This window comes from Prenolepis imparis, unplaced genomic scaffold (assembly GCF_030444845.1).
Source record: "Prenolepis imparis isolate NDT839.2.m4 unplaced genomic scaffold, iyPreImpa1.0 SCAF_7, whole genome shotgun sequence".
NCBI classification, from domain to species: domain Eukaryota; kingdom Metazoa; phylum Arthropoda; class Insecta; order Hymenoptera; family Formicidae; genus Prenolepis; species Prenolepis imparis.
Genome location: NW_028141165.1, coordinates 16370232 through 16442320, shown reverse-complemented (window position 1 = coordinate 16442320; position 72089 = coordinate 16370232). Strand labels below are relative to the sequence as shown.

The window sequence follows — 72089 nt, the reverse complement described above, 5'->3', positions numbered from 1 at the left end:
AGTTAATAAATTCTAATCCATTATTTATATAATGTATATAAGTGTGTGTGTGCGTACATATAGGAGGTATCTCACAACCTCCGTACAATATTTTATTAGTGTGTTCTAAAGGTAAAAAATAGAATAAAAAATTCTAATACAAAAATGTTGAGGCTGCAACAGTTTTTGAGTTATAAGCGATCAAAATTTGCCAATGATATACACGCACTGAATTACACATGTATACGCGTACCGATTTGTCATCTATTATTGGTTTTATTATTTTTAAAATAAAATAAGCTGTGCAGAAAAATCAATATCACACTACCTTGAAAAAATCAATAACAGATGACAGATCGATAGGCGTGTATGTTTAGTTACAGATGCGCGAGTTCTATGCTATATCATTGACAAATTTTGATGGTTTATAATTCAAAAACTATTGTAGCCTCAACATTTTTGTATTAGAATTTTTTATTCTATTTTACTTCTAGCATACGCTAATAAAATGTTGTACAAAGGTGAGACATCCTGTAAATATATGTATATATATATATATATTTAAATTTCTTAATTTTCTGAAAAGTAAAAAGATGATTTTAAAATCTTTTTTAGAGAGGTTATTGGTTTCATTGATGAGATTGATGGTCCGAAAATTGTTGGCAAAGCACATTATCGATTGCTAAAATTTATTTTAAATAATAATAGTCGTCATCGAATTCAAATAGTGGTATAAAATGCTGAAATCGAGCGGATTCAGTTTCACATAAAACCAAATCGAGTAATTAATAAATTTTTTAAGAAAGATCTTATTTATCTTTAACACAACTATTAATATTTATATATTATTGTTTACTTTGAATATACTTAAATATATTTTTTATTCTTATTTAATTTAATATATACAATAATAATAATAATTATATATATGTTACTTTCTAATCTAATATTACTTTATGTACTTTACAGATTATTCAAATTGATATAGTGAAAGCTAAAAAAACGAAATTACCGGAGTTTAATCAAGGAACTCTTCCTTACGGACTTATTATTCCTTCAAATACTATTATTAACAATTTGGGTTCTTTTGATCTTAAAAAGATAATTCACGCAGTTCAACCTAAATTGATAGAAATATTCCGGATTACTTGAATTCATGTGTTCGTAAGTAATTCTAAATATATTATATATGATTTAATATTGTCATATACATATATAGTATGTTCTTATATTTATGTATGTTTTCTTCTATTACATTTTCTTAAAATAAATACTTTTAATAATTACTTTAAATAAAATATTTTTTAGTTGTACGAGGATATATTAAAACAAGATTTAATACTTTCTCAAATAGTTTTAAAACTATTGGAACTGGATCAATTACAGATGGTAATTACAAATTAGAGATTTAAATTGCTGATTTTGAAGCAAATGATGGTTTCGAGAAAGGAGAAAATGTGGAAATAAAAGGATATGTGAAAAATTCAAGTAAATTATATTAAAGATCTTTTAATTTCGTAATAGAATATTGTATCATTTTTTATTGATTTTTATGAATTATGTATTTATTTTACAGATGACATCTTTTATCTTGATGTGGAAAAAGTTTGTGACATTAAATTAATAGGAGACCAAACGTTATCATTGACACTATTATTGCAAGGTACAAAACCTATTATAAAAAGATCTTTTCCAAAAGAAGATGGAACTTCCGATTTGTCAACTAACAAGATTATTCGTAAATAATTTAAAAAGTATTCGTCATGTTTTCAGTGAGTTTTTTGTTTTTTATTTTTAGTTTATAAATAATTAATTCTTAATTTGGACTTTGTCTAAAAATGATATTTATTATTTAATTAACTCAACGGTCTTTGCGAAGCTATCGAATCTACTGGTGAGATTTTTAACTGTAACTTATGTAATAACATATTTTGGTTTACTTGATGTTCTCTCGATATCTCTACAGCTAAACCTATAAATTGTATAATTGTATATTGTATAATTTATATCGGCTAGCTTATTATATATACTTCGCTTTCTGGCATCGATTTAATCAACATTAATTCTCAATTCTGATTACTTCACTTTTGACCTTTTTTGCATAATCCAAGTCTTCGTTTGTTGTGTGCAATTATTCGATAAATCATATATATGTATGTAAAACACTAAAAGAAAAGATAATGTATTTACATTAATTCATCGTTCATATAAGATTTAAGTAAAACATTTATTATTTGCTTATCAATATTCAGATATTACACATACATCTTTTTAATTTTTAATTTGTACCTATAATTATCTACAAATTATATTATACGGACTATGTAATATATGATGCAGTAATGTGAATAGTTGTGTATATAACGTAATTACATTAGCATAATTATTAAAATATAAATTATAATTGCTTGTAAAATGCTGTTTGTAAAATTTATGTTACGAAATCTCTCTCTATCTATCTCATCTGGGGTGCTTTCGCGAAAGATCAAAATGATCCAGATGAAAATGATCCGTGTATTCCGTGCGTTGTGATTGGTCAAATCTGAAATTTCATTGAATAAAATTTCAATGAGATTGACTCTCATTGTAACTTTATTCAATGAAATTTCAGATTTGGCCATCACAACGCACGGATCATTTTAATCTGAATCATTTTGATCTTTTGCGAAAGTATCCCTGTTTATGATGCCTGTAATGTGTAACATTGCAATATAACGCTGGTATATGGACAGAATGTATCCAATTTAAAAAATTCGTAGACTGATATTTCACTTTAGCGTTAATTTTTCGTAAAAGAGCGATTCCGTTATTTATGATGTTGTTTATACATGATGCGCATACCTGATGCTTCGTTTTTACTGTAAATTTTAATGATAGTTTCTTTAATAATTTCGAGTGAATTTTTGTGAACGAAATGTTCTTCTTTTTTAAGAGAAACTGTTATTAGCGATGCAATTTTTTTAACTCGACTCATTAAGTATGTTCGCAATTAAATATAAAATTAAAATTGTATTAATGCAATGCGTTTACTTGAATATGTAAATTAAAAATAAGATTTTATCTGCTGGCGTGTGAAAAGTATCATTTGCAAAACGCTTTTTTCTTTTAAAGGTTTAAATTCGAATCTACGAGCTATTAATGTCTCGAAATTTTTTAAAAGTATTAATATCAAATTAGTCAAAGAATTTGATATGAAAATTCAGTGTAGTTAGAAAGAATATGTTATATATTTATGAGTATTTACGCTTAATAAAAAGTCGATTGTAAAAAATAAATTAAAGATAGAGGTCGAATCGAGATTAAAATTGATTAAATCAAAAACAGGAAACAAATCTAAAAATTATATTTTATTAGTATAGTGTTTCAATAATATTGTGTGTAACATTTTGAAATAACATTTAAAATTAAATCATATTTCGAAACAATTAATACGTTCTACACTTACACATGTTATGGTATTGTAACGTATATTCTCAACAATTTATACAATACATATCGATTTTTATTTCGTACATTCTTTCAACATATAATCCAATTTTCATAGATTACGCACTATATGAAAAAAAATCTATCTTTATTGTATTTCAATATAGATTTAAATACTCTATTATATATATTTATATATATTTTTCATGTTACATTCATTTTTTTTTATTTCAAAAAATAACTTTTTTTTTATATTTCCTTTTCTAATAGCGTTTTCGAATAATAAAGTAGATTTGATCGATCCGAGAGCGATTAATGACGTCATTAACCAATCATAACTATTTCTCTGAAGAATAAATGGCTGTGATTGGTTAATTACGTCATTAATCGATCTCAAGTCGATCAAACCTGCTTTATTGGAAAACGTTACAAAATAATCTTAAACTCGAATGAAAAATTATATTATTTTGATGTTACTGTAATTTATTATTTTATATATTTAAATGTATTACACGGAACAATGTATTGTAATGAATTAATAAAATAAAATATAAACTTTTCTCTTTCTTTTAAAAATAATGGTGAAATCTCGAATGTATCAAATTTATTGAGTTGTGCGGTAAGCTTCACGAAATGATGTGTTTTGTTATGTGATATGAGCTTGTGTTATGTTGCGCGAGGTTAAAAAAACTGTTGCGCTTTAAAACTTCTGCAAATTTATATAAAAGTAAGTAGAATATTAAATTTATACAAAAGTGTGTAAAATATTAAATTACAATTAAATTTTTTTTATTGTTAAATTAAAATTAATTTTTATTTCTATTGTTAACTAATAAAAAAATACAATTAACTTTTATATATTACAACTCATTTACTTTTATATAGTACAACTTTTTTCATGAAATACTTATAATTAATAAATACGTGTAGAAAATTAAATATTAATTAAGAATGCAGCATACAATTTCTATTATAAAATCTTTAATTATAATATTAAATTTCTTCATGCACAGGCAAGAACTATATTCATCACAATTGCAAAAAAGAAAAAAAGTATATCATGTATATCGTATCCGTTCTAATCTGACACGCGCCAGTATCAAGAAAGTATATAACATCTCGATCGATCTCGGTCGATTGCAATTATCAGCAATTTTTGCCCTCGTTGAGAGCAAGCGCATCTCGTTTCATCATATACACGAGTATAAATTTACGAAGTCGACGCGACTAAGCTCGACTCGGCTCGATTCATCTTGGCAGCGCGAGGCAAGTATACTATACATACAGATGCTCGGCTCAGTAGTAAACACGAAAAATAAAAAAAAGGTCAAATCCTTATTATTATCGTACGTCCCCCTTGAAATCATACAATTTTTAATTGAAATATTTTTGATATCTTTTATATTTGTCGAGATATTTACTTGCGGAAATTAAAATGGGACACTGTATATACAAGGAGCAAAGAAAAAAATAGTAATGTGGCCTCTGCTGATATATTGGCTCCTCACTTATCAAATTAACTAATAACGCCAACCAAAATTTATTTTGCGTATTACGTAAAACTTAAAACAGTAGAAATTAAACACCCTTAAATGTTGATGGCTGACAATTCGTTTGTCATTAATAGAGACTTATCATTACACGCAATAAATAAAATTTTCAACGTATCGAAAGTTTTTTTTATAAACTATTGAAAAATCGAGTTCTAGATAACTATGAGGTGTTAAAATTACAGAACAACATCCTGTCTTGAACATATTGAAAGTAAAATCACGATATGTTTGCTTATAGATATGTTTATTTTATTATTTTATTAATTTAACAATTTAAAAATTTAATTTATTTTCTAAGAGAATAATTCTTTAGTCACTAAATGTTGATTTTGTACTGAGTTCAAGTATCATTTTTGATTCGTACATTTATGGTCACCAGGGTGCCATATTACCCGCACTTTTCTCATTTTGTTATATTGGCCTGCGTTCGGAAACAATACGCTGAGCATTCCGAGTGTCGTTCTATCTTTGTTATTTGCGAAAGGTGAACAAAGATAAAACGACACTCGGAGTGCTTAAAATGTTGTTTCCGAACGCAGCCTTGGAGTGTTTCTGAAAAGTATATATTTTTTTAAAAATCTTTTAGTATTTCATTTAATCCAAAATATAATATCGTTGACCAATGAAATAAAAAACTCTATGACGTGTATTAATTGATTCCCAAAAGTCTTTTTTTAATTTTTTTATTATACCAAAACAAACTGGGAGGCTACATTATCACCTCTTCTCCTCTACAATTTTAATTTATTACCCCTCATAACTTTACAGGAAACGGTCGTGGAGAAAAATGTTTCATACATAGATTTTTTAACTTTAAGGGGGACATAAGATGGTATATCATTGGTTTGACCTTAGATAATTGTTTGATAATAAATTTTTTTCAATGCATAATTCTTGTAGCCTATTTCAAGAGCTTTCCAAAACATATAATAAAGTATATAAAGTATATTTAGTTTCATTATTCCGTGCATAAAAATATTAAAGTAAGATTATCGAAAACTAGATATTTTACAAAATATTTTATATTTTATATCAAAAAATTATTAACTTCAAATCTTATAATACAAGAAGTACTTAAGAGAAAAATATTTTATTATAGTGTTTTGGAAAGCTCTTGAGATAAGCTACAAGAATATGCATTAAAAAATATACATTTCCATTAAGACATTGAAAGAGACTTTGTAATCTTCAAATGACTGTCCAAAGTCAAACCAATAACATTATCTTATGTTCTCCTCGAAGTTAAAAAACTTTTGTATGAAATATTTTTTCGTATCTTTCATACTTTTTGAAATATTTAAGTGGATAAATTAAAATGATCCATCTTGTATATGTATACAGGATGTTTCATTTATCTCTTACACCTCAAATAATTTTTTTATTTTTAATTGTACAACAAAATCTTTCAAATAAAAGTTGTTTGACTTGAAGGGGGACAGAAGATGTCGCTACTGATATTTTTTTTAAAGACTTCAATGTTAATTATGTTTTTTTAAATAAAATTACTATATTTTTTTTATATAAATTGATTCTACGTAACATTCTGTATAAAAAAGTTATAAGGGTAGAATGACTAAAAAATGTATAGTTTACGAGATATTTTATACTTTAATTTGACATAATCTTACGTAAATTATGAAATATCTCGTAAAATATTCATTTTGTTTGAATCGTTTTTCCGTATCTTTCATATTTTTCAAGATATTTTCCTGGGGCGATTAAAATGAAACACCCTGTATACAGGGTATTCTAGAAGTCTGAAAACGGTCGAATATTTCATAAACTATGCATGTTAGAACAAAATCTTTCAAACATAACTTGTAGTACAGCTTTAAATGGCGCATTACATAATAATATTAGTATGACCTTGAATAGCACCATCAAGGTCACGTAAAAATTACTTTGAATTTTTTAAATGGAAACTCCCACTTTTTATTGCATATTCTTGTAGCTTATCTCGAGAGCTTTCTAAAATACTATAATAAAATATTTTTAAGTACTTTTTGAGTTATATAACTTGAAGTTTACAGTATTTTGACATAAAATATAAAATATTTAGTTTTTGGTAATCTTACCTTAATACTTTTATGTACAGAATAATGAGATCAATCAATTGGTGTGAAGAAAACACATAATTAATTTTTAAAAAAATATGTTGCAAATTACAAATTTTTTCGAATTTTTTTATCAAAATTGAAAGAGATAGTTTTTATAAGTTTTATAACATATAATTACTTTAATTATGCTATAAAACTCATTAAAATCATATCTTGTTTTAATTTTGACAAAACAGGATTGAAACATTTTTTAATACATTACGTCCAATAGACTCATAACGGAGATTATAAATTTCCAATGAAATTGATCTAATATCTATACATATATTTAAACATATAAATGTTTACTTTTACAGTTTATTCACAAACATTTGATTAAGAAAGCGAAAGAAAAAGAAAGAAAGAGAGAGAAAGAGAGAAAGAACAAAAAGAAAAAAAAGTGAAAAAAAGAAGAGTAAAAAAAAGAAAAAAGTAGAGACAAAAAAGATTTGTATATATTTTTTAAAATTATTTTAATACATCCAATTCTCTTTTTACATGATTTTTATATGCTTTTTTTTTAAGTAATTCTTTTTACACGATTTTTTAAAATAATTAGATTTATTTAAATCTAATTAGTTAAATTTAATAATTTTTTAAAATAATTAGATTTCTTATTAAATTATTTTTAAAATTTTTTATATATATATACAAATTTTATAATATCGTAAAAGTAGAAAAAAATTAAATTATTTCCATAATTAAATATTTTCTTTTTCAGAGATCCAACGGGATAATAAGCTAAAAGTGGAAAATAAGCTAAACATAATATTGAATTGAATTTTATTTTTGTTTATTTAATTATTTAATTAAAATTGGCTCTAACTTAAATTAAAATTAATTTTGACTTAATTTGAAATTGACCTTAACTTGGATTGAAATTGGCTTTGACTTGAATTAAAATTGGATTTGACTTGGATTGAAATTGGGTTTGATTTTATTTGAAATTGGCTTTGACTTGATTTGAAATTGAATTGGACTTGATTTGAAATTGGCTTTGGCTTGATTTGAAATTGGCTTTGACTTGATTTGAAATTGGCTTTGACTTGATTTGAAATTGGATTTGACTTGATTTGAAATTGGCTTTGGCTTGATTTGAAATTGGCTTTGACTTGATTTGAAATTGGCTTTGACTCAATTTGAAATTGGGTTTGACTTGATTTGAAATTGGCTTTGACTTAATTTGAAATTGGCTTTGATTTGATTTGAAATTGACTTTAATTTGGATTATTAAATTGAAATTGATTTTGAATTAAATTGTTGAATTAAAATTAATTTTTATAAAATTATTGTATTCAATTATTTTTGATTTTTAAGTTAACGTCAAATTGAAATATAATTAAACTAATTTGACAATAATTATAAACGAAATTAATATTAAATTAAATTATTATATTAATGTATGTTTATATTGTGATATTAAATTGAAATTTTAATTATTTTAATTATACTTTTATTATTTAGTTATTTGATTATTTCATTATCTTATTATTTATTACTTATAAGTTGAATTTTATGTACAAAAAATTAAATAAAAGATTTATTATCATTTTTATTTGAAATTTATATATATTTTATTACATTTAATTATATTATTAGTTTTAATTGATATTATCTAAATAATAATTATGCCTCGAAGAAAGATAGTTCGATCTGTTGAAGAAGAAGAGGAATATCAACGTAACAAACGAGAAAGAAAGGCAAAATATCAGGCTGAAAGACGAGAAAAAAAGCGAAAAATGCTTAAGAAAAATTCTCAATCTTTGTCAAATGATGAAATTTGCTCAAATATAACACAAACTTCTGTAAATTTTTCAAAAAATGTAGTAATAGATTCTCAAACTTCTACTTTACTTACAGACGTAATATATTCAGCAAATGAAACAGTTACTACTGCGTCACAAGCAATTAATACATCAATTATTACAAATGTTCCTATGATAAAAAATAATAATGAAGTTAGTATAATAAATGATAACATAAAGTTATTTAATATTAACGATGATATTAATATAATTAGAAATGTTCATAACCTTAATATAGAAACTCCATTAAATAGCAATAATATTTGTTCAATACCTAGCACATCAAATAGATTAATAAACTTAAATGATAATAGGATTAAAAATTATATTAATTTACAGAAAATACCATCACAAAATGATATAATAAATGATAATAATAAAAGTAAACAAATAAGGTGGTACGAAAGAAATCGAGCTTTAAAAAAAGGATATACGGATATTAATCACATTATTCAATTAGAAAATATTGTAGAACATTATATAGGAGAAATGAATTTATATTGCGAACATTGTGGTGCGAAACATTTTAATTCTGAAAAAGTAGCTAATAAAGGAAACTCATTTAACGATTGTTGTAGCCATGGAACTATTGAGTTAAATCCTTTACCTCAACCTCCGTATGAACTTTATAAATTATTTACTGGAAATCATCCAAAATCAAATCACTTTTATAATCGTATTCGTGGTTACAATAATACATTTTCATTCGCATCATTTAATGCAAACATAGCAGATTTTAGTGCGCAAAGATGTGGACCTTATTGTTTTAAAATTCAAGGACAAATCTATTATCAAATTAATACCGCGTTGTATCCGGCATCTAACGAAACACCGAGTTATGAACAACTCTCTATTGTGGATAGTAATGAAGCAACAGAGTGTCGATTACATCAAAATTCGAATCTTGATCAAGAAATTTTACATTTAATAGATAATATAATCCGTACAAATAACATTTTTGCACAATCTTATCGAATGATACACGAAGAAATTCAAATGCAACAGCAAACATCTGATAACAATATACGTGAATTACAATTAGGATTTTTAACTAAAAAGGGCATCGATCGTGGCCGATACAATGTACAAAAGATAAATGAAGTTGCAGCTGTTTTTTCTACTACAGCAGATGGTGAAATTCCTGAAACCTATGTAACAATTTATAATAAAAGTACTAAAACATTAAAACAAGTCAGTACGATGGATCTAAATGTAGAATAGTAATAAACGAATAAGTAGAGCTGCATACGTAAAATATCGAATAGCTATACGTGATAATTTTAATATTTTCATTATGGGAAGACGATTATTTCAACAATGGCTGGTAGATAGTTATATAAAAATTGATAAAGACCGAATTAATTATTGTAAACAGAATCAAAAACAATTGCAAGCTGAGACTTATCAAGGATTAATTGATTATTTAGCAAACACCGCCAATAATAACGATGCTCACATTGGAAAAATGATTATACTTCCATCGACATTTGTGGGTTCACCGCGTAATATGTTGCAACATTATCAAGATGCGATGGCTATTGTTCGGAAATATGGAAAACCAAATATCTTTGTTACTATGACTTGTAATCCAAATTGGCGCGAAATTAAAGAAAATTTACTTCCAAATCAACAACCTGCAGATAGGCCAGATATATGTGCTCGGGTATTTAATATAAAAAAAAATTATTTAATTGATGTTATTGTTAGACAAAAATTTTTTGGTGAAGTTTTAGCATACGTTTATGTAATAGAATTTCAAAAACGTGGATTACCACATATACATTTATTGATTACATTAAAACAGAATTGTAAGATATCAAATTCTGAAATAGTTGATAAATTTATTTCTGCAGAAATTCGTGATCCTAATGAAAATGAAAGTTTACATAATGTTGTAATGAAACATATGATTCATGGGCCATGTGGAAATTGGTGTTTGATAAATGATAAATGTTCGAAACATTTTCCAAAACCATTTCGACCTGAAACAACTATGGATGAAGATGGTTATCCACAATATCGTCGAAGAAATAATGGATTGCTGTACGAAAGACCTAGACGATATGTTGTTGATAATCGATACGTTATTCCATTTAATCCAACGCTCTTACTTTTATTTAATAGTCATATTAATGTTGAAATAGTATCGAGTATACAATCTGTGAAATATTTATATAAATACATTTATAAAGGCCATGATGCTGCGTCTGTATTTATTGGAGAAAATGTAGATAAAACAATAAACCATGATGAAATCCAAGATTTTATCGAAGCTCGATATGTCGGACCCGTGGAAGCATGTTGGCGTATCTTAAGCAAACCTTTGCAAGAAAAAAGTCACGCTATATTTCGTTTACCAGTTCATTTACCAAATGAACATAATGTTATAATCGATGATAATATTAATAATGATGCGATAAGATTTGCTGTAGAACGAGTAACAATGTTATTAGATTATTTTCAGTTAAATGCTCGAGATGAGGAAGCAAAACAATATTTATACAGTGATATTCCATCTCATTATGTATTTTAAAAAATTATAATTAACGGCAGAACTATTAATCGTTGGGAGAAACGTCAAAGATATTTAATTGTATTGGTCGTATGTATTCCGTTAGCCCATCTCAAGTAGAATTGTTTCATTTACGTATACTTTTACTACATGTTAAAGGAACTACAAGTTTTCAAGAATTAAGAACAGTTAATAACGAGATACATCAAACTTTTACTGCTGCATGTTTAGCATTAGGACTCATAGAAGATGATAAAGATTGGTATCGTGCAATGAATGAAGCAAAAGTTTGGATGATGCCAAGACGACTTCGTAATTTATTCGTACGAATTTTGATTCATTGTCAACCAGTTCATCCGAAAAAGTTATGGGATGAGTTTAAAAAAGATATGTCGGAAGATTATACAAGACGATTTGGACCTATAATAGGAATAAAGAAAGCTAATAATTATATTATTAATTTACTTCAAAAGGAAGGATCAAATATTGCTAATTTTCCTGAGATTGAACAAGAAATAGAGGAAACACAAAAAATACAAGAAACAAACAACGAAGAACAGATTGAAGAAGATACATCGATAGGTATACGACAATATGAACAATTAAATACAGAACAAAAAGAAATTGTTGATTCTATTTTAATAGCAACAACAAATAACAATAATGATAACTGTTTTTACATTGATGGTCCAGGTGGATCTGGTAAAACTTTCATTTATACAACCTTGTATTATCTACTTAAAAGTAGAGGAAAAATAATTAATACGATGGCATTTACCGGTATTGCTGCAACATTACTTCCAAATGGGAGAACGATACACAAAGTTTTTGGATTACCTGTACCTCTTTTCGCCGATTCTACATCAAACATTAAAGTTCAATCTAAAGAGGCTGAAAATTTAAAACTCGTAGATGTTTTCATTATAGACGAAGCTCCTATGGCACCACGCTATGTATTAGAAATAATGGATCGAACATTACGTGATATAATGCAAAATGATTTATATTTTGGTGATAAAATCGTTCTTCTTGGTGGAGATTTTAAACAATTATTACCTGTAAAAGAAAAAGCTACGCGTTGTGAAATTATAAATTTATCGATAAAATTTAGTATTCTATGGAAACAATTTAAAATATTTTCATTGACACAAAATGTTGCTGGAATTACGATTCCCTAAAGTCCATTGCCTGATTATTTACTTGCGAATCGCACCATCTGTGCTACGCCTACGCAATCACTACTTTACTTTTCACGCGCGCTCGCCGTTCTCGCACACATTGTACTTTTCGCCCTTTTTTGTGTCTAATAATATACTAGTGTTCTTTATCCAGAATTGTGCTCGTTTAACCTTTCCTACCTCGCTATATCCTTTAGGCCTCAACAGGTTATGGGCCCAGAAGCGTGCCAAGATAGCGATATACAAAGACAAACGCGACGAAAGAACTGAAGTGAAGTGGTTTCGGTCTCTCGCGCGTGTGCTAGGTTAGGATAACCCCCAAGCACCGTCGTCACGAATCGGAAGGATGAGCGCAACCGGATTAGCGCGCATTGAAGCGCTTAATAAAGACAACTATGACACCTGGAAACTGCAGATGCAGGCATTGCTCGTAAAAAATGATGCATGGATGTATGTGAGCGGTGAGTCTGCGAAGCCGACGCTCGTAGCCGGCGATGCCACCACGGCGAACGTTGTAAAGCAATGGAAAACGAAAGACGATAAAGCCAAGTCGGATATCATACTCTCGATAAATCCCAGTGAACTGAAGCAAATAAAAGGATGCGAGACCTCGAGAGACGTCTGGCTAAAGCTCGAGAACATATATCAATCCAAAGGACCTGCCCGGAAAACCACGTTGTTGAAGCAGCTGACACTCCAGCGCATGAAAAACGGCGGCGATGTTCGTGACCATATACGCAAGTTCTTCGACGCCATCGACAAACTAGGTGAGATGGAAGTCGATATACATCCCGATTTATTGTCTATCATGTTGCTTTACAGTCTGCCATCCAGCTACGAAAACTTTCGGTGCGCGATAGAATCCCGCGACGAGCTACCTTCACCAGAGACGCTGCGAATAAAAATTGTCGAGGAAAGCGAAGCGAGATCGAGCGACGCAGCCCGAGCTCCTATGCAAAACGCATTATACGCCAATAAAGGCGGAAAGAAGACGCGGAAGCTGAGACGACCCACGACCAAGAAGAACGACGCGAGCACCGGCGGCGACTTCAAATACTGCTGTCACCGATGTGGCACGTTAGGGCACAAAGCAGCGGAGTGCACGAAGGACATCAAGAAACAAGAGGATTCTCGTGAGAAGGTGAAGAAGAGCGAAGAAACGAGCTTGTGCGCGTTAGCTCATCCGAGCGCCGGGCACAGCGCATTCCGTGCTGACCACACACGCCGCGACGACCGATGGTGTTTGGATAGTGGCGCGACCTCACACTTAAGTAACTCTGTCCACGACTTCTGCACGATTCGAGACGCAAACAATATCGAGTTGAGTTTGGCGAACAACAGCTCGACGAATATACATGCGAAGGGTGAAGTCCTGTTCAGCGCCGACGTTCTGGGTAAAGTTAAAAATTTTCGATTGAATAATGCTCTACATGTCCCTGATCTGCGTACTAACTTGTCCGTCGGAAAAATCACTGAGAAGGGCTATGAGGTTGTTTTCGACAGATACAAGGCCACGGTTAACGACGGCGGAGGCGTTGTAAAATTAATCGCTGATCGTATTGACGGATTGTACTACATACGTGGAGCATCGAATCGTCAAAGCAGCAGTGTTCACGAAGCAGCGTGCAACTCCACAGACGTTGAATCTCTTGAGACATGGCACCAACGGTTGGGTCACCTGAACGAGAGATATCTTCTAGAAGCTGTTAAGAATCAGTCAATTTGTGGCATTAAGCTCGCGACGCCGAAGGAAAGATTGACCTGTGACACTTGCATGAGAAGTAAGATGACAAGGTCCCTTTTCATCAAGAAGGACAATCGGGTCACACAAATACTGGAGATCGTACACTCCGACGTATGCGGCCCCCTGCGCATTGAGTCGAATGGACGGGCGAAGTACTTCGTCACCTTCATCGACGACAGTTCCAGATGGTGCGAAGTACGTTTTGTGAAGTCCAAGAGTGAGGTTCTCAACGTCTTCAAGGAATACAAAGCTCTGATTGAAAACTTGAGGGATAAGAAAATCAAGCACCTCCAGTCGGACAACGGAAAGGAGTACAAGAATCTCGTGTTTGATGCCTTTCTTGCCGAGCATGGTATCGTGAGAAGATTGTCGATACCTTATCATCCGGAGCAGAACGGCACTGCAGAGCGGAAAAACAGGACCTTATTAGACACTGCAAGATGTCTACTGTCACAATCGGGGCTCCCCGGATCTTTTTGGGCTGAAGCTGTTTCGACGGCCAACTACATTAGGAATAGAACTCCTAGCTCTAGTCTGAACGGAAGGACGCCCTACGAAGCATGGTCAGGAAGAAAGCCGGACGTGTCACATTTTCGAGAATTCGGATGTAAGGCATTCTGTTTGGACACGGAACCTGGCAAAGGCAAATTTGCCCCCCGGAGTAAGCCAGCAATCTTCCTAGGATACTCAGAATCCTCGAAGGGCTATAGGATGTGGTTGACCGAAGAGAAGAAAGTCATACTGTCTCGGGACGTATCCTTCGCAGGCACCCCCGCTTGTGCCTCGACTACCCCCGAAGATGTCTTCCCGGAAGATCCGTACCCAGACGAAGAGACAACGAAGTCTCAATCTGAAAATGGAACGATTAAGGTTGAATTGACGCCGCTCGAAGTCGACGAACCAAATTGCGAACCCGATGGACCTGAGGACGACGCAGCTGATCACGAGTCCGACGACAGTGAAGAGACACCTCAACGTCAGCAAAGAAGAGGACCTGGGAGACCTCGTGTGATTCGTACGGGACAACGAGGACGCCCTCGACGTCTGTTTCAGCCAGCTCGAGAAGACAGAGAAGATGAGGAACCGGATTTCGCGAACTTGGCCGAGATACCGCTCAAGCAGGCCTTGTGCAGCGAAGACGCGGAAGATTGGCGTGAAGCCATAAGTTCGGAAGTTAAATCCATCCTCACGCACAACACTTGGGAGTTGGTCCACCGTCCGAAGGATAAGAAAGTCATCGGAAGTCGCTTCGTACTTCGAAACAAGTACAACTCCGACGGAACTCTTGAGAGGAAGAAGGCTCGCCTTGTGGCGAAAGGTTTCGCACAACGTCCTGGTTTTCATTACAACGAGACCTTCGCCCCTGTAACACGCATGAGCTCAATTCGTCTGTTGTTAGCGTTGGCAGCTCAACTAGACATGCACATTCGTCATTTGGATATAACCTCAGCCTATCTGAATGGAGACATCGAAGAAGAATTGTTTATGGAACCTCCACAACTTTTGGAAGATGCTCTCAGATCCATATTGACCGACCGATCCTGCGATAAAACTCTGAAGAGGAAGGCTAACACAATGCTCGAAGAATTGCAGACCGGAGATAAAGTATGCTTGCTCAAGAAGGCCTTGTACGGACTTCGACAGGCAGGTAGGAGCTGGTATCAGAAACTTGATGGATCTTTACGAAGAATCGGTGCGAATCCCACGAATGCCGATCCATGCGTATACATCATGAAGGAACAAAGCGGATTCTCGTACATCTTCATCTACGTCGACGATATTGTGGTGATCTCGAGGAAGATGGAAAGATCCGAGGAAATCAAGTCGAAGTTGGCTCGCGATTTTCACGTGAAGGATCTAGGTGACATCAAATATTGCCTTGGGATGGAATTCTCTCGTAAAGAGGGCAGTATACTTATAAGCCAACAAGGATACATCAAGGACGTGTTGAGAAGATTTGGCATGGAAGACTCCAAGACTGTTTGCACACCTATGGACGTAAATTCGAAGTTAAACAAACCAAATCGTGAAGTGGACGACGAAGTACAAAAGCTACCATATCGGGAGTTGGTGGGCTCCCTGATGTACTTGGCCGTATCCACCAGACCCGACATTGCTCATGTCGTAAGCTACCTCAGCCAATTTAACGAGAGCTTCGACAAGGAACACTGGGCAGCAGGGAAGCGTGTCCTCAAGTACCTGAAAGGAACCATAGACGTAGGAATCGAGTTCAATCGAAGCCAGACCGCCTTGACCGGATTTGTCGACTCCGACTGGGGAGGCTGCCTAGTCGACAGACGATCGTACACCGGGTACATTTTCCTTTTGAACGGCGGACCTATCTCTTGGGACTCCAAGAAACAGAGGACGGTGGCGTTGTCTTCGACGGAGGCCGAATACATGGCCTTGAGCGAAGCCACCAAAGAAGCAATCTACTAGAACGAATTCCTAATTGAGTTAGGATTTGAGGAGCTGACGGATGGAGTGTTGTTCAACGACAACATTGGAGCCAAGAAGCTTGCCGAGAACGCGACCTTCCATGCGCGTAGCAAGCACATAGATATTCGACACCACTTCGTCCGGGAGGCTTTAAAGGATCGAAGAATCATCATCCATCACCTACCCACGGAGGATATGCCTGCGGATATGATGACGAAGGCACTGTCCAAAGGAAAACATCAGAAGTGCCTGAAACTGTGCGGACTGAGGAAGTCATGTGCCGTTTCCCCCATGGACTTTCTGTAGATCGAGGGGGGGTGTTGCTGGAATTACGATTCCCTAAAGTCCATTGCCTGATTATTTACTTGCGAGTCGCACCATCTGTGCTACGCCTCCGCAATCACTACTTTACTTTTCACGCGCTCGCCGCTCTCGCACACATTGTACTTTTCGCCTTTTTTTGTGTCTAATAATATACTAGTGTTCTTTATCCAGAATTGTGCTCGTTTAACCTTTCCTATCTCGCTATATCCTTTAGGCCTCAACACAAAATATGAGAACTTTATCACAGGAAAAAGAATTTGCACAATTTTTATTAAATTTAGGTAATGGTTCTTTAAATGATCACTCAGATAATATTCATATTCCAGAAAAATGTATAGCAAACGCAAATTCAGATATGGTTGAAGACATGTACGAAGATATTATAAAATGTAAACAATATAAAACTATGGCTAATTACGTTATATTATCTGCAAGAAATGTCGATGTTGAGAAAATAAACGAAAAAGTAGTAAATTTGTTGGATGAAACGACAGAGAGAGTTTATACAAGTATAGATACTCTTGAAACGACTGGAGATAATCAAGATATATATGAAACAATTCCGATAGAATATCTCAACCCGTTAAACCCAACGTGTTTTCCACCTTATGAGTTACGCTTAAGAAAATACAATATTATCATGTTTATGAGAAATCTTAGTATCAGCGAAGGTTTATGCAATGGTACAAGATTATTAGTTTTAGATTTAGATAATAACTTATTACGTTGTGAAATTTTAACAGGTAATAAGATTGGAGAAATAGTTTTTTTAAATCGTATCACTTTATATTGTGAAAATATATATCCATTTACTTTCAAAAGAAGACAATTTCCAGTGAAATTGGCATTTGCTATGACAATAAATAAATCACAGGGACAAATTTTCGACAAAATTGCAATAGATCTTCGAAAAGATATTTTCAGTCATGAACAACTGTATGTCGCATTTTCACGAGTTCGTTCCTGAGATTCATTGAAAATTTATTTAAATGATGATAATATGTCTAAAAAAATAAAAAACTACGTTTATAAAGAAATACTTAATTAATAAAACATAACAAACGAATATAAGTGATATATAATTATGTTATAATGATGCAAAAAAAAGATGACAAAGTAAATATAAATTTAAAAAATTATTGTTTCAAATTGTATAATTTAATTAAAAATTAATAATTATCTTATCATATCATTTTAATTACATCTAGAATGAGTGATATATAATATTATTAATATTAATATTAATATTATTATTATTATTATTATTATTATTATTATTATTATTATTATTATCTAAGTAATGATCGAAGAAGGCGCGCGCGTTAGCGCGCGCTGCGTGCTAGTCCCCTTTCTAAAAAAGGCATGTTATTGACATTGTTGTCGCTTTCCCGCGATGCTGATTGGCTCTCTGTCGATTCGCGTTGTGTGTTATATTCGTAGCATCGAAAGGCTGTCATCACGAGGGTTAGCAGTTAGCAGTTTGACAGTTAGTCCAAAATACAATTAAATAAAATAATAATATGTTTTAAATAATATGTTATAATACTTTAAACTTTTGATTAATATTTTTGACATTCGCGTTGTGTGTTATATTCGTAGCATGGAGAGGCTGTCGTCGCAAGGGTTAGCAGTTAGCAGTTTGACAGTTAGTCCAAAATAAAATTAAATAAAATAATAATATGTTTTAAATAATATGTTATAAAACTTTGATTAATATTTTCGCGGAAAAAAGGTAACAATACTTGCGAGAATCGACTTAATATGTCTTTTTTAGAAAAAGACTAGAATAACACAAGCGCGCGATATGCCATTCCTCTATTTTATTTAAAAAAGTATGATGTATTTATATGAAAAATTATATAAAAACATCAAATCATTAAAGTGAAGTCGCCAGTGATAAATAAAATTATAAATGTTTATTACTAATTCGACCTGACTGGCCAGTACAAAAAGTTTGATAAAACGACGTTTTGGCCCTTAGGTACGGGCCCTTTTTAAGTTATTACTGCAAACACATACAAATAACGGAAATAAAAAATATATAAAGTGTCTAAGTGTAAAATTTGATTAAAAACGAAGCGCAAATTACAAAGAAAGTTTAACAAATTTAAATGGTACCTTTCGAGGTGTCAATATGAAAGATGTGTAGTTACTAAAGTTTAAAGGGCAAGCAATGTATATTTATTGTTTAACATACCAAAAGTCTGATATCGAAAGACATTGTAAAAAGGACGAAAAACAAAGATGAGAAAACCATATAACGTTGCACGAACAATCAAACGCTGTGTATTAATGAGTCATATATCGGGTTTAAATTATCCGTATCTTTTTGTAAATTTATGTTGCTATTATGTTTTTTAATATAAAACATTTCAGCTATTTCCCTTTTTCTTAAATGTTTTTCACAATGTAGGATTCTAGGTTTATTCCAATTAAAATCATGTCCGTGTTGGGTACGGTGTTTGCTAATTACATTATGATTGCTGAGATGTTTTTTAATGTTATTGCTATGTTCTTTAATACGTGTTAAAAGTTGTTTTTTGGTTTGACCAGTGTAAGTCGCATCACAGTCATTACATTCAATCCTGTATACAACATTAGTTTTGTGAACGTTGTCTATATTGTCTTTACCGCGCTTAATTAGACTATTTAATTTTTTTGGTATCGTGTATATTACATTAAGGCCGCATTTGTTAAGGGCAATGTTTATATTTTCACTGAGGTTTTTTATGTATGGTAAAGGAACAATCAATGTGATGTCCAGCATCTTAGGAGTGACCTCGTTACAAAATTTTAATGCTTTTATTCTATTACCGATATGCAGATCAATGAGAGGTTTCGGAAAAAAGTTGTTGACTAAGATATTCCTTACAATTTTTAACTTGTCCATATGATAGCGGTCGTCAGAAAGCAAAATCGCACGATCCACTAAACTCTTGATCGTATTGATCTTATAATTAAGAGGGTGGCTAGAATAAAAATTCAGATATCTACCTGAAAAAGTGGATTTTCTATACCAATTAGTCAACAAATTTCAATCCACCTTAATGACTGTATTGTCTAGAAAATTAATGGAGATGTTGATTTCAATCTCATGTGTAAACTTCAAACATTGGTGATAACTGTGAAAAACAATTAATAATTTATCAATTATTGGTTGCGATGCGATCGCAAATATATCATCCACATATCTGTAAAAGACTGGTATAGTAAAATCCAAAAAGGTTAAGCAATGCGTTTCAAGGTCGTCCATGACCATGTCAGCCAAGATAGGCGATAAGGGAAATCCCATAGGGCAGCCACAAATCTGATACGCATAATTCATAATAATGTGCAGCCAATGTACTGTTAAAATATATGAAAGATTAATTTTTGGCACGTTTTGAAATATTGAAAATTAAAATTTTTAAGCCTCGAATACCATACGGCGCAGATTTATAGTACGTATATTAAATCAAAAAGGTAGTACGCTGGTATGCTTATGGTACCAAAATAATCTGCAAACATTACACTATTAAAATATATATACGATTAATTTTTGGCTCGTTTTAAAATATTGAAAATTAAAATTTTGAAGCCGCGAATCCCATACGGCGCACAATTATATTTTGTATTTTATACCAAAAAGTTTGTAGGCTGATATGCTGATGGTACCATCATAAAGTGCAGAAAATGTACTGTTGAAATATATAAAAGTTTATTTTTGGCTCGTTTTGAAATATTGAAAATTAAAATTTATAAGCCGCGAATACCAAACGGCGCACAATTATATTTCGTATTTTATACCAAAAAGTTTGTAGGCTGGTATGCTGATGGTACTATCATAATGTGCAGGCAATGTACTGTTAAAATATATAAAAATTAATTTTTGGCTTGTTTGAAACATTAAAAATTAAAATTTTTAAACCGCGATCCTATACGGCGCGGATTCATTTTACGTATATTAGACCAAGAAGGTAGTACGCTGATATGCTTATGGTACCAAAAAAATCTGCAAACAATACACTATTAAAATATATATACAACTAATTTTTAGCTCGTTTTAAAATATCGAAAATTAAAATTTTTAAGCCGCGAATCCCATACGGCGCACAATTATATTTCGTATTTTATATCAAAAAATGTGTATGCTGGTATGCTGATGGTACAACCATAATGTGCAGACAATGTACTGTTGAAATATATAAAAGATTAATTTTTGGCTTGTTTGAAATATTAAAAATTAAAATTTTTAAACCGCGGACCTTATACGGCGCGGGTTCATGTTACGTATATTAGACCAAGAAGGTAGTACGCTGATGTGCTTATGGTAACAAAATAATTTATAAACAATGTACTGTTGAAATATATAAAGAATTAATATTTGACTCGTTTTAAAATATTAAAAATTAAAATTTTTAAGTCGCGGATCCCATACGGCGCACAATTGAATTATGTATATTGTACCAAAAAGTTTGTAGACTAGTATGCTGATGGTACCATCATAATGTGCAGACAATGTACTGTTGAAATATATAAAAGATTAATTTTCGGCTCGTTTTAAAATATTGAAAATTAAAATTTTTAAGCCGCGAATCCCATACGGCGAACAATTATATTTTGTATTTTATACCAAAAAGTTTGTAGGCTGATGATACCATTATAATGTGCAGACAATGTACTTTTGAAATATATAAAAGATTAATTTTTGGCTCGTTTTGAAATATTGATAATTAAAATTTTTATACCGCGGACCACATACGGCGCGGATTCATTTTACGTATATTAGACCAAGAACGTAGTACGCGGATATGCTTATGGTACCAACATAATCTGCAAACAATACACTATTAAAATATATATACGACTAACTTTTGGCTCATTTTAAAATATTGTAAATTAAAATTTTTAAGCCGCGCAGATCCCTTACAGCGCGGATTTATTTTACGAATATTAGACCAAAAAGGTTGTACGCTGGTATGCTGATGGTACCATCATAATGTGCAGACAATGTACTGTTGAAATATATAAAAAATTAATTTATGGCTTGTTTTAAAATATTAAAAATTAAAATTTTTGGACCGCGGACTCCATACGGCGCGGATTTAAATTACGAATATTAGACCAAAAAGTTTGTACGCTAATATGCTGATGGTACCATCATAATGTGCAGATAAAGTACTGTTTAAATATATAAAAGATTAATTTTTGGCTAGTTTTAAAATATTGAACATTAAAATTTTTAAACGATCCCATACGGCTCAGATTTATATTACGTATATTAGACCAAAAAGGTAGTACGCTGGTATGCTTATGGGACCAAAATAATCTGCAAACAATACTCTATTGAAAGATATTCAGCAACAGATAGGACAAAATGTAAGGTGATTCTACATGATAAAATAAAAATCAATAATAATTTATCATGTAGAATCACCTCTTAAATTTTGTCCCACCTATTGCTGAACATCTCTGTATATGCGAATCGTACGCGTGAGTGACGCAATACAATATATTTGAATATACGTAGTTAATTGTATTCCTGGGTGTTAGGGAATATGCTGAAAGCAATATTTTATAAAATAAAATATAATATTTTAAAGCGAAACATAAAGATTTGAAATTAAATGCTTATAATCGTCAAAGTCGCGTGAATTTGCCTTACTCTATTTCTCTTCAATATATTGCTTTCGAAAAAAATATGATTTAAAAAATTCATCCATAGTGGGTCTCATATGAGTCCGTGCGGAGTCAATAAATCGAAAAAGTATTATTCAACAAGCTTGAGTTAAGAATTTACAGTTTTATAAAAAGTTAATAAGTTTAAATTTTATAAAAAAGTTAATTTTATAAGTTTCTTTTATAGAAAATAAAGAAAAAGTATAATAAAGTTTATTTTATTTAGAGAAATTATAAGTGTATAATCTCTTAATAAAAAATTTATTAAATTAAAATAAAATAAATTAAGATAAATCTCGTTTAATGCAAAACAAATTATAAATTGTAAAAGGCCAACTACGAGCAATATTTGTATACATATAGTATTCCAAATATATGATATTAGACGTTTCGATTTTACTTAGTCTTCCTCAGTACATAAATTAAAGCAAAAATTTGAACGTAAAAGTCGCCAGTAATGAACAAAACCAACAATATTTATTCTTCTTCGACCTAACTGGCAAATTTTATTTTTTTTTTTAAATACACGACGTTTCGGCCTATGGATATGGGCCCTTATCAAGTGATACTAGAAGGATAAAGGATAAAAATGAATACTGTTATATATTCGATTGTATAGCGCGCGGACGTAATACGAACGTACGCGGTTAAATCTAAATACCACCTTTAGGAGAGCTCATGCGCGGGGGTTTAAGGATCGTGTGTGCGTGTACGAAGAAGGAGAAGCGAGTTGCTATTACACACGTGTTTCGACCGGACGTATCGTACTTATCCCATTATTCTCCCAGTATTCTAACTACTTGTAATTGGGATACCTGTACACATTTTATATTGTCTAATAAACGAAATACACAACAGTTGGCGACGAGGATGGGATCAACGTAAATCAAGCGTTAAATTGGAAACCACGTTTAGCGAACGTACGTAAAGCGGAGCAATCACGTGGATTTGTGACCACGTGGCACCGAACTTTCTGGAAGAGCGTTTAGTACAGGACGACGATGCCATCGGATGGAAATAAGAACCAAGGGCCAGGAACCTCGGGAGCTGGAAGCAGTAGCACTGTTTCTGTTCAGCCTCCTAGTCAAATAATGGGGCAAGCTGCCGGAAATAGTAAAATTAATGTCGATTTTTTTGATCCGAAGCAGCAAACATTCCAACGGTGGTTACAACGGTTGGAAGGAGCCTTTCGAATTTTTCGAGTGCTGGAAGGGCAAGAAAAGGTCGCGTATTTGTTACATTTCCTGGGCGTAGAAGCTTTCGGAATATTATGCGACCGTTTAGAACCAGAAGACCCTTATCAAATGTCATACGACGTTTTGCTTAATAAATTAAAGGAATTTTATGCCCCGGAGCCGTTGGAAATAGCGGAAATTTTTGTTTTTCGGAAGCGACTTCAATTACCGGAAGAAAAATGTCAGGAGTATATGGCAGCGTTGCAGAAGCTGTCCCTGCATTGCAAGTTCGGTGAATACTTGAAAACAGAGCTAAGGAACCAATTTGTATTTGGACTACGGAATAAACGTATCCAAGGCCGGTTGCTGGAGACAGCAAATTTAACATTGGAATCAGCTTTGAAGACAGGATGTGGAATGGAGCTGGCAGAGAAAGGCGTCACGGAATTGAAATCGGAAGTATCGGTGGCGGTGGATTTTGTTGGAGCAGGCGCTAAGGCTGCGAAGAAAACTGACGCCAAAGAGGCCAAACCGAGGAATCAGAAGAATAATTTTGGGAAAAAGACAAATTCGTTTGGCGGGTCCCATAAATCTAAGACACATTGGCCTCATAACTCGAAGTCTAATAATGTTACTTGTTACAGGTGTAGACAGAATCATCTGGCGCCGGACTGCACTCTTCCTCGACATATAAAATGCCATGAATGTGGCGGGCTTGGTCATTTACAAAAAGTCTGCAAGAAGAAATGTAAGACGCAATTGTTAGAAGAAGTCTACAGACTGGATGAGACGGAACATTCTCAGTTCCGGGATAAGTTCACGGTCTCTCTGTCTCTTGAAAATCGTCGAGTCATTTTCGAAGTAGATTGCGGGGCTGCGGTCACATTGGTGAGTGAAAAATGGTTGCAAAAAATACTGCCAAAAATAGTCATACAAAAAACACAGTTAAGACTACGTTCGTATTGTAAACAAAACTTTGCGCCGTTAGGTTACGTCAAGGTTAAAGTCCGCGACGTTGACTGTATACGTGAATTGAATATGTATATAGTTCGCTATGATCGAAGTCCTTTGTTAGGTCGTGAGTGGATAAATCAGTTAAGAATTTTAGGAAAGGTCAAATCAAGTTTAAAAGAAATTGAAAACATTAAAACGCTTGAGATTCATGGTCAAAATAAGTTGGAGCAATTATTTAATAAATATCCTGATATTATGAAGGAAGAAGTTCTGTTGATGAGTAAAGTTGAAGCTCGATTAAAATTAAAAAAGAATGCTAAACCGGTATTCCTAAAAAGCCGCGCAGTTCCGTTTAAATTGAAAGTATCAGCAGGATGGGACCTTGTGCGATCTCGGTTTACGGGAATGAGTGGGAACGGGTTATAAATTAGCAGAAATCATTTACGTTACAATTATAAATTTATTTCTAATAATGCAGCAAACGAAATTCTATACATAATGATAATATAAATAATAATCAGAGATGTTCGCTAATGAAAGTGTGAGTGTATGTGTATGGGTCGCGGGTGATACATAGATACGGAGATCTTCAATCGGGGCAGAAAGGGGAAAGAGTTATTGTTTAAATTTTAGGGTCCTGATTGGTGGTTACAATAATTTAAACGATAATAGATATATAAAAATTGTGTCCATTTGTGTGCGTGTGAGAGAGAATGCTAGTTTATGAGAGTTCGGTAATTTCGACGATGGAGGGGAAAAGGAAGGCGCGGAGGATATCGACGGGGAATCCGATAGGGTTGGGATGGATAGGGGTAAACATAGGGATGAGGGCGCCGGGGAGACTTCCCGCTATAATTCTCATGAACTGCTCTTCATCGGGATCGTCTGGCCCGTAGGTGTAAATACCTTCTGGGAGAGGGAGCTCTAGTATAGGGAAATTAGAAAGGAGCCATTTATAACATTCATTTTCGTGTTGGAATGGAATTTGCCCGATGTGTCTCCTTAAAAAAGGAGTAGGCCTCGTTATAAATGAAGGGGATTTCTACCTCTTGACAAGTGCAACCTTCGTCACACTCTATATTAAGTGGTGAGGGGGAGGGAGAATGATTGAGACAAGGAGAGGGAATTCGCGGGGTTCCTGTGTATTCGGGGGATGAAATCGGAGAATAATGAGGTGGATCGCGGTTAGGTGAATTACAAATTTTTTCTTTGGTGTAACTATTAATAGTGTTAATGTGTTCTCTAGCTAATATTTCGAGTTTTTCGCAGAGTAGTTTATGGTTGTAGAAAATAAGTCCGCCGTAGCCCGAGCCAACTCTCGCCTTAGACGACGATTGCGATGATTTCGGGACCGCTTTATGACCCGTTGGGAATGGCGCGTAGTCTCCACTAACAACAGCGATATATGAGAGCTGTTCTTCGAGAAAGAGTCCTTGAATTCAATATTTATTTAAGAAGTAAAATTTTAATATTTATTCCGAAGAAATTTGCACCTTTGCAATTTTGTTTAGAATGAGGGAACTTTGCGAGGGCTCTCACTGCAATTATGCAGGAAACCGTGAAACCAGGGCTCGCACTGCAATTATGCAGGAAACCCGACGGATACAAGGGAAGGTCGCGGCTTGCGCTGCAGTTATACAGGAAACCGTGGAACCAGGGCTCGCACTGCAATTACGCAGGAAACTGTGAAACCAGGGCTCGCACTGCAATTATGCAGGAAACCGTGAAACCAGGGCTCGCACTGCAATTATGCAGGAAACCGTGAAACCAGGGCTCGCGCTGCAATTATGTAGGAAGCCTTCAGCGGGAGAGGGAAGGGTTCAGGAATAATTAATACGAACTTCTTCGAATATTAGGTAACAGCTTTGAATAAAAGAAATTAATTTATTCAAGAACTCTTTTTAGTAGAGTGAGATTGTATATGCATATAAGGGGACTTACTACTGTAGGTTTACGGATTTGATTTCAGACGGGAGAAGAATGTCTTTAAAAAGATGAATTTATATACAGATTCAGATAACTTTATTTCTACTCAGATAACACGTACTTTTGCCTTCGCGGAATTCGGCGCTCTCCCTTGAAAACTCGAGAGAGACGATTTATACCCTCGCTATGCCCCGCGTGGGCCAATCAGGAAGCGACACGTCGAGTGTTCGAAATCGCACGCTTAACTGTCGCACGGTAAAAACAAGGGCAAGAACTGCCTCAAAAACAAATACGAGCTCAAGACAATAGACCCACAGACAATAGAGATACAATAAACTCCAGCCGCGACCGGTTCGTCAACACGCCCGAGAAATAATCTAACATACAAAGCAATTCGAAACGAAAACGAAATCAAACGAAAAATTCTCGATTCCTACATTCGGCCATCCTGCGCTGATATCTGTCCTCAGATATTCTCAGCTTCGTCGTCGTTGTTATTTCATCTTCTTCATTTATCCAACGCTTCATGTATTCGGCCGCGGTCTCATAAAGCCCTTCATGTGCGCCCACCTTCTCGACGATATAGCGGTCATTCCGCAATATCTTTTTAACTCGATACGGGCCGAAATACTTGTGCGCGAACTTCAACCCAGGATTAGCCTGCGTTCTTTTGATCGCAACCAGGTCGCCTATTGTGTAAGACGTAGCCGGCTTCCTTCGTTTGTTAAATCCTCGGCGATTCTCCCGCTGTATCTGCCGGATAACTTCCTTGGCTTGTCTCCTTATTTCATCGCGATTCTCTTCAAATATGGAAATTAGCTCCTTCTCCACTAATTCTCGGATGGAGACGTCGTCCCTCATTTTGATATCCGTCCCGAACAGTAACCTGAAGGGCGTCGTCTCAATGCTCCTATGTTGTGTGGCATTTAAATATTTTTGCGCTATATTCAAATGTTTATGCCACTCTTCTGGTCGGGGGGCGGACAACTTTGTCACTAGCGGAATTAACGTCCGGTTGACCCGCTCGACTTGCCCGTTGGCCCTGGGCATTCCCGTCGTGGTAAGGACATGTTGCATTCCCTCCGCCTTGCAATATTCTTGAAAATCATTGGAGGTGAACGCGGACCCGCGGTCCGAAATAAGCCTCCTCGGATTTCCAAAAACATGCGACTGTCTTGTTAAGCACGCCAACACCTCCGCTGTGTTCACCGTCTTAACAGCGTAAAGCCAGACAAACTTCGAAAACGCGTCTATTACCGCCAGTATGTATCGATACTGTTTCCGCGTCGAAGGGAGCGGTCCCAGGTGATCGAGATGGAAAGCGTTCAAGGGAGCCTCTCCCTTCTCGATGGGATGCAACATTCCCTCCCTCTTACCATACTTTCTTTCGGCTAGAATACACGACACGCAGTTTCGAACGACTTTTTCGACTTTCGCTTTCAAGTCTGGTATCCAGTAATCTTTCGCGACTATACGCTCAGTTTTACCCGCCGATATATGACCTTTATCGTGCACGTATCGGATAACTTGCGTGTGCATCGGTCGGGGAATCACCATCCGCTCTTCGTCGCTAGTTAATTTATATAAAATTCCTGCTCGCATTACAAAATTATCAGTCTCTCGCCTCAACCAGCTCAATAATTTCTCGCAAACTAACGTCTTCGCGCTGAGCTTTCCGAATTCGCGTTACTATATTATCTTCGCACTCATTCCACATACACGCAGGCAACGGATTTCGGCTTAGCGCGTCCACGTGTGCCATCGCTTTCCCGGGGCGGTGCTCGATCGTATAATTAAATTCTTCCAACTGCAGAGCCCACTTCGCCACGCGCATGCATAAATCTTTCTTACTCATCGTAAGGCTGAACGCTTTACAGTCTGTCAATATCTTAAAAGGAATGCCTATTAAATACACGCGAAACTTTTTCAAGGGTTTAATGACTGCGAGCACCTCGAGCTCATAGCTGCTATATTTTTCTTCAGCACCAGTCGTACGATCGCTAGCATAATAAACGGGACGTAACAAATTATTATTATCATATTGCAACAAAATAGCGCCGTAACCGTATTTTGACGCATCGGTGTGGAGCTCGGTGGTCGCATTTATTTGATATATTTTAAGGACGGGATTGTTTACCAGAGTGGCCTTTAGTCCGTTAAACGCGTTCCTCTCTTCCTTCTCGAATCGGAAAACAGCATTTTTTCTTAATAGGTTCGTCAAGGGTCGCGCAATCGACGAATAACTACAAATAAATTTATGGAAATAACCGGATAGCCCTAAAAAAACTCTGAACCTGCTTCACATTCTTCGGCTCAGGAAATCTCGTGACCGCGTCCGTTTTTGTCGCCGACGGCCGTATGCTACCCGATTCTATTTCGTGTCCTAAGAATTCGACTTTACTTTTTAAAAATTGACATTTCTTCCAATTTATTGCTAATCCCGATTCACTCGCCCTGTCGAATATCCGTTTAAGTTTCTCCAAGCCCTCTTCGCAATTTCCCGACGGCACGATCAAGTCGTCCATGTACGTCAGTACTGTCCCGTCGCTAATAAAGTCTCGGAACGTCGCGTTAACGAATCTCTGGAAAACGGCTGGTGAATTACATAAGCCAAACGGCATTTTAAGAAACTCGTATTGCCCGTCAGGCGTAATAAATGCCGTATATTTTTTACTGTCCCCGTCCACCTCAACGTGAAAAAACCCGTTTTCCAGATCTAAGGTCGTAAATATTCTCGCGCTCTGCAATCGATCCAGCTGATCGTCGATCAGCGGCAGGGGATAACGGTCCTTTATTATTTTCAGATTTAAACGTCGGTAATCTACGCACAATCTATACGTGTCGTTCTTTTTCTTCACGAGCACCACGGGGCTCGCATTCTCCGATAACGACGGCCGCACCACACCCTCGCGCATCCAATCGCCTATCTGTGTTTTTATTATTTGCTTCTCCCGCTCGGAACATCTCCGCGCTCGTTGATACACAGGCTCATCGTCCTTAAGAACTAATCGCATTTTTACATCCACACCGCGTGGTTTATTTGGCGTATAATTTCGTATCATATTCTCCAACGCGTCTTTATTTTTATCGTCAAGGTGTACAGTGTCAAATTTATTCGCTTCATACTTATAGTCGATCTGAAACACTTCCGGCAATTTTGACAATTCCGAATCCGAACTTGGCCTCAAAATTAACGCCTCATTCTTTATTAAAATTTCTACGGTTCTTAGAAAATCGGCTCCAATAATTAGATCATATCGCATGAGCCCATCGAAACTACCCGTATTTTCATCAAATACACGCTATCGTCTATATGAACGTCGGCTTCGAACTCGCCTAATGTCTCATTACCGTCCGAGTCTATACCGCGGAAATAGATTTTATTCTCTTTTAACGGAACGTTCAATCGACTATGGTAATCCGCACGCATCAAGCACATATCGCTTCCGGTATCTACCATCGCCCGGATATCACAACCACCGATACGCACGTCTTTATAATATTTTTTATCGCAGAGTTCGCTCACCGCACAACTATCTTTAGCGCTCGCTTTTCCGGTGCACCTCGCCGCTACGTGCCCGCGCTCGCCGCACCGAAAACACTTCACTCCACTTTCTTTTGTCGGACAGTTCGCACTGATGTGATTTTGTCCGCCGCAATTGTAGCACCGTCGTGGTTTCTGCGCCTCGCCGTCGCCTCTCCGCTGCCTCGCTCCTCCCTGAGATCTCGCGTCGCCGTCCGGTTGTCCCATCGGGGCGGCCGTGCCATCTTTCTGCCCCTTCGGCCGGAGGGTCACCTTCTCGAATGCCCGCAACAAGGATGCCGTCGTCTCAAATCCCTGGATCCGCGCTTGGTTTTGCAGATTCAGATCCGTGATTCCGTCAACGACGTAATCAACGAGATCGCTTTCCTCGACCGGCACTCTATTCGCCAGAATTACCTTATCATGGAGGTACGCGCCGAAGGCCTCGCCTTTCCTCCAGATTCGTCCCTCAAATTCTTTTCTGCGCGCCACTTTATTCGGGCGGTGGTCGAACATGCCCTTCATTTCAGCTAAAAGATCGTCTGCTGACATCTCGATGTGTTCAGGTTTCGAACGAAACCACTCGGCCGCCTTTCCTTTGAGGCGCGAACCTATTAGTATCTTAACCATCTCATCTCGCAACCTATAGGTAATCGCGAGGAGACGCACCTGCCTCTCCCAGACGCTCCAGGAGTCGTTGACCCCGTCGAAATGCGACAACAATTCGGCAATTGCTGTTATGCCGACTCGCGCCGTTCATCTCTCACTCTCCTGGCCACGCTCGGTCTCTCGCTCTCTCTCTCTTGCCCGAAGAAGCTCGGTCTCCCGTCGCGCCAACGCGAGCTCTCGCTCTAGGAGTTCTCTCTTTCTCCTGAGCATGTCCATCTCCCGCCGCGCTATCTCCGTCTCACTCACGCCGGCTGCCACGGATGCATCTTGTTCCTCATCGTGCAACAGATTATTCTGCACATCGTTTTCCGGCCCGCCGAGCCAATCGCCCGCAGGATCCGCTTCCAATAATCGGCTAATCAATTCATTTTTCGCTCCGGTCGTACTTAGCCCTAAAGTCCTTAGCTTCTCTTTAAACGCCGGGACCGTTAAACCGGAGGCATTCTTTGTAGGACTCATTACCTCTCGTCGACTCACTCAGTGTCAACCTTGCCTTCCACTCTATTGCACTCAGCACTCTCAGGCAACGCTATCGCACTCGGTACCACTGCAGCTCGCTATTGTCTTTCACAGTTCAATCGCGGCTCGAGCCCCCAAAAATTTGTAGGTTTACGGATTTGATTTGAGACGGGAGAAGAATGTCTTTAAAAAGATGAATTTATATACAGATTCAGATAACTTTATTTCTACTCAGATAACACGTACTTTTGCCTTCGCGGAATTCGGCGCTCTCCCTTGAAAACTCGAGAGAGACGATTTATACCCTCGCTATGCCCCGCGTGGGCCAATCAGGAAGCGACACGTCGAGTGTTCGAAATCGCACGCTTAACTGTCGCACGGTAAAAACAAGAGCAAGAACTGCCTCAAAAACAAATACGAGCTCAAGACAATAGACCTACAGACAATAGAGATACAATAAACTCCAGCCGCGACCGGTTCGTCAACACGCCCGAGAAATAATCTAACATACAAAGCAATTCGAAACGAAAACGAAATCAAACGAAAAATTCTCGATTCCTACACTACTTATGGCGTGCGTCGATAAAAATATCCAGAACAGAGTTGCGTCGAGTCAAGCGCTTCAAGGTGGAGGTCTCACTTGCAGTGTATCCGGTAGTTGTATTTCCGGTTTTGTGAACTCGCTATTGTTCACTGCCTCTCGCTGTCACACTTAACTCTGTTCTCACTCACACACAAAACGAGCCGAAACTTGAGTTCGAGTGAGGCCGAATTTGAAATGATAGTGTTCGAAAAGGCCGAAAAGGTCTAAGTATGAGGCCGGATAAGTCGTGTGCGGAAATTTATGTTCAAGAGTCCGGAGTAAAAATCTGCTCTCCCGAGGGATGTCGCGGGTATATAAACCTTCTTGCTCCTCCTCTCCATTGATTTATTAAGTTATCATTTCCTGACGAATAGAAAATTTTTCAATGACGCCCTTTAGGTCCCGGAGGCGTCTCTTTTAATTTTACAATTACTACGATTGGTTAGGGCTTTTGTTTAGAGCTCTAGGTTTCGACCAATGGAGAATTTGTTGTAGTCAAATGAGGTTGATATTTTTATTACCCTCTCGAATTTATCTCAGGCAGATATCGCGTAACGACGATCTGTCAGGCGAGAATTGTTTAGGTTCGGTTATCGTTGTTAGTCTTTCTTCTAAATTTTTATTAGTTTCCGAGTGTTGGTTTCGTTTAGAGAACTGTCGACTATAGTTTAACTTCTTAGAATATAATGAGTTATAGTTTGAATTTTATGAGTTGATCTGTTTGCTTCTCAAGTTCTGTATTTACTCTTTACTTTTACGATGGAACTGTCTCGGAATATGTTTGTCTCGCCTGTCAGATTGTCGGTTTATCTGTGCGTCTGCGATATTTAAAATATCGCCTTGCGTTCTCCGGAAGAAAAGAATCGTGGAGTCCACAGGACGTAACGATTCTTTACTATTATTATTAAACTATCTCTGCGTATGTTTTCCTCGCTTATCAGATCACAGTTTATTAGTGCAGCTGCAATATTTCGAATATCGCCTTGCATTCTCCGAAAGAAAAGAATCGTGGAGTCCACAGGACGTAACAATATTGAGAAATTATTTTTTTAAATTTTATTATTTAAATGAATAACTTTGAATAGAATAATAGAATAGAATAATAATTTTAAAAGTTGTCTTTAACTTAACTTTCCTTAACGCGTAATTATAGTTTTAAAAAAGACATTTATATTACATTTAAATTTTTATTTCTTTATATCAGGGATCCGGATCGAAACAAAATTAGGGTTCGGTTTCTGTTACGGTTTAATAAAATATTTAATAACTGTTCTGGTTCCAGTTTTGGTTTTTTGATAAATAAAGGAAACCGAAACCGTTTAAATTACGATTTTTTTCGGTTACAGTTCCGGTTTTTAAAATTTTTACTTTTCATTTTTCTAATTAAATTAATTTCTAAATTATATTACTTTGTAACAGCCGTTTTTTGCGAGCGTCGGACGGCTCAGTCGGGATCAGGGCTCGAAAAGAGGTTGACACAGAACACGCGGTTAATTTTATGTTAATAAAATTATTTAATAAAAGAAATGAAAAAAAGAGAAATAATACACATGAAGGTACAGCGATTAAACACCGCAGGGAAAATAATATGCAGTATCGTAATAACTCGCGAGATACTCAGAAGACACGCAGTAAACGCACTACGGGTAATAACATTTAAACTATTATTCGGCAAATAACATAAAATAACATTCGGCATCTACACGTATCTCGGTAGATAATATACAAAATAATATTCGGTATTTAAACGTATCGCGGTAAAGAATATACAAAATAAGATTCGGTATTTAAACGTATCGCGGTGAAGAATATACAAAATAATATTCGGTATCTAAACGTATCGCGGTAAAGAATATACAAAATAAGATTCGGTATTTAAACGTATCGCGGTGAAGAATATACAAAATAATATTCGGTATCTAAACGCATCGCGGTAAATAATATACAAAATAAGATTCGGTATCACGAAAAGATAATCGAGTAGACATATATATATATATATATATATATATATATATCGGTCGCGCACGCCATTAGTGCGCCCGGGGCGTATCGGTAGGTAGGCGCGAGTCGGGATTACGACAATGATGGCCGCGGGGCCACTTTTGGGGGAAAAGCGCGATATTAAAGAAATTCGGGAAGGCGGACCGCGGGCGTGTAGCGAGGCGCGTGGTCGGGGGCGCGGTGCGTTACTTGTGTGCGTATCCCCACACGGGGGGTGAGCGCTTTGTACGGCGCAAGAGAGTGGGCGGTGCGTTAAGAGAGACGCGAAGGATCCTCTCTCGCAAGAATGCGACCGGGACTGCGTCTATTGCAGCGGGGTGAGGAAGCGGAAAACGAGCGGGTCGGAAGTCGGTTCTCGCGGATAACTCAAGAGAGGCCAGAGCACGCTCTACCCCTTTGGCCGACTGTTTCGGGTTTCCCGGTCGGATCGGAAGACTCCTTACGGACAGCTGCGAGACCTCTCAGCCGAGACGGAGTACACTCTATCTCAATATTCCGAGTCGTTGTCTGATGATTCCCCGACGGGAATCGGATCGGGAGATGGAATGCCAATCTTAGGATCTAGGGCTCCTTTTATACCCGATCGGAGCTAGATCTGCGGCGGATCATTCGGCAGCTTGATAACGATACTTGATAACGATACCGCGGCGGTAGGCTTCGGCCGGATTCGGCAGCCGTCGGGCGCGCTCGGCGCGGTGGTATACGTACCGTATATCGCCGTATACGACGGGTATATACCACACGCATATTCGTATGCCGTTCGACGGCATTGTAATCGCGAAAGTTTAGGGGGCGCAATGCGCCTGCTGCATTGCCCGGCTGGTGTTCGCCGGACGCAGCCTTCCGACGGAGAGTCGGGAACGATGGGGGGATGCATCGTTACAACTTTAAAAAATTATTATTAATTTTTATGACATAAATAAACAGCACTTTATATTATACATGAAAATATATATATATAATATATACAATATATGTATATATATATATATATATATATACAATATATATATATATATATATATATATATATATATATTGTGACGTGACGCCTTTTGAGCGCCGCAATGGCAATGGCCCGGCCGAGGGGAGGAACGGTTCTGGGGTTGCCCCTGAGAGGGAGCGACCGTAATTAGGATTATATTCTCGCGTTACCGTGATTCCGTAATCACGAGGCCGTAGGATGCGACCTTAGGAAGTCGCGGCGCGACAGCCTGAGCGGGAGGATCATGGAAAATGTGAAGCAAGATGCCTGGGATTCGGAAAAGAGACTGCATTTGGAAAGTACCGAGGGGATCGTGAATAGAAGGACTCCCCTTCACTCAGGTCAAGTATCGAGTTCCCGTCACTTCCGCCATCGTAATACTCGATTACCGATACTAACTGTTTTAGATACCGAAACTAATATGGACTCTTCCGGACCCACATCATGCTGCAGAATGAGTGGAGGGTCCGTGGTCGTCAACGAGCCCGTCGGGAAGGACTGGAGTACGGCCCGGCCAGCCTGCCACGTCCCACCCCGAAAATCAGCTGTAGACTATAGAAATATGGACTGCCAGTAGCTAACTTCAGCTTGTAGCCAAGATGTGTAGCGCCACCATCGACCAATTGAGTAATGCGGGAACTAAAGGGACACTGTCGACTTGTGATTGTTCAAGCATCTGCCAAACAGTTCACTAGGCCTGCGCACAATAGAGAAAATATTAGGAATAAATATTAAATATTACGAATAAGAATTATTCTAAAATAATAAAATCGAAAAAACTCTAATATAAAAATACAAATTCGGATATAAAGGACTAGTAAAAGCTAATAAACTAATAAAAACCCTTTATACCCGAATTTATATATTTATATCATAAGTTTTTTCGATTTTATTATTTTAAAATAATTCTTATTCTTAATATTTAATATTTATTCCTAATATTTTTTCTATTAATCACAGGACTTTACACTTGATCGAATAACGACTGTTAGTACATTTAAATTATCATTATATTTAATTTTTAGACGATATCAAATTAATTGTTTGTTTTCCAAATATCTTCCTATAATAAAATTAATTATAAAATTAATTTTTCAGTTAATTTTAAAAATTAAATTATTTTATTATGGCAAACAATTTACATTGAGACAACACAATTCATTTCTTAGACATAATTTAACAAAATCAATTATTCTTAGTGGTCAGTAAACGTATCTGCATATAATTATACAAGATGTTAAAAAAGTGTCGCATATGCTCAACGCCATTTGATAGAGAATGAAAATCTAAGAAAAAATGTCTAATACTATTTTTTGATGCGATGAATAATTTCACCTTATTTGAATTTAAAAAATGAGACCTAAAATAAATTTTATGAGGCCAAATTCGCACTTGAGCAAGCTGTTTCTCTTTAAATATTTTTTTCGGAAAATTCTTTCCCACTTCGCGTGTTCCATCGTTTGTTTTCTCTTGTAGCTCCGTGCTGATTGACTAATTACAATAATTAATTGCAGCGAAACTATTCATCGCATCAAAAAATAGTATTTTTTTAAAAATTTTTATTCTCTATCGAATAGCGTTGAGCGTATGCGACACTTTTTTAACATCCTATATAAGTTATTTATGTTCTATAAATTTATATTATTACTTACCATTTATTATGTTCAAATTTCAAATGTATATGCAAATAATTATACAAGTTATTTATGATTTTATAATTTATACTACTATTATATACTTACTATATGTTATGTTCAAATTTTATATTTAAATACATATTTTTTGTATGCATTTGTACGTGCGCGCTTATAGTGCTCTCGTATATTAAAAAGCATAATTTTTAATTTTTTTTACATTATTTTGTAACTGAAAACTAGAAAATATAATTGTGGATTTTAAGAAATGCAGTTTATTTATTCAAATTTTCCGGTCTTTGGTCGATGGAGCGGGGCTTAAATCTCGAAGATGTTGGATTCATTGCGATGCACAGAAATCTTATAGGGAAAGTGGGGAACTGGCAGTCCATATTTCTATAGTCAAAGAGCTGTACCGTATTATGACGATACCGACGATCGAGGAAACCAGCTTTCAAACTTCGCGGGGCTAGGAAATCGATGGGCGGATCAAGGCGATCCCCACTGCGCCCGAGTATCGACAGGATGCGCGGGAGATCGACGCGGGACTCGACAACGCCGATATTCCGACAGCAATATTGTAACCCGCCACTCAGGTAGTCGATAGACGTAAGGCCCGGGCTAGGCTGGTGTCGTGTCGTGAGTTAAGTGTCTTCGAATTATGTCCGTGAGTAAAACTCAATTACCGTTTCTGGGCGAGAATAACCTCGCCATATAAATATCGTTACCGCGAGACCAGCTGACTCCGGGTGTCGCGAGTAGATTCCTCTCAGGGAAGTTGCCGCCGACAATCATTTTATATAGAGTAATGTACCATATCATAGAATACCGTTTATGTAAATATTTGTTAGAAGCGAATTAAGGAAGGACTTCATTTAATTAACGTCGCGTGGATTAATAATAATGGAATTGGCGTGATGTCGTTCTCGCGAGTTAACGTTACCGTACCGAACGCAACTCCGCGAGAGTCGCAATAAATTCGCGAAATTCTCATTAGTTAATCCCGTATTTCTGTAACGCTCTTACCGCAATTTGTATTTCCGAGACCTTCGCAAAGGAACGAGCGAGTTCCGAGGTCGCCGAAATAAATATCGAATTGTCTGCCGATCACGTTCGTCACGCGTTGTCGCGTTGATCTCAATTGTCTTTGAATGTCATTGCCGAAAGTCAATTTACCGTATTCTTCCGTTGGGACGATATTCCCGTCAAGATTAACGTATAATTCGTATATCGTTACCGAATAATTATAGTCCCGCGTACATACCGAATCCCGTTAAGAATTTAGTTTTTTGTATCGTGTTTATCTCGACTGCCGTTCAATAATATGTTTCGTCCGTTTTTCATACATTGTATTATCCGTTCGTCCTTATAAAAGGGCTGTAGCAATAAGTACCCGATTGTATCAATACCCATTGTACATGTCTCTAAATATATTTATTAATTATTGTTAACTGTGTGTTGAATATCATAACGTCCTCTCTCCAAAGTCTACCCTTTATATCGATATATCAAAAGAACCGCGCCCCTCTATCATCTACTGGGCTAAGAGCAACCGGAAACTGTTACCGAACATACCGTACCGCGACGCGAGAATTCGCGCCTGGCGCCCAATACTTGATACCGCAATACCGCGGGAGTACCGAGTGTGTTCGTTACCGAGATTATCGTTTTACCGCCTACCTTAATATACCTTTATTCCATTGCACCCCGCCCCCTCGGGATCGGCGTTCCCGACGAGGGTTACGGCGTCGCAATATATATACTCGTCAAAAAAATTATCGCAACACGTAATTAATATCAAAATTTAGCATAAATTCAAATAAGCGTATCTCCGCGAAAAATTGTCGTATTTCAAAAATTTTTTTTTGTTTTAAAGGGTAAAGTCTCTACTTTAAGGAACTTTCGTTCGATTTTGATTTTATTCTCTCCCCTTTTCTCCATCCCTTTAAAAGGAGGGACGTGTTTTTTTTTCAAAAAATTGCATAGTTTGATGAATTCTACGGAGTGTACTAAATTTTTTTCGCAAATATCATCATAACTATCGTAAAATATGGACTTTTCTCTACAAATTTAAAAAAGAATTGAATACCGTACGATTTTTTTTCGCGAAGTTACAGCATATCAAAGTTACCTATGCATTTTTGCCTATGTATTCAATTACCGCCAACATTAGCATTATCCGATGGGCACTACGGGGAAGTTGCTGGTCGGATTTTGCCCATCGTGCGTGCGCGCGCGCGCGAGCGTGTGTGTGTGTGTGTGTGTTGGGGCAGGGATATATGTTCGTATTTAAAATAGTGTATTTCTGCCTCGTCTTCGGATGACCTTTTATGGGAAGATGGCTGCATGATTTTGAAAGACTACCAACCAATTTCCAGCAATTGGAAGCAGCCCTATATCGAATATGGTTCGAAATTCTGCAAGCCACAATTAGAGCCTGCATTAATATGCGTGAACGCCTGCAAGAGGTCATCCGAAGACGAGGCAGAAATATACAATTTTATATACGAACACATATATCCCTGCCCCAACACACACACACACACACACACACACACACACACACACACACGATGGGCAAAATCCGACCAGCAACCTCCCCGTAGTGCCCATCGGGTAATGCTAATGTTGGCGGTAATTGAATATATAGGCAAAAATGCATAGGTAACTTTGATATGCTGTAACTTCGCGAAAAAAAATCGTACGGTATTCAGTTTTTTTTTAATTTGTAGAGAAAAGTCCATATTTTACGATAGTTATGATGATATTTGCGAAAAAAATTTAGTACACTCCATAGAGTTCGTCAAACAATGCAATTTTTTGAAAAAAAAACACGTCCCTCCTTTTAAAGGGATGGAGAAAAGGGGAGAGAATAAAATCAAAATCGAACGAAAGTTCCTTAAAGTAGAGACTTTACCCTTTAAAACAAAATAAAAATTTTTGAAATACGACAATTTTTCGCGGAGATACGCTTATTTGAATTTATGCTAAATTTTGATATTAATTACGTGTTGCGATAATTTTTTTGACGAGTGTATATATATATATATATATATACATATATATACAGGGTGTTTCTAAAACTATGTCGGAGATTTTAAGGGCGTATTCTAGAGGTCAAAATAAGAAAAAAAATTCTTATAAACATAGGTCCAAAAATGCTTTCCCTCCGAGTTATAGCCCCCTAAAGTTAAGGGAAAAAATCGAAAAATGTATTGTATATTGTAACTTTCGGAGACTTTTTCATAGAACGTTGAAGTTTTGCACAGCGTTATAATTAATAGTGACCTTTATTTTTATGTGGTTTTGACAATTTGACCCAATTTTAAGGGGGAGGTACGGAGGGATGCTAATTATCAAATGGCCATATTTTATTTTATTTTTCATCGTATCAAAGAATAAATAAAATTACTCGATTCAGGAAAAAAAATGTTAAAAAAAGGTATTCCTAAAATTTTTTGTCAGACCAATTGTTGTAGAAAAAAGCGGATAAAATAACTAAGAATATTCGGAACGTCGGCTGCATAGGCAACTTATCGTAAAAAAATCTCAAACAATTATTCGAAAATGAGCTGGTGCTTTATTCAGGTAGATTATTTTGAAGGAGCTGCAAATAATTTTAATAAATAATTTTAGTAATTTGTTATTGCATCTTTTAAGAAATCTGCCTTGTCAGAAAATAGAAAATAAAGCTGGAAAACTGCAGATTTTCTGCGCACTATGAGAGAACCCACCTACAATCTTAATTTAGGCTCAAAATCTGTTAATGAAAGGTCTTGAACTCTCTAGATGTGATACTGATACATGAGTTGCTCATGTAAGGTTCGCCATACAGTACAATGCGAGATTCCAATTTCTCTTGAAATCATTCTGGTCCTGGTTCTGGGATATTCATCAATTTTGTGCAAACTATTTTCTTTTACATCGACAGTTCTAACAAATCTTTCTTTATTCCCTAAACGATTCATGTTACTTTTAATGCACACTTATTACACACAGAAACACAGCAAAAATTATACACAGAGATCTCTAATCGAAAAATTCAAAAACTCAAAAAAAATTCAATTTTTGAATTTAAAATTTTAAAAACTTTAATCGAAGAATCAGGAGCGAGAATTGTAGTACATGCTTTTTACATTTTCACGTCTTTCCAACAAAAAAAGATAATAAATCAGATCATCTTACTTGTGTCTGCCGCAATTATTAATTGCATTTTTTACAAGAGTAGTCGGGAGACGCCACGCTAAAACACGCGCAGACACATACGCAAAGTCACGCACGTATACGCACACACACATACATCTACGCATTCACACACCTAATGTGGCGTCTCCCGACTGCTCTTGTAAAATATGTAATTAATAATTATAGTGTAAAAATAAAAATAATATTTTATTACTATTTAATGCTAAAATTTTTATTCTTTTTTAAATATATAGCATTAAATATGTAATAAGAATAAAATTGAATAAACAACTTATTTGTAATTAATTAATTGTGTTTATAATTAACTGTATCAATAATTACGAATAGATATTATTTCAAACTTTTCAAAGCTTATTATATATTAAATATCTTTTTTTAATTAAATTTTTTTATTATTTTCTTTTTCTATTAATTATTTAAATTTTTTGTTTTATTTTTTTAAATAATTATTTTTGTTTTATTTTTTTAATAATTATTTATTATTTAAATGTTGCACTTTTGTTGGCAGTAGGCGGGAGTATTTGTTTTTTAAAAAACACATTTTTTTTATTACTAATCTATATTAGCACGTTAAATAAATTTAATTTTTAAAAAATTTGATATAATATTATATTATTATTATTATTATTATCACTATGATTATCACTATTATTATCACTATTATTATCACTATTATTATCACTATTATTATCACTATTATTATTATTATTATTTATACATGGTTATTTGTGGACAGACTTTGACAAGCGTGTACTTAGGAAAATGTGATTACTACAACACATATATTGTTTATGCGTAATAATTATAATAAAATAAAATCCGTTTTTCCTGATTGATTATATCAACGAATATAAAATTTATTTTACCGCAAAATAAAGTATTCTAAATTATTTGAGAAATATCTGAAAAGAATCTATGTAATAAAATTTTACAATTTTATGATACCTCTATGATGTATTGTAGCATTTTATGACAGTAATTATATTTATTAAATATTTTCCGAATATAACTACAAAAGCTCCATGACTCTTTCTAAAATATATCAAGATTATAATTTAAGTGCATATTGTGTATAATTATAAACGTCAAATATATCGCTTATTACTTTCCATAGCTCCAGAAATCGATAAATATTAAACGATATAATTATACTAATCTTTACAACTTTATAAGTGGCCTTCAGACCGATAATGGAGGAACTAGCTCGTAGAGGTCATGAGTTGACAGTTTTTACGCCGGCTCCCATGAACAATTCGTCTCTTCAGAATTACACCGAAGTAAAGTTGAATTATTCCTCTTACAAAGTGAACGAGAACGTAGACGTATTTGCGTATACTAAATTAGGGATATGGCCGATTCTGAATGATTTCTATCAACGTAATGAAGAAATGACCGATAGTGCGCTATACAATCCAGTCATGCAACAGCTAATATCATCCAACTACACCGGAAAGTTTGACTTGATCATAGTCGAATCTCTGGTTTACGACGCATTTTATGCGCTATCGCACCGCTTCAACGCATCGTTGATTGGAATCACGTCAGTACCGCTTATGGCTATTCATCATTACACATTCGGTAAGCGGAATGTTTAATATTCGTGCATATGTGTGTACAATTATGTCACCAATTGTAATTGTGTTTCTCGCAGGAAATCCCATATCGTGGGCTTATTTGCCGGATTTATTAGCGAATGATTTGGATGAAGATATGAATTTGATAGATCGTTTCTTCAACGCGTACTACAGCATTCGTCAATTATGCTGGTATCGATATGAGATTATCCCCGTGCAACAGAAGATGGTCAGGAAACATTTTGGGGACACCGTGCCGCCCGCTCATCAGCTTGCCTCAAATATGGCATTATTGTTAGCGAATTATAATCCATTTCATCATCCAAACGCATACGTTCCCGGAATCATTCCCATAAGAGGATCTCGTCAAATCACTCAGAAGAACCATAGTCTACCACAGGTGCGTATAAAAGCAATGTAAACCGTAAACAGAAAATGTCGTTGCAACATTTGCTAATATTAAGCTGCAACATCTTAAAACGTTTGGCACGAAAACATACTACGCATACAAATATACATATACATACACAAATTACAAATTCAAAAGGAGGCTATATGGAGCCACGCGTAGGGTGTAGGTACGCAAATATTAAAAACAAACTTGTTGGAATAACAAATTTATTGAATCTAAACGTTTCGGTCCTTTCTTTGGACCTTCTTCAGTAAACTTAATACAATAAATAATAATGGGGAATCTACATACTACCGCACGTAGCGCAAAAGCCGTGAGCCCCCCCTATCGATATCCCATTAGATAGACAAAGTGACATAATATGTCAGGTACTCAAAAGTGGAGTCTAATGACGGGTATAGTGAGGAATTTCCGAAAGGGGGCTCACTCTTATTCAAATCAATGTCAAACAAAGTGTGGAATTTATGATGACTTCGATAACAGGCTATGAGCCGTGGTAGGGCGTCTTATAAATAGCATCAAAACGAATATCTTCTTCACTCGTGCGTTGGGCGCGTCCGCGTACGGTCGTGTAAACGTGCGATGGATGAGTGTGTGAATAAGAGTGAGCCCCCTTTCGGAAATTCCTCACTATACCCGTCATTAGAGTCCACTTTTGAGTACCTGACATATTATGTCACTTTGTCTATCTAATGGGATATCGATAGGGGGGGCTCACGGCTTTTGCGCTACGTGCGGTAGTATGTAGATTCCCCATTATTATTTATTGTATTAAATTTACTGAAGAAGGTCCAAAGAAAGGACCGAAACGTTTAGATTCAATAAATTTGTTATTCCAACAAGTTTGTTTTTAATATTTGCGTACCTACACCCTACGCGTGGCTCCATATAGCCTCCTTTTGAATTTGTAATTTATCAATGCAGAGAGCCTACATTGTTACTTATTACATACACAAAGTTTCCATTGTTGCAACATTTATGTTGCAAAATGTTTCTAATATATAATATGATACAGATACTGCTTTTATCTCAATAATGCAACATAAAATTAAAAAGTAAAATTAATTGAAGCAGAACGCGCGCATTTTTGTAGGACCTACAGAAAGAATTGGATGACGCGAAGGAAGGATTTATATATTTCAGTTTAGGCTCCAATATAAGAGGTAATTTTCTATCTATCGAAAGACGTGACATGTTTCGTACAGTTTTCGAAAATTTACCCTACAAAATAGTGTGGAAGTTTGAGTCCGATTTCCCGAATAAACCAAACCATGTTATTATGAGGAAGTGGTTGCCGCAGCATGAAATTCTAGGTTTGTAGTTTTTATTGCATGAAATCTCTATATGGAATGTTGATAGATAAATTAAAATGGCTAATTTTTCTTTAAAATATCTAAGAAATAAATTTACAAAAATAAATGACACATGAAAAAAGATAACTGTAAGGTCGGGAAAGATAAATGATATCAATCCACCTAGCCTGTATTACGTATAATACTTTTCCTTTATTAGAACGTGGTGAAACCGTACAAAGAAGAAATCACGTGCCGCTGACTCTCGCCAACTTAGCTCTCATTATTTTCTTGCGCCTCATGCGGTCTTGTACAAAACTATTACGTAAGAGAGTAACTAACGCTCACGCACGCTTTTATCATACGCTCGCTGCCTTATCATATGAATTAAATATGGTTAACAAAAGAAAGAAATCCCTTCTTTCGATAATTTGTCACATAAGTCCTTAACGGCGCGTACACCGGCGGGCTTGAAAGGCTCGACTTTCAAAGAAAAAAAAAACAATAAAAACGAATGAAGAATAAGGAGAAAATAAAGTGAGGAAGAAGTTAACTTAATGCAATAAAGACAGATTATTCAATAGGTAAAACGCATATTTTAGGTAACGTTCGTTGGATAACTCCAATTTGAGTCCTTATAGTAACAGTACGAACTAGTCCATCCCGTCCAGGATGTAATTCCGTTATTCTTCCCAAACGCCAATTGAGCGGAGGAGTAATGTCACGAATTAACACCATAGCGCCAATCTTAACATTTTCATTAGTATTTTCAGATTTCCATTTTGTTCTTTGTTGTAACTGAGCGACGTACTCTCGTGACCAACGATGCCAGAAATCTTGTTGCATCTTGATAAGAAGCTCATAACGAGTTAATCGATTTGACGCTATGTCTGATACATCATTCTCCGGAAGAGCGGTCAAAGAAGTACCAACTAGAAAATGCCCCGGCGTGAGCACCTCAAATTCGTCAGGATCAGACGAAAGCGGGGTCAAAGCACGCGAATTTAGACATGCTTCAATCTGACAAAATATAGTGTATAATTCCTCGAAGCTGAGACTAGTATCTCCGCTAACGGCCTTGGCATGCGTTTTTGCAGATTTAACTGCGGATTCCCATAACCCTCCTACATGCGGGGAATGCGGTGGTATAAATTTCCATTCTATAGACTGATCCGCCGCATAATCCACCACTCTTTGCTTATGAGATTTACTCAATAAGAAATCAAATTGTTGCATAACATTGTTAGCGCCTACGAAATTTGTACCGTTATCAGAGAAAGTAGTCTTACATCGTCCTCGACGCGCTATAAATCGCTTGAACGAGTTTAAGAATCCTGTTGTAGTCATATCGGAAATTACTTCCAAATGAACAGCCTTTGTCGCTAGACACACGAATAAACATAAATATGCCTTAGCAGTTTTATTTCGGGATACCTTAATTGTATATGGACCGGCGTAATCAACACCTACATTTGAGAACGGCCTACTGGGCGTGATTCTTTCAGCCGGTAAGTTTCCCATTAATTGGGTTGGACTAACAGGTCGCAACCTAAAACAAGTAACGCATTTTCTTAAAACACTACGAATTACACTTCTAGCTGAAATTATCCAGTATTGTTCGCGTATTGAAGCTAATAAAGCAGACGGTCCGGCGTGCAAATTTTGATGGTGGAAATGTGATATAATTAATTTAGTTAATGAGTGTACCTTAGGTAAGATAATTGGAAACTGTTTGTTGTATGGTAACGGAGCGTTCTTCAAACGACCACCGACCCTTACAAATTCACTCTCATCGATGAATGGATGAAGATCAAAAAGACAGCTTCTTGAATTGACGTTTCGGCCATTCTTCAAATCGGTGACTTCTTGTTTAAATGAGTGCCGTTGTGCCGATTTAACGAGAATGTCAATTGCATGCCGTAATTCTTCGACGCTCAACGGTCCTGTTCGCCGTTCAACCTTTGTGATATGAGACCTCGAATTGTTGATAAAACGAAACATGTATGCAAATACTCTTTGCAATCTTCGCAGAGTGGAGTACCTCGTGAATAATTCTTCGGCCTTTGCAATAGCGTGAAATGATAAACCCGATGGTTTCGATTCTGGTATATCAGACGCCGGCAGGCATGCAGAAGTAGGCCAAGTAGGTTCTTCATTTCGAAGCCATCCTGGGCCATGCCACCAAATAGTAGCCTTAATCAATTGCTCAGGATCAGCTCCGCGCGATATAATGTCCGCTGGATTATGTTCTGTTCTCACGTGTCTCCAACACTCCTTATCAGTGATATCTTGAATCTCGGTTACTCGATTGCGTACGAACTCCTTCCATTGGCATGGTTGACCTCGTATCCACGCGAGAGTTATGCTGGAATCAGTCCAAAAATAGGTGTTATTGATCTCTATTGTCAACGCGGTCTTCGTCCTTTTGTATAGTTGAGAGAGCAGTAAGGCTCCACATAATTCAAGACGGGGCAAAGTAATCGGCTTTATCGGAGCTACCCGAGATCTTGCGCATAACAAATGTACGTTGACGACGCCTATTGAATCCATTGATTTTAGATATAAGCATGCTCCATACGCTATGGTAGAAGCGTCGCAGAAACCATGCAGCTCGATGTGAATGGGGTTGAGGCAGAGTACATATCGAGGTATCACGATTTGATTCAACGCCGCGAGGCTGAACTTGAATTTTGTCCACTTCGTATGAATGTCCATAGGAAGGCCCTCGTCCCAGCCTACTTGCAATTGCCACAGTTGTTGTAGGAGAACCTTGGCGTTGATTGTTGCTGGTCCGATTAATCCGAGAGGGTCAAATAATTGTGCCACAAATGATAGTATCGCTCTCTTAAACAAATGATAGTTGCTCTTCGCTCCTGATCAGTACTGGACACCCTGTAATGAAGTTGATCGTGATCCGTATTCCATCGCAAACCAAGGATTTTCGTCTCCTCGCCAATTGTGCCAAGATTCGATGTGTCGATGCCTTCTCCGTCTCCCAAGATTGCTTGCGAATTTGATTTCCATTTTTGCAACGGGAGTAACGCTGATTGCAAGATTTCCATTACTTCCGTTTTTAGTCGACGAAGTTCTTCAACTGAAGATCCTCCTGTTATGAGGTCATCTACGTAAAAATCTCTTTTGATAATACCACAGGCTTCAGGAAATTGAATAGAATTCTCGATAGCTAATTGTGTCAAGCATCTCGTTGCAATGAATGAAGCAGGTGCCGTTCCGTAGGTTAGTGTATTTAACCTGTAACTTCCCGGAGGTGAATTGGCGTTAGGTCTCCATAAGATTCTTTGGAAGTCTCTATCCTTTGGATCAACCGAAATCTGTCGGTACATTTTTACTATGTCTGCGGTCATCACATAAGTGTGTTGTCGGAATCGTACCAATATATCTATTAACTCATGTTGTATGACAGGTCCTACCATCAATATATCGTTTTCCTGATGTACGACTCGAGGCATCGAATACGACTCTAATCTTCGTTGTCTTTTCTCTTCATTTATCACCGCATGATGTGGTAAATAACATTTTACCCCGGCGGTGTTATCTTCTTCAATTTTCGACATGTGATTCAAGGATTCATATTCTTCCATGAATGTAATGTATCTATCCTTTATGGTGGGATACCTTGTGAATTTACGTTCAATCGATCGCATTCGCCTAAACGCATTGTCGTACGATTCTCCCAGTTGACTCGAGTCTTCACGGAAAGGAAGCCGCACCTCAAATCTTCCCGATGGTAATCTTCTATAAGTTTGCTGGAAATGCTTTTCACAGCGTACCTCCTCCTCTGAATAGGTTTGACCTGTCCGTATATCTTCTACCTTCCAAAAGCGTTGTAACTGATCCTGCAAGTCATTGACATTCGACAAGCCACAAAATTCTCGCGTTGATTCTTGTTGAAGTCTAGCTGTGTAAGGGCCGCCGATTATCCATCCTAATTTCGTCCTTTGAATAACGGGCTGATTCTTATTAACTCTAATTTGTTCCGCATAAATCAGGTCCCAAAATACTCCCGCACCTAACAACAAATCTACGTTTTGTGGAATGTGATATGATGGATCGGCTAAGATAACATGATTAGGAATCTTGATTAATTGAGCGTCAAACGTTGCGTTTGGAATTTTATCGATAATCTCATTGAGTATGGAAAATGACAACTTTATTGAAAACGCGTTAACTCTTGACCTAATAGTTGCGCTTGTGGCTGCAGAAACGTGTGTTATTGATTGAGCTATTGCTCCGATCGAGTGAGAAATTTCTCGTTTAGGGAGATTCAACTTGTCGCACAATACTCGCGATATAAAGTTTGACTGTGACCCGTTGTCTAAAAGCGCTCTTGCCTCAATTTTATGACCCGCATTGTTTTCAATATATACGATTGCTGTTGATAGCAAAACGTGTGATGGTTGCTTCAAACTACAAGTTGAAATTGACTGAACAGGCTGATTGTCATTTACTGAAGACGTGGCTTCGTTTACATTAACATTTTCGTTTTGATTTGTTCGTGTAACGCTAGCCCTTTGCTGTGCACCGTCCGATCGATCTTCTAAATGCAATAGAGAATTATGTTTCTTGTCACACTGTTTACAATGTCCGGCCTTGCCGGAACTTTTCACCATATGTCCCTTTCCGAGACAGTTCAAGCATAAATTAAGACGTTTAACTTCATTAATTCTTGACTGAACATTAAGATCGCGCATTTTTTGACATTGATAGATTTTATGACTTTCTTGGCACATAGGGCAATTATTTTTATTATCTCTGTCTTGAGTACTTAAGTGAGATGTGGAATGATCAGACCTTGGTTTTGAATTTGAATTAATTTGGGATTTACAATTAATTTCTTTCCTTTGCTGAACAGCCTCCAAAATTTGACATCTATTTGACAAAAAACTCTTTAAATGTTCGACTGTAGAAATATTTTCTGAAATTACCTTTTGCTCCCATTCGCGCTTTGTAAATGAGTCTAATTTGGTTATTACCATTTCGACCAACAACGTATCCCAAGATTCAACTGGTTCACCCAGGTTCTTGAGAGCTCTTAGATTTTTACATAGCTCGTCCGACAGTGCACGCAAAGCGCCTGCGGATTCCTTAATGATTTGAAGCAAATCAAAAAGAGCGCGAACGTGATGTCTTGTAGTAAGCCACTTGTTTTCGAATCTGTTTTTCAAAAGATCCAAGGCTGTCGCGTAATTTTCTCCTGTGACTTCAAGCGAGTATTACTTGTGCCGCTTTATCCTTTAGAACGGACTGTAAATAATAAAACTTTTGTACATTTGTTAAAGACGCATCCGAATCAACGAGGGCCTTGAATAAATCAAAAAAATGATTCCATTTTTCGTAACTACCATCGAAATGTGGCAATGCAATCGTAGGTATTTTTACGTTATGATGAGTGATTTCATTAATTGCTTGTATCACATTTGCAGGATTATTAGGAGGATTTACAGGCGCTACTAATTGTCGCGCCTTTGCAATTGCTGGAAAATAAAGAGTTTCAAACACTCCGTTCTCTCTGTCTAATTCATCGGATAATTTTTCTTCGATATCTAACTCTCGAAGCTTATCTTGACAATTATTGAATTCAGTTAAAAATTCTTCTGCTCTTTCTAATCGCGCTTTTAATTCTATTTGGTTGCCTTGATTAGGTTCATACGCGTCGAGATATTGCCTGAATCTAGTTAATTTAGTTTTTATACCTCCACGAGTGCGCTTTACTGACGTAATATCTGCAGCCATTGTCGTTCAAGATTTGTATATATGTATGCGTGTATATTATAACCCTTTGTCAATATTATTCTACTTACGCAAATGTATGTTGAAGCATGTCTAAATGTGATGGAAAGAACAAACGGAAATGGACGATAACAATGTAATAAAGAAAAGATGGACTTACTTATATTGGTAATCGACTTAATACTATGGTACTGTTAATGACGATTGTGATATCGTAACTACAATCGATGTCTTCTCTTTTCTATTATACTGTGGTTGCTACGCTTTCCCAATATGGATGTCGATCGAGAATGTTCTGCCGATCTATCCTTGTACGTCGTTGTATATTGCCAGTTGCCTCTTCGCAGTGGTCTTTCAATCGTTTCCTTTACTATCCTTGGTTGTATCCGACTCGAAGGACCATTTGTAAGATCGGGAAAGATAAATGATATCAATCCACCTAGCCTGTATTACGTATAATACTTTTCCTTTATTAGAACGTGGTGAAACCGTACAAAGAAGAAATCACGTGCCGCTGACTCTCGCCATCTTAGCTCTTATTATTTTCTTGCGCCTCATGCGGTCTTGTACAAAACTATTACGTAAGAGAGTAACTAACGCTCACGCACGCTTTTATCATACGCTCGCTGCCTTATCATATGAATTAAATATGGTTAACAAAAGAAAGAAATCCCTTCTTTCGATAATTTGTCACATAAGTCCTTAACGGCGCGTACAATAACAATGTATGTAATACCGTCGAAAATTATCGATTATATAAAAGTTATCTGTTTATTTTATTAGCACATCCGAACATACGGCTTTTCATGTATCAAGGAGGCTTATAGAGTACCGAAGAAACAATAGAAAATGGAGTACCTGTGATTGGTTTCCCCGTTATTGGCGATCAACACTATAACATAAAGCAACTGGTAAATCATGGATCGGGAAAAAGCTTTAGCATCACCGACGTGACCGAAGACGAGCTCAGAGAGGCTATATATGAGATCATTACGAAATCTAGGTAATTCCTTTGTTTTTTTTATTATTATTAGCCATGGATCCGTCTTTTAAAAATATGCATATCCGTAGTTGTCAATATCTCGACATTTTTTTTTACTTTTATTTCAATTTTCAATCTAACTTTTATTTGTTATTTTAAGGAGTCAGATCATCCTTTTTAAAACTATTTAACCTACAATTTTCAAAAACACTTTTTTTAAATCTCTAGTGGGAAACTGTTCGTTTACTGTCAAGGCACAAAGTAGGAACTTAATTCCTTTATATAAATTCAAGCTATCGAAATTTTCTAGAATCTATAAACATAAAAGAATTGAGAAATAGGAAGCAAATTTTTCGAAAATAGGAGCAAATTTTGAGAGCAATTCATTCATTTGTGCTATCTCTCTACTTTTAGTTATAAGGAAAATATGCTAAAGTTGCGCGACTTACTGCATGATGTGCCGATCCATTGAACAATGCCGTTTGGTGGATCGAGCACGTCATACGTCATACGTCATATGTCAAAAGAGCACCGCACCTTCGGAACAAATCGCGAGATATGCCCTGGTACAATAGTCAACTATGGGACATAATAGGATTTATATTCATATTATTTCTTTTCGTTACGTATATATTATATTACGTAGCATGTATTTATCATTACTTTATATTAATTATCTGTTCCATCGGCAAACGCGTGATTGCACGTATCAAACCAGTGTCCAGCGCAAAGAAACAACAATGATAACATTAAATAAAGATGATCTAAAACAACATTTTTACCAAAAATTATTTATAAAAAAATAGATATATATATATAAAATTACTACGAGTTCTTATATACAGGGTGTCCGGTAATAGTCGCATCAACCGTCGTGTGCAGGTAGAGCTAGTTAAACCGAGTAGAAAAGTCCTCTACCATTTTGCGATATTCTCAATAATAAGAGAGATATTAATTAATAAAGATCGGCCAATTCGCGTGACGACGGCGAGAAGAGACAGCCCAGTTTTATGTCGTTACTAAGCATGCGGCGAAAAGAAACTGTATAATGTTACACGGTTGCTAAGCGCGCGATGAAGCGGGGAGGAGCGCTTTACAAAAGACAGTAACTCCATACGAGTAGCGCTAACTCTGGACCCCCGAGTGGGCTGTCTCTTCTCGCCGCACGCTTATCATCGCGCGAATTGGCTGATTTTCTTTAATTTATTTCTCTCTTATTATTGAGAATATCGCAAAATGGTAGAGGACTTTTCTACTCGGTTTAACTAGCTCTACCTGCACACGACGGTTGATGCGACTATTACCGGACACCCTGTATATGTATTGTCTTTTTACGTTCCAGATTACCTTACATCTTGTATAGCACTTGCGTGATGAAAAATAAATGTGGATGATAACAAAATATAAAACATAATAACGCAATCAAAATGTTTCGAACAATGAATTAAGGGAATCCTAAACGGTTCTGCCGTATCGACAGAAATGATTATATTTTTCTATATCGAAAACTTTTTATTGATTTAATAGAATAAAAAAAGCTTTTCCACAGTTAAAGTGAATATAATAATCTACCGCGAGGCAATCCGAATTTATGGTAAAAAGACAAAAAATTAGAAAATTCGAATATTTTTATTGGCTTCTCGCGTCAGCTCACAACAATACTTACATAATATAAAAGTTTTACATTTTGTACGTACGAAAGAAGAATGCTTCGCGGTAAGGATTGCATGAAGGAATATCAGTAAACTTGCAGAAATGAGTTTAGAAGTCTAATAAAAAAGATTTCAATATAGAAATATTTCATTCATGTGTGTGTGTGTGCGAGATGAGGCTGAGGAATAAAACAGAGCAGAAAATTAGTTGCGTGATATCGCGATAGATGGAGCTGCAATCTGTGTAGTTGACAAGGACAGACAATTGTATTATCTTCGTCTCTTTCATCGATATATAGTACTGGATGGAACCCTAGACATATTAAGATAGACTGCTTATAAGGTGGTTGGGGGCGTCCTCCTGAGGGAAAAAGATGGCATGAATTGACTTGGCTTTCTGTCTTCTTCTAATGGTATACTGCGCATACTGGTGCGCAGATTACGTCATAAGTCACATTTATTGGAAGAAGACAGAAACCCAAGTCATTTCTTTCCTTCAGGAGGACGTCTATGGATGGAGCATGTTACCAAAACCGTGTTGACAGATGTAGAAAGAGACAAGACGCTGTGTGGGTAGTAGCGGCTCATGGAGTTACGGCATTTGCGGCCATGCGGCATTTCAAAATTTCATATTGTTTTGCACAATAAACAGGCAGATGAAACCATATTATTAATTATTTATAATGAATATAATATAACATTTATGCTATTATACTCGTTCATGCACACGTATATACAGGATGTCTCTAAAGTCTGACCCAGGCTCTTTATCTCGGAAACAGCTTTAGATATGGAAAAATGTTTCAGACAAAAATTGTAGGACTTGAAGGGGGACAGATGATGAAAATATGGACTTGACCTTGAGTGACCTATTGAAGGTCAGGTGAAGGTCATCGATGTTTTCTTAAATGGAACCCCCTATTTTTATTGCATATTCTTGTAATCCTTGTCGAGACGTTTTCAAAACACTACCTATATGGGTCTTTTGCGCAAGCCGTTCCCAAGATACAAAGCTTCAAAGTTGACATATCATCGGTATTCGCATTATCCGATGTATATCACGGGGAGGATTTTCTTTTTGCATTGGAATTTTAACATGCTACTTACACTATCGGCCTATCAATCGGGGAGTGACGCATTCGGAGTATATTCTATAAATTTTTGGCTGAGAATGACATCGCTCGGAATTAAACTATTTTGCGCCCTTATCACAAATATTTTTGATTGCAGTCCGTCTTCTTTTTATTTTTATTGTTTGCGTCTTAAACTTTTACCTGTTAATCTGTCACATTTATATATTCAACGCTGAAGATAGTTTAAAAAGTGGACCGAAACGTACGTTCCTTTGTAATCTATATATAGAATTTGTTTTTATTAAAAAAACCTTTTTTCTACTTTTCCTTTTTATTTGTGCTCCACCTCTCGTGCTGGCTCTATATAGCCTTTCACACCGTTTAATTTGATATAATTATTTATATTTTATAAAAAAAGTATATAAATTGCAACCTATTTTTTTAAATCAACTATGTGTTTTCTTCACACCAATGGTTGGTCTCATTATTCTGTGCATAAAAGTATTAAGGCAAGATTACCGAAAAGTAAATATTTCACAAGATATTTTATTTTTTGTCAAACTACTGTAAACTTTAAGCCTTATAATTCGGAAAGTACTTAATAAAAAATAACTTAATTATATGTTTTGGAAAGCTTTCGAAATAAGCTACAAAAATATGTAATAAGAAATAGTGGGTTCCATTTAAGAAATTGAAAGTGATCTTCACGTGACAACACTCTTCAAAATCATAATAATATTGCTATGTAATGTGCCACTTCAAACCCTACAACTTTTATCCGAAACACTTTTCTGTAAAACTTATATTTTTCGAGATTTTTCAGGGTTTCCATACTTTTTCATCACCCTGTATAATAAAACGCGACCGCACGCGTGCATGTGTTTATGTACGCACGGTTATCGCATCGGCGCCTCTGCGAGTTCAAATCGAAGGAGTGGCTCAACGACCACAGACTATGCTACAACACGGTCAAAATTTCATAACATTTATCAGTAAATAAAACAAAATAAAATAAATGATATATGTATATAAATGATACAAAAAAAGGGGGGGAAGAAGAAAGATAAAAATATACACAACAGAATTAGATAAAATATATGACAAGAGCATTTTAAATCTGGATGCTATGTAGATAAAAAAAATAATTTACGTGATTGCAATTGGGATCGATCATCCGTCAATCGTTTTGTAAATAATACATTGTTTGAAAAAATTCGTGGTGAAATGTAACAGGTTATCTTTATTTCGAAACATTTCGAAAAGTAGACCCGGCCTTACTGATTTATTTCACGTGTGTCATTAAAACTTAATCCATACTATTATCGAAGGTAACACAGGACCACAAAAAAATTTTTGTTTTGATTCTGAAACTAGTTTCAGAAACAAAACAAAAAATTTTTTTTGTGGTCCTGTGTAATTTATCATTGTATATTTTTCCTTTCCCCCGCATCAAATTCTTATTTTGATATTTTAAGGAAGAGATTTTTTATATACAAAACATATATTTTGATTAGTGCAGAACTGTAGAATTCTGTATATGTATACATATTAGACAGTATAAATCGCATTAGTTTTCATTGTTTTTTTACATCGGAATATACAGCCGTTGTATTTATTATTTTTCTCGTGTTGGGGCAAAACTGGGTATCTACGTGTGGGGCAAAATCGGGTACAAAACAGCCTACCATGACAATCCGCGCGCATCAGACACATGTCACTACCGGTGTCTATCATCGCCAATACTCTACGGTTATTTATATATACATTTTTATAATATTTCCCGTCAGAATGCCCGCTCACCGCGCAACTATTTTTTTCAACGCTTACTTTTCCGGTGCACCTCGCCGCCACGTGCCCGCGCTCGCCGCAACGAAAGCATTTCACGCCGCTCTCCCTAATGCAATTCGCATTTAGATGGTTGGGTCCTCCGCAATTGTAGCAGCGTTTCGGGCGGTTCGCTGCTTCGCTCCTCCGTGAGGCTTCTGCGCTCCGCGGCAGCAGCGTCCGGTCGTCCCGTCGTGGTGGCAATGTTATCCCGCTGTCCCTTCGGCCGCAAAGTTATTTTCTCGAAGGCTTTCACGAGAGATGCTGTCGTCGTGAACCCCTGAATTCGAGCTTGGTCTTGCAAGTTTAAATCCAATATGCCGTCCACGATATAGTCAATGAGGTCGTCTCCCTCAATCGGCAAAATAATTTTGTCGTGCATGTATGCACCAAAAGCTTCGCCTCTCTTCCAGACCCGTCCTTCAAACTCCTTTTTCCGGGCCAGCCTATTCGGGCGATAATCGAACATAGCTCTCATTTCCAAGAGGAGGTCATCCGTCGACATCTCGATATGCTCGGGCTTAGAGCGGAACCACACAGCCGCCTTACCTTTGAGTCTCGCGCCTATCAGTATTTTCACCATTTCGTCCTGCAACCTGTATGTCGTCGCAAGGAGTCGCACCTGTTTTTCCCAGACCTCCCAGGAATCGCTCACTCCGTCAAAATGCGCTAATAATTCGGCGATTGCCGTTATACTTGGCCGCGCCGTCGTCCCAGTCGCCTCCGTCGGATCCACCGCTCGTCGCACTCCCGCTCGATCCATTCCCCGCTCGGCTGCCTCGTATCTCTCTCTCTCTCTCTCTACCCCGCAGGAACTCCATCTCTCGTCGCGCCAACGCCTCTCTTCAAAAGCTCCTTTTCTCTTTTAATCACCTCCATCTCTCGCAATGACACCCCGCCTCGCTTACTCCGGGTATCTCAGATCCATTCCGGCTATCAGATACATTCGCATCCGGCTCTCCGTCCCGCGACAGATCATGCCCATCCACTTGCACGCTCGATGCACCCAACAATCCACCCTCAGGATCCGCTTCCATCAATCGGCTTATAAGGGCGTTTTTTGAGCCAGCTGCACTCAACCCCAAAGTCTTGAGCTTTTCTTTGAGCTCCACCACCGTAAATTCAGACGGATTCTTCGTAGGACTCATCCTGTCCTCTCGTCGACTTACGGAAACGTCAACCCGCATCCAACTCCACCACACTCAGTATTACCGCACTCAGTGTCACTCACTCAGAGTCAATGTTGCCGCATTCAGCGTTACTGCACTCAACGTCTCAGTTCTATTCCGGCTGAGCCCCCAATTTATTTGTAGGATCGCGGGTTTTATAGATTAAATAAATTATTATTTAATAACTGCAGATTTAATTTTAGTCTCGTTTAATTACCACATATGAATATAGACAAGATTTGATATACTACGGATCACGATAAACTTTTCGGCGGGATTAAATTCGCGAGAGTCGGCTCACTTCTTCTCTCTTTCGCGGAATTCCGTCTTCTCCCGTCTCGGGGCTTCGAGAGACGAATATTATTTCGGTTACCGCTTACGTGGGCCAATCAGATAAAGGTACGTTAAACAGTACCTGTTCGATTGTCGCTCGCAATAACAAGGACGTCCCGTCTTAATAATACACAGGACAATACATACTGACAATACGAGATACAATAGAATTCGACAATAAACCTGACCCGAAAATATATATGACGAGAACGCAAACACGCCCGACAATCATATTATAATAACGAATTTCTTAATTCCTACATTATAAACACTATTTATGATGTTCACGTGACCAACGGAGTTTAGTGAAGTTATTTGTCATGTTGTAATTTTTATTACGACAAACGTATTTTCAGTAGTCAAAAGTGAAATTTTTTATGTGTGCGCATCGAAAATTTTTAATATTTTAAATATTATTTTCTCTTCAAATCTCAAGATAAGTGACTCTAAAGAGTAATGCATGCTGAACACGAATGCAGTGAATTTTTTTTATTTTTGTTTATTTTTAATATTTTATGAGCGACTAAACTTGAAATCTGTGTCCGGGGTGAAATCGTCACCAAGTCACCGGGGTGAAGTCGTCACAGTGACGACTTAGATAATATGTGCTGCGTGTGCTCAGAGATGACAGGAAACAGAGCTGATGAGAAACAGTGCATTTCGTGCAAGCGTAGGGCACATAACAAGTGCGTATGATCGTCAGACCCTGTTTTTACCTGCTTGAACTCTTTCAGTGACATTGATGACGAAACAGAAAATTGATTTTCTTGTAATTATTTTTATCGTGTATTTTATTAATAAATGTTTAAATTTTTCTATTAAAAATAATTAATAAAATGTATTCTATCGTTTATCATGATCGAAATTATGTATTTTTATTTAAAATTCAGTCTGAGAATGAGTGACGACTCCGCCCCAGGGAGGTGACGACTCCGCCCCGGCAATTTTGACATTTCAATTTTTGCACTTTTGTGATTTTTACTCTATACCAATTGAACAAAGCGATGTAGATCAAAAATACCCAGATAAATATTATAGCCAAGGATTCACTCTTTACAACAGTATACCACATTTCACTAAAATTATTTATTTTGTTGTTAAAAACCGGCATCAAAAAAAGGTAACGACTTCGCCCCGGTCTCCCCTACTTTTAGTAAAATTAATTAAACATATTATATATTTTATTGTGATAAATATATTTTTTTTTATTGTAATAAATATTAATCAAAGAAATTCTCATAAAATTCTTTCCATACCATATTGTCTCACGATAATTTTTAGGATAAATTTTAAGAGAAAATTCTCTCTGTGCATTTTTATACTGTAATATGATTTAAATAAATCAAGATTTTATAATTACACGTTGATTTACACGCTTTTGAATGAGTACCTGGTTTTATCCTACCGATAGGGCAAACCCGAATATTTTGACTACTTCGAAAAATCTTGTTGTCCTTGGTAAACAAATTTTTTTTTTTCAGCAACTAGCCTTATTTTCTCATAATTTTTAAGGTTTACTAAACACTACTATCGGTCAGTAGATTTTTTGTCTTTTGATTTTTTGTAGGAAGACAAATCCAAAAAAGTACCCGGTTTTGCCCCACTTTTTCTTATATATGTAAAGTAAAGGCTCTCGTAAAAAATCAAAGGTAAGACGGGCTAATTACGAGCCAAGCGCGGTAAGAAATGCGCAAAGATTTAGAGTTATTGTAAAACTAATTTATTGAACGTTTCGGTCCAAGTATCGGACCATCTTCAGCATCTAAAGATACAGAACAAGATAAAAGTACAAATCGGTAATTATGTGGTGTTGAGGATAAAAATTCGATAGCGGTTACTTACGCATTATAATTTAAGAAAAGAGACAGCGCTAATATATCTGGCTAAAAACGACAGTAACGAAAGCCCGAACGGTGAGTCTCCCTCCGGTTCCAGCCGTTAAGGAAGAGTTCCTCGGATCTTTTGAGTTGACCATCATCCTTTTTTTTAAAAAACTTGATTATAGGATGCGTTAAGATAATAAGAAAGAAGAACAGGAGGTGACTCACTTTATCCGTATAATATCGCCATGTGTCGATACGGCCGAGATACAAACAGACAGAAGTTCAAACAGGCAGTAACGATAATTATTCTATAACATTCTGGTTGTCGGTAACAAAACAATAACAATATATTTGTGGTAGGATATACATACATCGTGACGTATCATCGCGCGCAAATTTTGAATATTATATCTTGGATAGATTCTCCACGATCGTGAGATACGAATGGTGTAGACTCTCAGTATCGCTCTGCAAATTCAGACTATTGTTTTGTCTACTAATAAAAATAAAATCATCTCCGACATCAAGCGCTTTCCATAACTCAGTTCTTCATCCAGAACTTCAACATTGTCCCAAGCAAATTCATGATCCTCCAACCTGTGGTCCGTGATTACGGAGTGCTGCGCGGTTCTTTTATTAATGTGGTTTCGATGTTCTGCCATCCTAGTTTTTAGAAGTCTGCCAGTTTGTCCCACGTAAGATGCATTACAGTCCTTGCAGGAGATTTTGTAGACCACGTTACTACGCAATTCATTACGTAACGGATCTTTATGTACGTGGATAAATTTGCGTAGCTTATTCGTACCGGTGTATGAGAGCTTGATTTGCAAATCACGAACCACAGGCACAAACCGTTCCGAAATACGCGGGACATAAGGTATGTTGAAAAAACCGTTATTATCCATATTCACACTTTCATCGCCAACAACTATGTCTGTATCGATTTTATGCCTATTGTATCTAAAGATTAAAGTTTTTAGGCATTCATGAAGTATTTTAAAAATAAAAGTCAACGGATATCCGTTGGATAGCAAAGTGTTGACGACAAAATGTAAATTCTTCTCATGAAAGCGTGGATGTGAGAGACGGAACGCTCTATCAATGAGGCCGATGGCAGTGCCTCTTTTGTGGCAGATAGGGTGTCGAGACTCGAAATGCAAGTATCTACCGGAAAAAGTAGGTTTGTGATACCAATCGAAAGTTAAAAAATTGTCTTTAAGAATCATTGTTACATCTAAGAAATTCAGTCGGTTGTCGGTTCCCTCCTCCATTGTAAATTGTAACCTAGGATGGAAAGAATTAAAAGTATCTAAAACAACGCTGAGCATGGAGCAGGGAACCGCCAACGCGACGTCGTCGACGTATCTATAGTAAAACGGTAAATTAAACGGAAGAGTCTCGACGGCCCTCATCTCCAAATCTGATAAGGTGATGTCGGCGATGATCGGAGAGAGCGGAGAGCCCATTGGAGTACCGAAAGTCTGTTTGTAATAAACGTCGTCAAATTTAAAAAATGTTGAATCGAGCACAAACCGGACGGCCTCCAAAAACTCATCACGTGGTATCTTACATTTCTTCTCAATATAATTCCATCTTTTATTGATGCTTTCTAGAGCCAAATCAACAGGGACGTTTGTAAAAAGTGATACCACGTCTAATGATATAAGCTTGTGGTCATTGGGTATGAATTTTCCAGTTAACTTTTCGACAAATTGAAAGCTGTCGGATATATGGCTACTGGTCGTTGGTATGGCTTTGTGAATTGTATCATGTATAAAGGCAGCTAATTCATACAAAGGAGTATTAATTGATGACACAATGATTCGAAGAGGAGAGTCCGGCTTGTGAATCTTGGGCAGTCCGTACGCTCTCGGTAATGTGCCGTCAGTGCAGTTAAGTCTTTTGTAAGTCAAATCTGTAATGTATTCACGTTTCTTCCACCTCGCGAGTAGACTATGCAAATCTCTGATAAGTTTTTTTACAGGATCTTTTTTAATGATTGAATATGTTTTACAGTCATTGAGAAGGGCCTTCATTTTTTAAAAATAATCTATTTTATTTAGTGTCACGGTTACGTTGCCTTTATCTGCCCTTATGAAGATCACTTCCGGATTATCACTGATGAAACTTCTAGTACAACGCGACGCTTCGACAACATTCTTTTCCAAAGGGGATGTTTTAGATGAACTGTCAGGAATTTTGTTGATTATGGGAACGGATCTATTACGGGTGGATAAACGGATGTTAGCAGGAAGGTTTCTGATGTTATTCTCCACGCATTTCAAGAATTCTGTTGTGATATATTCATTATTGTTTGAAGGTAAACAGAAATTTTCACCTAATTGTAGAAGCCCTACACGTCACATGGAATATGCGTGGAGGACAAATTAACAAACCATTTGGTTTGGATGTGTAGAGGGGAGGGGGAAGGGTCGGGAAAAGAAGAGGGTTTGAGGGTAATTTGGAGCGGAGGAGAAGGAGGAGGGGGGGGGGTGAAAGGCTTTAAGGAATATTTCTCAAGAAGCAACTCACTTGTCGAAGAGTCCGAGCTAGATGATAGACTACCATGTAAAGAAATCCCGTCTCTTGTGTGTGATGACATATTACAAAAATATTTTACCGGACGGATTTCATTTCTTATTTTCTTTTTATGTTTAATGAACAACCATTCAAATTTTTTATTAAGTCTGCGCTGCTCACTCACGAAGTAGAGGTGGAGAGATTTACCTTGCGTGTTGAAAAAGTTATTACAAAGCGAGATCGGTAAATCATTTGTTATGTTTCGTATAATCTTAAATGAACGCATCCGCAACGAATGGATCTGACCATATGCATCATATATTTCGTTACGCATCATGCCTGCGATGAAACGTTGGTGTATGCGATTGAATCTGTTAAACGACGCTTTGCTTTTCAAACTTTTCGTGTAACTTGTGTAACGATTTAGATGTGGTAAAATAATGTTCGAGTTGATGGAGCTTTTCAAAAAATTAATACGCAAGTGCATCTTTATAATGGATTTTTGACAATTAAAGACCCGTTACATAATGAATTGCGTAGTAACATGATCTACAAAATCTCCTGCAAGGACTGTAATGCATCTTACGTGGGACAAACTGGCAGACTTCTAAAAACTAGGATGGCAGAACATCGAAACCACATTAATAAAAGAACCGCGCAACACTCCGTAATCACGGATCACAGGCTGGAGGATCATGAATTTGCTTGGGACAATGTTGAAGTTCTGGATGAAGAACTGAGTTATGGAAAGCGCTTGATGTCGGAGATGATTTTATTTTTATTAGTAGACAAAACAATAGTCTGAATTTGCAGAGCGATACTGAGAGTCTACACCATTCGTATCTCACGATCGTGGAGAATCTATCCAAGATATAATATTCAAAACTTGCGCGCGATGGTACGTCACGATGTATGTATATCCACAAATATATTGTTATTGTTTTGTTACCGACAACCAGAATGTTATAGAATAATTATCGTTACTGCCTGTTTGAACTTCTGTCTGTTTGTATCTCGGCCGTATCGACACATGGCGATATTATACGGATAAAGTGAGTCACCTCCTGTTCTTCTTTCTTATTATCTTAACGCATCCTATAATCAAGTTTTTTAAAAAAAAGGATGATGGTCAACTCAAAAGATCCGAGGAACTCTTCCTTAACGGCTGGAACCGGAGGGAGGCTCACCGTTCGGGCTTTCGTTACTGTCGTTTTTAGCCAGATATATTAGTGCTGTCTCTTTTCTTAAATTATAATGCGTAAGTAACCGCTATCGAATTTTTATCCTCAACACCACATAATTACCAATTTGTACTTTTATCTTGTTCTGTATCTTTAGATGCTGAAGATGGTCCGATACTTGGACCGAAACGTTCAATAAATTAGTTTTACAATAACTCTAAATCCTTGCGCATTTCTTACCGCGCTTGGCTCGTAATTAGCCCGTCTTACCTTTGATTTTTGTTATATATTCCTAATATTTTCTTTATTGTGCGCAGGGCCAAAGAGAGAACATGTTTTTTTAAACGAAACAGTTTTCGGCGTTAGAGATGATGTATCACTTTTCGTTGAACAAAAGAAAGGACGAAAGCATAAAAAATACAAAAAAACAAGGAATTTTAGCAGTATGTTTAAAGGATTTTGGGGACATCTTAGCTGAGAACTCTGTAAACTTTTGTTTTTTTATCTATCTTTGAAAAACATCAAATAAATTCGAATTAATTTGAACTGAACATTGCACAATATGAATGTTATATTTCATTTTTTTTTTTTAATTAAATATATATTTTCTCTCTATATTTACTTGACTAAGGGAGGATTGCTGTCTTTTCACGGAGTTTGCGGTAAGAGATCATCAGATGATTAAGTATAAAATGTTAGTGCTGCATCCAGTATCATAGATGTGATAAAAGGTACCCTTGATGCCAGAGAAGACGTGTAACAATAAAGTAATTTAATTCGCAGCGTTACAATCACCTTTTATTCACAATTATTTTTGCTCTTCATATAAAGAGCTACATATATGTAAAATTCAGGATTTTCTTAATACGCATGGCTCACATGAATTTTAAAACGTTTTCATTATTCAATTAATGTAGGATTAGACTTCCGAAAATATATTTATTATGTCTCTCAATATATAATCTTACGACTACTATCGTCCTCCTTCTGTCTCACACGCCACTTTCTGCCTCTCTCCCTCCCTCTCTCTCTCTCTCTTAACGCCCTCTATCTTCGTGCCGTCCAACGTCACGCTGGCTTAGCGGTTAGTTTAAAGTTATATTATCAAGAGCGCTTGCTAACAACATATCCCACATTAATACTATTATATGACATTTGGGAAAGCTTTGGGACAGCCTTTTTTCGAATTACAAATTATTTGTAAACTGAGAATCGGAAGATAATGAAAATTGATTAGAATTGCTGTTGTCATAATTGCATAATTTTAAAACAAGAAATTGTATTAAATTGAAAATTACAACGTGAAAAAAAGTTTATGATTTATAGTAATAATAAAATCTTGTAATAAATATGCATCGCAACATTAATTTTTATATAAATAACATTATAGATTATAAGAGAAGTAATTTATCTCTTATTAAAAAATAAAAAGAAATTAAATCAATTTTGATAGAAGTACATATAAATACTTTTTATATAATTTTAAAAGAAATAGAGAGTTCTTCAATAATTTAATATCAAATAAATGTGAGAAACTTGTGATTATTTTTTGCAGAAATAAAAAAATATTAAGAGAAAAGAATTAATTAAGCCATATATAGGATGTTCTATTTCAAATAATGCATTCATTTTAAAAATAAATACATATTTGTAAAGTTATTATAAATAAATATTTGTTAAGAAAATTATAGTGGTTCCGTTTAAAAAAAAATAATGAGGTGATCTTGAAATTTCAAAAATGTTTCCATCTAGAATAAGACTATGCTTATGACAAGATGTTTCTCTTGAAATCTTACAACTTTGGTGAATGAAACATTTTTTGATGAAAACCTTGCATCGCGTCCTGACTCAAAAGAAAAGAGGAATCAGCGAGAGGACATAGCTAAACTTTTACCTCAGCCAACGCGACGCCATATTGTGCATCTGTTCGAGCCGAACAAACATTCTTGGGCCCAAATAAGTCAACAACCGAAAAGATCACTCTTATGCTATTTAAATGCCGTCCGGTCGGTGATTCCTTTTTAGCACGAGAATTTTTCTTTACTCAGGATGGGACCCTGTGCGATCATGGTTTACGGGATGAGATAGAGTTAATAAATATTGATTAAATTATACATAAAAAAATATTAATTATATATTTTTTCTTACGTAAACAGATTAAAAATTATACATAATAATATAATTATATAATTGTTATTAATAATAAAATTTAGAAATATGTATATGCAACTATAAAATTTATATATATATATATATATATATATATATATATTTAGACACACATATTGTGACTCTTTTTATCGGAGCGGGATGCCGTCAACAAAAAAGGGAAGGGAAGAAGGAAGTTCTCTCACTTGCATTCTCTCACTCATATGCACGTGGGGAACTTAGGTATCGGACGTTCCGCGTGTGCCGCAGCGGAAAGAAGGCTGTGTTTCTCGCGATAATGAATTTTTGGGCGCCAGACGCGGTCTTTCACGCGTCAATTCACTAATCGCGAAACGAACGCAAAATCAAGGCCGGAAATTCCGCTACGGACTGACTAGCTCACCTAACGGCAGAGGGGTAGGGTGTTATTGGCGAAATTGTGCCAACGAAAAAAGGCTGCAAGAATATCGCGATTTGACGGACATGGAAACGATGACAATGGACTCGACAGTTAATAAATAATCCACGCAGTTAAGTTGAAGAATAATAATAAATGAATTTATTACAAAAAAATTAGAAAAAAATATAATAGAAAGGAATAGAAAAAAAGAAAAGGATATAATATAACGAATGAGATGCATACAAATAATTTCGCGACAACGGAACGCGACGGACGTTCGAACAAATATTAACCAACTTTTACACAAGTTTCCGACGCGACACCTAATCAGTTAAGTACCCAAGCTAAAGCTCGAAATCCAAGCGTCGATCGAATAGACGGATAATTTACGAATTAGTGACCGCGACAATCTAAAGAGCCAATAATGGCCTTAATAATAATTCATAAACAACCAGGTGTCTTGGTCGGCAGTAAGACTAGGGAGTATTACAATGTATCGATGAAATAAACTTTTTGCAATCCGACGGGCGAAATTCACCGGCGAATCGCGGGCGCCTGGGATTTTCCGCGAGCTTTCTCTTTCACTCACCCGCTCGGTTGCGCTCGCTCTCTCGCGTGTACTCTCTCTCGCACTCTCGCCGGTGGTCGCGAAATACACTCTCGTCAACGATTTCGGATCCTTCGCTAAGAAACTTATACAATTACGACATCTGGACGCAGAAGGTTACAATGACGATACGCAATAATTAGACACAACAGATTAAGTTATCGAAAGGCGCGACAACAATGAAATACGAGACGCGACATCCCGTGTGGAAATTTCAGTTCGCGGATACATAGATACAAGCCAGTTATTCTAGACGCGATCTAGCATCAATCTAGTAAGCCTGGCTAGCGCCTGCCTCTATGTGTAACATTGTGAAATCTAGCCCTTAGATATGTGTACTACTCAGGCGCTAGCTAACATTTTTCCTGGCCGCTGGCTAGACAGCCAGAAAAAATGTTAGCTAGCACCTGGATAGTACTCATATCTATATAAAGGCTAGATTTCCCTAATCGGTGCTAAATTCCAGAGCGTATGAAATAATTATGGATTTTTATTACATTTTAAAATATTTATTAATCACATTAAATGTTTATAATAATGTTATTAATGGTATTGCAAATATATAATATATAATAATCATAGATTTATAATATATATTATTTATATTACTAATCTTAATAAGCACCATAATTGCACAATGTAAAAGGAGCACATACTGGCTGCTTTTGCGACAGAGTTAAAGTGATTCAAATTAAAATAATCCGTCGCTGTGATTGGTTAAATCTGAAATTTCATTATGATGTTTATAATGATATTTCAGATTTGACCAATCACAGCGACGAATGATTTTAATCATTTTGATTCTATCGCAAAAGCAATCTTAGCTTCTTAGCTTCTTAGCGACTTAGCTTCATTTTGTTTAGAAGAGCGAGCTCGCGGTGTATCCCAATCTCTAACGTTTGATAACACAGTTCCAAGATTTATTAAATAATTTTTATCTGAGATGGGCGGTATGAGGCGACTTGCCGATTTTTCATCAATTACACCTGAAAATTTAAAGCAAAATGATCATTTTTATTTCATTGTGTTTCTCAGTTTCTATATTTATAAGTTTTATTCATTTCATATTATCATACGTACTTAGCAAGCAGTTGGAGAAGGTAGTATCTTTAAATAAATATTTTCCTTCAACTTTTTTTTGCGCATTAAATAACAATGCTACATCTAGTGTGATGTATTTTTTTAAAAGCGCTGTAATATTTTTGTGATAGATTTTTCATTATCAAATTTTTGTGATAACATTTGTATCTAAAAAGAAAACCACTTTAATACCGCTGGAGACTTTAATAAAATAAACTTACATCAATACTTACAAAAGATGTACGGCATTCTGCATCTTCGCAAATTTTATTGTCCAATTCGACAAATTTGTCATATGTATCGAGTGGCAGATTTAATTTATATTTTGCTTCAAACGTTTCAATTGGCGTTTGAATTTGTCTGATACGCATGGTTAATGCTACATCGAGTGTGTCTTGGAGCTTGTTAATGGCAGCGCCCATCTGACGTTGTTCATATCTGAGACTCCGTATTTCTTTAATGATTAACTTTAAATCTGTAATTTAAATTTAAGAAATATGTAGAGTAGTTGAAATCTTTACATACTAAAGTTTACGAAAAGGCATGTAATAATAGTTATAAATTACCAGATTCTGCCAGAGTATTATCGGTACATAAATAATCTCTTGCTGATGTTTTTGTACATTTCTCACGATCCAAACGCATAGCGTGATGAGGTACATCTGTGGAAACATAGTGCAATATTTCAAACGATTTCATACAATCTAAAGAGTATAACAATGGACAATATATAGTAAAAACAGGTATAATATTAATTTTTTATTTTAACATGCGATTATGTGTAACTGTCTATGAATTCAAAATTGTATACTTGTCTACCTATTTGCGAAGGTCCTGGTGACGATGGTGGCGAAGATGTACTTGGAGGTGGCGAAGATGTAGTCGGAGAAACAGAAATCGGTTGAAAGGACATCGAAGTCTTGTTTTTGGCAATTGTAATTTGCTTCTCTTGTAACATTCCGCCGCGTTGCTTAGAATTTTTCATTTTGTCTTGAAGTACAGATGCTTAAAAGATGTACAAAGCACAAAGATTACACTGCCACTTAATTACAAGAAAACTTTACAACCCGAAAATTCTGATATTGAAAATTTTACACATATATATGAGAAGGATAAATAGATAAATTTAAAAATTTTCAGTTACTGTTCAAAAACGATTTTAAATCGATGAAACCATCCTTCATATATAGATGAGTGTCCTTTTGCTTTTCTCGGTATATGTTGAAAATAATTCAAGATATGAAAAGTTTTATACAAAAGTTTTATAGAGTAAGATTTGAAAAAAACAAATTTTTTTAAAGAGAATATTGGAAAAATTTTATTGATGTAATTAAATAGAGATGTTTTTATCATAAAACTTGTATAAAATATTTTTTGATATCTTAAATAATTTTGAAAATATATCTAGAAAAGCGAAAAGCCATTTTACACAGAAAAAGTGGTTTCATCTTTTAAAATCGTTTTTGGGCAGCAACTAACAATTTCTAAATTCATCTATTTACCTCTTTTTTACATGTATGCAAAGTTTCATTAGAATATACATTTTCGAGTTCGCAAGATTCTCTTGTTAGTAACTATCTTAAAAATATTTAAATAGTACTGTATGTGTATACACCGAATATTTTTCTTATCTTTACCTCATTTATTATTATTATTATTATCCATTTTTAATTTTCGCCCAACATTTTGCGATGAACACGAATCTATTCTTCACTCCCAAATTCCTCCTCGGAAGACTCTGAATAATCTGAGGATGATTTCTGAAGTGTTATGAAAAAAGCAGTTTTTCGATACATACATCATACTCGAACAAAGAAAAGCATGATTCGTATAAAAAAAGACTTACATGTGCTGAGTTTTTTTTTGAAAGGTTGGCACGGTCATTATCTCCGAAATTTTTTTTTCTCTTTTTTTTGCTTTATCGGCGAGAGATTGTGTAGTTAATTCGGCCTTTTTCCTTGGTTCCTCACATCCGCTTGTGTAAACAAACTCTTCCACAGTCAGACGTTGTAAGCATTGTTTTGCTTCCTTATATGTTGCTGGTACACATTATTTAAAAAAGACAGATGCACATTTTAAGAAGTATTTTATTAAAGATTTTTATTCAACATGTATTGTGATTTGTTTTTATTTTTATTCAAAAGAATGATATTAATTATGTTAATGTTTTCTTTTCTGGTGTGCAAATATTTTTTTCTAAGGTTCTGGTGTATCGCAAATGAAAGATTGAATTTCTATTTCGAATCGATGTCTATTCAGTATAATTCCTTCAGCAAACAATTGATTTATTTCTTCTATAAAATCATACAAGTACTCATCAGCACTCATGGGTTTGGCATCTCCGGAATAAATTGCAACAGGAAATGGTTTGTATATATCTGGATTGAAAAAAACTTTACATGATATAGGCCAAAATTGCTTTGTACTCGATTTAAACAGCGGTATACCATCGACGTTTATTTGAAGTAGAATTTTGTTATTTTTGTGCAAATCTTCACGGACACACCTCTCAAGACCCTTTGCAACTCCAAAATATACAAATTCTCCGATACTATTATCAGCTGCTTCCATTTCTCGGATATTGTATCTTGCAGTCTGTGTTTGTAGAAACGTCTTGGCCGATTTTGGAAGTTCTGGTAGCAATCTCCTTCGCAAAATAGCTAAAAGTTCATTTAATGATTTCTGCTTGATATTATTTAAAATCGCCCATTTTTTAATTAGCGTGACTTCATCCAAAACTTCATCATTTCCAGCCTCGATAATCCCCGCTTGCTCATGTTCTACATTTTCTATTAAATTATTGTCAGTCTCATCCACTTGCTCTTCGTTGTCTTCTGATAATGATAATTGCTCATTATTATTGCTCATATGGTCATCTTGTTCAACTTCTTCTGTCATTAAGTCTTTTGTGACTTCTTGCACATGTGCTTCTTCAATATTCAGTGAGATTGCCTCATTCACTATTGGTGCAATTTGTTCATTTTGTGATGAGCTGGTTTCGTGTTGATTTACAAACTCTGACACAGCTTGTATATTCTCTATTTTATCGTCTGTATAGAATAAGTAAATAGCAAATTATATCATTATGACAGTTAAAAAAAACAAGAATGCGAAGTATCTTTTTATAGTTTTTCTGATACTGAATACATATAATTCTATTTAAAATCTACCTGCGATGTAACAAACATAATTTAATTATTAAAATTATCTTAATTGTAATGTACACATAAAATTTCTTCTGAGAGTAAAAATATCAATATACTTAAAGACGAGGAAAACATATAGTAAAGTACATCAAAATAGTTCTTTTTACAACTTTGATCTTAAATATCTTACAATTGTGACGTGATGGACCCGCATTATATTGAGCATCAAAAATTATAAAAAAATACCTCATATTCTTGTATTAAAAAAAGCTATTTTTTGTAAAACTATATAACAATTGTTCACAAGAATATTTATAAAAGAAAAACTTGAAAAAAAGTTAAACGAGAACTTTATTAAAAAGAAAATTGGCTTACCGATACGAAGGTGTTGCCGCGATCGCTTTGCCAGTACAGCTTCGACGTCCGCTTGTATAACACGATGCTTTCTAACTCTTTTTGCAATTAAAAGTCGTCTTCTTTCGTCTTCCATAATCACTTCATACAATGCACTGTTATATTGTGCGATCAAAAAAAGTGCGTAATCTCGTAGCGCGAGTGATAATTCGTGAGAATTGCGATAGAACGTAAGAAAAAACAACGCGAACAATAGTTTAACTATTTTCTATACATATATGAAACACAAAGAATCCACAGAACGTAAGAAAACAAATCCAACAGGTTATATTAGTATGTTTATATGTTTATATAAACATATTAATATAACCTGTTGTTTATATGTTTATATTATATGTATATTAAAAAAAAAGTTGGTCAGAAATTGAACTTCGACGTTGGTGCCGTCTAGTATCGAAAAAACCTGGACGGCCACTAGCTAGCTGGAAGGTAGTCAGAACTAAAGAGCAAAATTGGCCAAAAACTAGAACGGAGAAATGGTAAATAATTCACATAAGCTAGATCATGTCTAGCTTCTGTTTAGGAAAACTAGACCAGGAAAACTAGACCAGGAAAACTGGGTAAGTGCTAGGACCAAACCAGTTTTTCCCAGACAAATTTCCACACGGGATATACGACCGAATCCCAGAGAGACGAAGATTCTGCGATAATATTACCAACACCCGAAATCGCGATAGTCTTCGCCGCTTGATGTCAATCGCTCTTACATTTTGAAAACTGTATTATTTTTATATTGAATTATTATAGTTCTTAATTTCTTCCTATTACACACACACACACATTTGTTTAAACACAGTGATTTAAATAAAAATTCATTAATATTAAAATTATTTCTTGTGTTTTTGAACCAATCGCTTTCCCATTCTTTGACTTCGTTCTCCCTCCCCCCCCCCTCTCTCTCTCTCTCCCTCCCCCTCTCCTTCTCACTCGGCCGGGCTCCCGAAAATAAATCAAAATCAAAAGAATTAGTGCTAATTAATTAACGCAGCGCTCAGTCTCTGCGAGATTTTCGGTATCGCTCTCTTTATCTCTCGCGTGGCGCGGACGCTCAGCCTTTACATCGCTATTAGGGTGGGGTAAAAGCGCGTCGTGACGGCAACGTATATATATGTATTAACCTCCCTTGTTAGAATTGCACAAAATTTTTTTTTTAATTATGCATTTGTTGTGCGCCGTGTAACGGCACTGGGGTTGCGCCGAATAAAGGATGGGGATCCTCGGGTCGCACAGGACTTCGTACGAAAGATGTTCACTATTTTTTACAAATACACTTTTATTTCTGATTTAATTGGGTTTATACTTTATTTCTCGTCCTTCTTTTTCTAATTAAATATTCGCATAGAATTAGATGTTTGGCTAGCGAGCGTTTATTAGTAAATCTTTTCTTAGTGATTCTTCGTCTTAGTGTTTCGGAATTTTATTAGCGACTGCGTTACTCATAATTTGGTTCTTCATTTGCGACTCCGTCTTGATGTTTAGGAGTTTTATTAGCGACTGGCCCACGGGCTGACTCTCGGGTTTATATATTCTTTTGTTTTTAGATTTTCAACGGGAGAAACCCTTGGAAACAGGTCTCTGATTGGTTAGTAATACTCACGCGTTTTTGTTCTAATTGCAAGCGAAGCAGGTCGAAGTCGCAGGTCTTCGCTTGCATCTCGCGATTTTTAGTGCTTCGCGCGTGTCTCGCTGCGTTAGCGTTTTCGCGCGACAAGCGTTTGGCGAGAGCGCTCTTTTATACGTAAAAATTATTTTATAATATTCTATAAAAATATTTAGTAAATTCTTATTTCTAATAACTACTGGTTATAATTCGGGCTATAACATCCCTCCTCCGTAAAAAAAAGAAAAACGGAGGTACGAAGTTTTTCGCTTCCTT

At 35.9% G+C, this 72089-nt stretch overlaps 4 protein-coding genes and 1 pseudogene across 4 annotated transcripts; 2 read left to right on the top strand and 3 right to left on the bottom strand.

Annotated features, from left to right (window-relative positions):
* The first annotated feature begins 23715 nt into the window (after nt 1-23715).
* On the top strand, nt 23716-26130 carry LOC145938330 (uncharacterized). Its single transcript, XM_083041832.1, has 2 exons — nt 23716-24777; nt 26113-26130. Exons 1-2 carry the CDS (start codon nt 23716-23718, stop codon nt 26128-26130), a joined length of 1080 nt encoding a protein of 359 aa, XP_082897958.1.
* Nucleotides 26131-31989: 5859 nt separating this feature from the next.
* LOC145938326 (UDP-glycosyltransferase UGT5-like) lies at nt 31990-51587 on the top strand (annotated as a pseudogene).
* LOC145938134 (uncharacterized) lies at nt 44369-48741 on the bottom strand. Its single transcript, XM_083041535.1, has 3 exons — nt 47002-48741; nt 45818-46954; nt 44369-45659 (listed from the first exon to the last, which is right to left on the bottom strand). The coding sequence occupies exons 1-3, from the start codon at nt 48739-48741 to the stop codon at nt 45645-45647; spliced, it is 2892 nt and encodes a 963-aa protein (XP_082897661.1). The 3' UTR covers nt 44369-45644.
* LOC145938559 (uncharacterized) lies at nt 46968-50379 on the bottom strand. Its single transcript, XM_083042276.1, has 3 exons — nt 49474-50379; nt 49105-49375; nt 46968-47002 (listed from the first exon to the last, which is right to left on the bottom strand). Exons 1-2 carry the CDS (start codon nt 49862-49864, stop codon nt 49359-49361), a joined length of 408 nt encoding a protein of 135 aa, XP_082898402.1. The 5' UTR covers nt 49865-50379; the 3' UTR covers nt 46968-47002; nt 49105-49358.
* A 7606-nt stretch (nt 51588-59193) lies between the features above and the next one.
* LOC145938324 (uncharacterized) lies at nt 59194-60753 on the bottom strand. Its single transcript, XM_083041827.1, has one exon. The coding sequence runs from the start codon at nt 60751-60753 to the stop codon at nt 59194-59196; it is 1560 nt and encodes a 519-aa protein (XP_082897953.1).
* Between the last annotated feature and the right edge of the window lie 11336 nt (nt 60754-72089).

Bases quoted from the DNA above. Each gene is read 5' to 3' on its own strand.
- LOC145938324 (XM_083041827.1), bottom strand. From the start codon at position 60,753: ATGAAGGCCCTTCTCAATGACTGTAAAACATATTCAATCATTAAAAAA.
- LOC145938330 (XM_083041832.1), top strand. From the start codon at position 23,716: ATGCCATCGGATGGAAATAAGAACCAAGGGCCAGGAACCTCGGGAGCT.
- LOC145938134 (XM_083041535.1), bottom strand. From the start codon at position 48,741: ATGGTGAAAAGTTCCGGCAAGGCCGGACATTGTAAACAGTGTGACAAG. The intron at 46,955-47,001 runs GTGTCCAGTACT...CATTTGTTTAAG, and splicing joins ACGATCAACTTCATTACAGG to AGAGCGATACTATCATTTGT.
- LOC145938559 (XM_083042276.1), bottom strand. From the start codon at position 49,864: ATGGCTGCAGATATTACGTCAGTAAAGCGCACTCGTGGAGGTATAAAA.